This window comes from Dendrobates tinctorius, unplaced genomic scaffold (assembly GCF_039654945.1).
Source record: "Dendrobates tinctorius isolate UK_male_01 unplaced genomic scaffold, ASM3965494v1 ptg000196l, whole genome shotgun sequence".
Lineage (NCBI taxonomy): Eukaryota > Metazoa > Chordata > Amphibia > Anura > Dendrobatidae > Dendrobates > Dendrobates tinctorius.
This window is the reverse complement of record NW_027361863.1, coordinates 8,903,741-8,974,874: the sequence shown is the minus strand read 5'-3', so window position 1 is coordinate 8,974,874 and position 71,134 is coordinate 8,903,741. Positions and strand designations below refer to the sequence as shown.

At 47.0% G+C, this 71,134-nt stretch overlaps 3 protein-coding genes and 1 long non-coding RNA gene across 5 annotated transcripts in view; 2 read left to right on the top strand and 2 right to left on the bottom strand.

Moving 5' to 3' along the window:
- RRP12 (ribosomal RNA processing 12 homolog) overlaps positions 1-1,549 on the bottom strand; it is a 73,308-nt gene extending 71,759 nt beyond the window's left edge. Inside the window, exon 1 of the mRNA XM_073552868.1 lies at positions 1,239-1,549. Coding sequence (XP_073408969.1) covers positions 1,239-1,377 — 139 coding nt within the window. The 5' untranslated portion in view covers positions 1,378-1,549. The remainder of the gene's footprint in view (positions 1-1,238) is intronic.
- Positions 1,550-12,219: 10,670 nt separating this feature from the next.
- Positions 12,220-48,222, top strand: LOC141056168 (uncharacterized). Of its 2 annotated transcripts, XM_073552866.1 has the most exons (12): positions 12,240-12,608; positions 16,091-16,197; positions 19,310-19,361; positions 27,746-27,779; positions 27,905-27,970; positions 28,059-28,214; positions 28,394-28,465; positions 30,026-30,088; positions 40,576-40,674; positions 44,075-44,199; positions 45,125-45,236; positions 47,196-48,222. In XM_073552866.1, the coding sequence occupies exons 1-12, from the start codon at positions 12,442-12,444 to the stop codon at positions 47,382-47,384; spliced, it is 1,242 nt and encodes a 413-aa protein (XP_073408967.1). In that variant the 5' UTR covers positions 12,240-12,441; the 3' UTR covers positions 47,385-48,222. The 2 variants fall into 2 exon arrangements, with proteins under 2 accessions (XP_073408968.1, XP_073408967.1); XM_073552867.1 differs by lacking the exons at positions 44,075-44,199; positions 45,125-45,236; positions 47,196-48,222 and adding an exon at positions 42,870-43,079 and having other exon boundaries at positions 12,220-12,608.
- LOC141056169 (uncharacterized) lies at positions 40,877-59,307 on the bottom strand. Its single transcript, XR_012221586.1, has 2 exons — positions 58,028-59,307; positions 40,877-44,478 (listed from the first exon to the last, which is right to left on the bottom strand). It is a non-coding gene; the product is annotated as an uncharacterized lncRNA (long non-coding RNA).
- A 402-nt stretch (positions 59,308-59,709) lies between these two features.
- On the top strand, positions 59,710-69,399 carry PGAM1 (phosphoglycerate mutase 1). Its single transcript, XM_073552865.1, has 4 exons — positions 59,710-59,934; positions 64,556-64,830; positions 65,090-65,270; positions 67,613-69,399. The coding sequence occupies exons 1-4, from the start codon at positions 59,796-59,798 to the stop codon at positions 67,780-67,782; spliced, it is 765 nt and encodes a 254-aa protein (XP_073408966.1). The 5' UTR covers positions 59,710-59,795; the 3' UTR covers positions 67,783-69,399.
- Positions 69,400-71,134: the final 1,735 nt, after the last annotated feature.

Here is a 71,134-nt window from a genome sequence, read left to right as displayed (position 1 = left end):
CATCCATATCTGCACTTCTGTGCAGGGCTACTCACAAAATTCACCATTTTGAAATGTACTCTTCATACTTGTTTGCTAGACCTGGACCTAATACCAAGCTGGCAGACAGTCGCGAGCCACAATTCATGGGACCGCGAGCCACATGTGGCTCCCGAGCTACAGGTTGGGGACCTCTGCCTTATGGAGTACTTGACTAAATTTTCTTTTTGTTGGATCTCTTGTGATTTCACATGCACTATCAGGTGGAGGAGGACGCATGGCTGTCTTATTACAGGTGCACCTTAGTGTATTGGGCAGCACGAAGGCTCAGTGGTCAGCACCCTATGATGGCTCAGTGGTCAGCACCCTATGATGGCTCAGTGGTCAGCACCCTATGATGGCTCAGTGGTCAGCACCCTATGATGGCTCAGTGGTCAGCACCCTATGATGGCTCAGTGGTCAGCACCCTATGATGGCTCAGTGGTCAGCACCCTATGATGGCTCAGTGGTCAGCACCCTATGATGGCTCAGTGGTCAGCACCCTATGATGGCTCAGTGGTCAGCACCCTATGATGGCTCAGTGGTCAGCACCCTATGATGGCTCAGTGGTCAGCACTCTATGATGGCTCAGTGGTCAGCACTCTATGATGGCTCAGTGGTCAGCACTGTTGCTTTTGGGTTCAAATCCCACCAAGTACAACATCTGCCTTGATCGTGTATCTTCTCCCCCTGTTTGCAGGGGGGGGGTTCATCCAGTTTTCTCCCACACTCCAAACACATACTGATAGGGAATCTAGATTGTGAGCCCCAATGGGGACAGTGATAATGCCTATAGACTTAATGGCGCTTTAGAGGCAGAACATTGATAACTTAGTGGGTTTTATTCCTTGTCTTCCTTTTGCTACTTATGCTGCCAAAAAAAAAAGTCCCGATGCTGAGCTCAGGGAAAACGCAAACAATTTTTTTTTTTCTCACCGGGACTTTTTCCCCATTTTAGAGCATATTATATGATAAAATTAAAAACTACAACCCCTCCCGCCCTGACACGACTGCATCCAGGGGGGGGGGGGGGACCGCTTCCTTAAAGGGGTTGTTGTCCCCTATTAAAGCGATTTTCAGGGGCAGACAAGCCTTTTAACATGTATCCAGTCCCTGACAGCAAGCAGAGATCCTGAAATCCAGGGAAACATGACGACCAGTAAAGAGATCTGGAAAACCCCTTTAAGTCAGCTGATGAGAGCGCCCCCTGTGACACTCACCTGAGGGTCGGCTGAAGAACCCGCTCCTCGCCGCCTCCCGGTGCCGCTTGGCCTGAGGGTTGGAATCGCTGCTGTGTCCCTTCTTCCAGCGCTTCACTTTCCCGGCGGTCCCGGAGCGGAGCTTCCCCGACTTCCCCATGATCCGTGCTGTGACTGCGGCTCCTCCACGCTGAATCCACGTGCGGCCTCCAACACACGCCGGCACTTCCGGCCCCAGCGGCGAGCACAGCGCTCTATGGTGCAGCAGCTTCCGGTTGAGCAGATTACGTGCACTGCCCTCTGGTGGTCATTTCGATACTGCAGTGGGGAGACATCCTGAGAGATCCTTCTACAAGGACCAGGATGGAGTGGAGGGACAGAACAGAAGGAGATAGAATTATTTTTTTTCACATTTCTTTTTTTTTTTTTGGAAGAGTTTTTTTTGGCACTAATTACTTTATTTTTCAATCCAAGTAGCCAAACCAGGGCTTCTTTCTTTCTTGTTTTTTTTTTTTTATTGGCAGGAATTCACATTACCATATCATGTAATAAAAGTGGAAAAGGAAAAGAAAATCCAAGTGCACTGATATGGTTAAAAGAAAAACCTCAATTTTTGGTGTTTTGATTTTACAAATCCAGTTAAAAGGAAAAAAAAATTGAAATTGAAAGGTTTTTTTTTTAATGAAATTTTGGTGCAGAAACTCCTGAAAACTCCTCCAAATCTTTGAGGGTGTGTGCCCACGCTGCGGGTTCTGCTGCGGATCTGCAGCGCTTTTGGTCCTGTGGTTTTGGTGTACAGTACCATTATAATCAATGGAAAACAAAAACCGCAGTGCACACCGTGCAGATTTTTCCGCGTGGATTTGCTGCGGGTTCAAATCCGCAGGATGTCACTTCTTTGTGCGGATTCCGCTGCGGTTTCACACCTTCTCCATTGTAGAGGTGTGAAATCGCAACTAAACCGCAGATAAACAGCAGGTCCTTTGACCTGCGGATTTTGCAAAATCCATGCGGAAAATTCTGCAGCAGAATTCGCGGCGTGTGCACATAGCCTGAGACCTGTGCGTGGGCACCATGTGCATGGAGTGTTTTTGCAGACTTTTCAGACAAGAAATTGAGCAGAACCTCTCAGTGTTTGACTTTCTGCTCCAAAAAGCTCCATGTGCACAGAGCCAGTGTCTGCTCCAAAAACCCAGTAAAAAGCCTGTGTGTGCACAGAGCCTAAGGCTATGTGCACACGCTGTGGATTGTGCAAAATCCGCAGGTAAATCCACAGGTCAGAAGACCTGCGGTTTATCTGCAGATTAGCCTGCGGTTTTGCCCTGCGGTTTCTCACCTCAACAATGGAGAAGATGGTAAACCGCAGCGGAATCCGCAGAAAAGAAGTGACATGTCAATTCTTTCTGCGGATTGGAAACCGCAGCAAAAACCGCGAGGAAAATTCCGCACCGTCTACACAGCGGTTTCCATAGGATATAATGGTACTGTACAACGCAGCAGATTCTGCTGCGGATCCGCAGGGCCAAATCCGCTGCGGATCCGCAGCAGAATCTGCAGCGTGTGTACATACTCTTAAGGGTATGTACACACGTTGCGGATTCGTCTGTGGATTTGGCCCTGCGGATTTGCAGCAGTTTTCCCTGCGGTGTACAGTACCATTATATCCTATGGAAAACAAAAACCGCTGTGCACATGCTGCGGAAAATTCTGTGCGGAAACGCAGCGGTTTACTTTCCGCAGCATGTCAATTCTTTGTGCAGATTCTGCAACGTTTTTACACCTATTCCATTATAGGAATTCGCAGATGTAAAAACGCAGGCAAATTCCGCACTAAATCCGCACTAAACTCGCAGGAAATCCGTAGGTGATACGCAGGCCTTTTTACCTGCAGATTCTGCAGATTCCGTGCGGAAAAATCTGCACACAAATCCACAACATACCCTAAGCCACCTTTATACACTATTTTTGCCTGGTCATTTTGGGCACTTGTTAAAAAATGGCATAAATTTCATGTATTTCACCCAAACATTTAGGCTGTGTGCCCACAATGCGATTTTTAAGCGTTTTTGCTGCGATTTTCGGCGCGAAAACGCTGAGAAAACGTTTAAAAATCGTGTACAGAACGCCCCCATGCATTCCTATGGCATTCCGCACATGCTGTGCTAATGCTGCACTTTTTTCCGTGGCAGAATCGCATCGCGGAAAAAATCACAGCATGCTCATTCTTTTGTGCAGAATCGCAAAGAATTGCCGTGATTCCGCACCCATAGGAATGCATGAGAATCGCTGACTTCCCGCATGTGGCTATGCCCACCATGCGGGAAGTTAAGCGTCTCATGTGCGGTTGGTACCCACGGTGTGGAGGAGAGGAGACTGTCCTCCAGGCCCTGGGTACCATACCCCTGTAAAAAAAAGAATAAAAAATAAAAAATCAGGGTATATTTACCTTCCGGCGTCCCGCGCTGCATTCCCGGCCTCAGCGTTCCCCGTAATGCCTTGCGGCAAGGTCCTGTGATGACGTAGTCTCGCGTGACTCTAGCGGTCTCGCAAGATCGCTATAGCAACGCGAGACCAACGTCATCACAGGTCTCGCAAGGCATCGCTGGGAACGCTGAGGCTCGGGATGGCAGTGCGGGACGTCGGAAGGTAAATATACACCGATTTTTTATTTTTTTATCATTTTTAACATTCTATCTTTTACTATTGATGCCGCATAGGCGGCCTCAATAGTAAAAACCTGGTCACACTTGTCAAACACTATGTTTGACGAGTGTGACCAACCTGTCAATCACTTTCCAAGCGATGCTTCAGGTCGCTTGGAAAGTGCTTGAGAAAATCGCGGCAAAATCGCGAAAAAAACGAGCGATTTCTGGGAAGGAGTCCGGTTTTTAGTGTGCGTTTTAACACGCAACGTGGGCACACAGCCTTACAGCGGTATTTTTTCACACATTTTATACCTGCATTTTTTTCAGACCTTTTTTTTTTTTCACTAATCTAGATGTCTATTGAAAAAATGTATAAAAATATCCCTATACCTAGTGGACGTCTTCTGAAAAAATGCAGCTTGTGTATTACTTTCCATATTAAGTTCCAGTGTTTTTTCTAAAAAAAAACAAAAAAACAAGCTTCTGTGCAAATACATCATTTTGCCTAAAGAGTGCAGTGAAAACAGCGACATTTTTTATTGTTATAAAACTTTAACATTACAAGTCATATGATTCATAAATCTTGGAATTTCATGATTCTTCTTACGATGACAGGATTTATAATGACAAAATCGGAGTGTTATTTTTTTGCCTTCCTCTGGATCAGCGTGTTAGGCTATGCGTTGCGCTAGATGGACTTAAAGTCTTCCTTCAACCATAAAAACTATGTTATGTTAAAATTGCAACAAAAATTGCACCAAGGAAGGAAAGATATGGCACATTCACATGGCGGTGTAAATCGGTTGGAGATCAGAGCACAATGCACGGACTGGCCACAGGTTTCATGTATTTCTATAAAACTGTCATGCTCGGGTTGGGAGACGGGTGACTAGTCAGTGCATTGGGGTCCGATCCTGGACCAATTGGCATGGACCTCTGAATGCGCCCTTACAATAAAGGATTAATCCAATGTTACTTTATGGGTAAAATTGCAAAGTGTTTGTAAAAACACTGTTTGGCCACCTCTGATAGGCTGCAGAGGTGGTCGATAACCTAGACAATAACCAGTATGAATTCAACTTAAAAATCCATCCATTCTTGAGAACCTTGATGATTTATAATGACAAATGTATATTTTCTATGGTATTGAGCTTGTATGCAGTACCCTGAATCTGGCAGGGATCACTGTAGCGCACTGTTAGACCACATGCACACATTGAGTATTTGGTGAGTTTTTTTTACCCCAGTATTTGTAAGCCAAAACCAGGAGTGGGTGAAAAATGTAGAAGTGGTGCAAATGTTTCTATTATGCTTTTCCTCTGATTGCTCCACTCCTGGTTTTAGCTTACAAATACTGGGGTAAAAAAAAACTCACCAAATACTCAATGTGTGCATGTGGCCTTAGCTACCATTTCTGCCAGCTTTGGTGCCCCTGTGCTTCTTCCATGGCAGCATCAGGGGTCACACAATTTGGGCCGGTTGTTAATCAATGCCACTGGTCTGAGCTGTCAATCAAGCAGGAGCGAGCAGGAGGCTGGGGAGCAGTGAGCTGCTCAACGAGAGGATGGGACAACCATCTATTTTGGAACAATGGAAGTCTAGGAAAAAAAAAACAAAAGAACAAAATATATATTCGCACAAACAGCCACCTGCAAAAAATGACACTTATAGAATGCTACAACATGGGGTAAAAAAAAAAAAAAAAAATTTTAAAACAAAAAGGGCAGTTTTATACACTTTTTTTTAGAACAATGCGCACAGAGATGATAAAATCTCTTTTTACAGTTTTGCTATTTTCAAGTGTTGTTCCAGCGTTCCGCCCAGATCTAGATCCACTCATACATTGCTCTATGGAAAAAAGCCTGCAAGCACTGAGCATGCTCGGCCGACGCTGCTAAACTGCAGAGGTGGCCGGTAACCTGCTCAACAGAAATCCCATCATTCCTGAGAGCGGAGAAGATTTTTAACATGATTAATATGGCAAAAATCTCATGTGTCTGTGCCGGCGGCTCCGGTAAACATCACTGGCGACTGACCGTACAGTTGTAATAGCAGAGGGATTTATAGCTGTGTACAGTCTATTCATGGGAGGAAAAGCAAAGTCTCCAGAAAGCAAACACGAAGGAATGAAAGAACCTGACCCCTCTAGGCACGCCGCCTTGCAACATAGGGGCCCTTTGCAGCCCAATTTGGTATCACAGCGTCCATAAAAGCCATAAAGCAAAAAAAAAAAAATCAAAGTGCCAGAATTTTAGTTTTTGGTCTCTTTACCTTCACCCCAAAATAATGCAATAAAAAGTTATCACAATGTCCTATGTACTGGAAATGGTGTCAATACAAACTACAGCTCATCGTGAAAAAAAAAAGCAAGCCCCATCACCGGAAAAAGGACGCACCACCGGGCTCTGAAAATGGAGACACATCCCAATTTTTTTTTTTTTTTTTTTTTTACAAATTTCTAAACTTTTTTCTACTACTTAAGTTAATAAAAAAACGTCCATGTTTGTTCTCACCGTCCTTGTAGTGACCTGGAGAATGACGCTGCCGGGTCGCTGTTATGGCCCAAGGAATGGCGGAAAAACAAAACCTCAAAAACCAATGTTCCGTTTTTCGGTACATGGTAAAATGAATGGAGTCATTCAATACTACAGCTCATCCTGCAACAAAACAAACCCTTCCCCGGCTACCTCGATGGAATAAAATTAATAGGCGATTTTCACGCCCATCAGGAGGTTGTTTGCTACAATTTTCTAGCAAAGTCTCTGAGATTTCAGAAATCTCCTGCACGCGCTTATCTTTTGTTTTTTCCAGACTGAATTGGAAAACTGCTGTGCTTTTTCTTAATTCTGCAGGGTGTCAGTTCTTCCAGCGTTTTCACAGTGATTTTTATTTTTGACCTGTAGAGAGCAATGAAAAATGTGTGAGAAAAAAAATGCAGTGGCCTTTTTGAAGCGTTTTAGGTAAATAAAAACTGACTCTATTACACACGTACTGTAGACAAATCACACATGTAATCCTCACACCCCTCACAAAAAAAAAATTGCAAAAAAAGTGTCAAAAATGGGCAGCACGGTGGCTCAGTGGTTAGCACTGTATGGGGAATTAGTGGTTAGCACTGTATGGTGGTTCAGTGGTTAGCACTGTATGATGACTCAGTGGTTAGGACTGTATGGTGGTTCAGTGGTTAGCACTGTATGGTGGCTCAGTGGTTAGCACTGTATGGTGGCTCAGTGGTTAGCACTGTATGGTGGATCAGTGATTAGTATTGAATGGTGGCTCAGTGGTTAGCACTGTATGGTGGCTCAGTGGTTAGCACTGTATGGTGGCACAGTTGTTAGCACTGTATGGTGGCTCAGTGGTTAGCACTGTATGGTGGATCAGTGATTAGTACTGAATGGTGGCTCAGTGGTTAGCACTGTATGGTGGCTCAGTGGGTAGCACTGTATGGTGGCTCAGTGGTTTGCACTGTATGGTGGCCCAGTGGTTAGCACTGTATGGTGGCTCAGTGGTTAGCAGTGTATGGTGGCTCAGTGGTTAGCACTGTATGGCGGCTTACTGATTAGCACTGTATGGCGGCCCAGTGGTTAGCACTGTATGGTGGCTCAGTTGTTAGCACTGTAAGGTGGCTCAGTGGTTAGCTCTATATGGCAGCCCAGTGGTTAGCACTGTATGGTGGCTCAGTTGTTAGCACTGTATGGTGGCTCAGTGGTTAGCACTGTATGGTGGCTCAGTGGTTAGCACTATAAGGTGGCTCAGTGGTTAGCACTGTATGATGGCTTACTGGTTAGCACTGTATGGCGGCCCAGTGGTTAGCACTGTATGTTGGTTCAGTGGTTAGCACTGAATGTTGGCTCAGTGGTTAGCACTGTATGGTGGTTCAGTGGTTAGCACTGTATGGTGGCTCAGTGGTAATCACTGTATGGCGGCCCAGTGGTTAGCACTGTGTGGTGGCTCAGTTGTTAGCACTGTATGGTGGCTTACTGGTTAGCACTGTATAGCAGCTCAGTGGTTAGCACTGTATTGTGGCCCAGTGGTTAGCACTGTACGGTGTCTCAGTGGCTAGCACTGCAGGCTTGCAGCACTGGGATCTTAGGTTCGAATCCCACCAAGGACAACATCTGCAAAGAGTTTGTATATTCTCCCCTTGTTTGCGTGGGTTTCTTCCGGTTTCATCCCACGCTCCAAAGACATACTGTTCGGTAATTTAGACTGTGACAGTGATGATAATTTATGTTAAGCGCTATGGAAGTGAGTAAAATAATTAAATAAATAAAAAAATGCGGCAAAAATGTTGTGCGTGAACCATAGCCTTACAGTTCTTGGAGGAGAGGAGATGGAAGAAAAATGACAGTGCAATAAAAGATAAATGAAATAGATCTCTGAGACCTGATGAGGCAGGTATGTTTACTTTGAAAATCCATACTACAGAATGGCTTTACTTATACAACAAAGCTATGCAGCCTTTCTGATGGATATTTTTTCATAGTAAGTACACCAGTCACATCAGGTATATTATGTATATAGTAATACTGTATATGCAGTTTGTATTATGAAATCTGGTGATGGATCCGCTCTAAGGGCTCATACTCATTCGCAAGCAAAATGGACGAGTGCAAAATCGCAGCATACTGAGTATTGCTGCGTATCTCGCCAATGCAAGTCAATGGATGTGAGAAAAAAATCGCACAGCACTCGGACCATACGAGTGCTGTCCAATTTTTACGCACCGATGTCCTTAGAAAAGCCGGCAATTCATGTGCCGCATACAGTAAAATCACACTGACATGTTAGAAAAGAAAAGATGGACTAGATATATACACATAGAATACATACAGTACACACACTGCTCAAAAAAATAAAGGGAACACGTAAACAACAGAATATAACTCCAAGTAAATCAAACTTCTGTGAAATCAAACTGTCCACTTAGGAAGCAACACTGATTGACAATCAATTTCACATGCTGTTGTGCAAATGGAATAGACAACGGATGGAAATTATTGGCATTTATCAAGACACCCTCAATAAAGGAGTAGTTCTGCAGGTGGTGACCACAGACCAAATCTCAGTACCAATGCTTTTTGGCTGATGTTTTGGTCACTTTTGAATGTTGGTTGTGCTTTCACACTCGTGGTAGCATGAGACGGACTACAACTCACACAAGTGGCTCAGGTAGTGCAGCTCATCCAGGATGGCACATCAATGCGAGCTGTGGCAAGAAGGTTTGCTGTGTCTGTCAGCGTAGTGTCCAGAAACAATAGTCAGTAGATAAACAGTCGCACTCAAGTGTGGATTAATCTTGCCAAAAAATCTTGAAGATTTTGTGAAATTTTTGGATTTTTATTTTATTTCAAATGCATCAAATAGTGTAACACCGCAGACAAAAGAAGTATCCAAAATGTGGGTATAATATCATAATCCAGGATATGAGTATACTATGGTTACGTTTCGACCTACTAAGAGGCCTTTCTCAAACCATACTCAAGTAGTGTCAAGGAAAAGATTAATTAGAGCATTATCAGAAGTCCCAAACAGGGGCTGATGGCATGGGAGCAGCCTGGACCAGGCTGGAGGCACTACCAGGAGACAGGTCAGTACACCAGGAGATGTGGAGGGGGCCGTAGGAGGGCAACAACCTAGCAGCAGGACCACTACCTCAGCCTTTCTGCAAGGAGGAGCAGGAGGAGCACTGCCAGAGCCCTGCACAATGACCTCCAGCAGGCCACAAATGTGCATGTGTCTGCACAAACAGTTAGAAACCAACTCCATGAGGATGGTCTGAGTGTCCGACGTCTACAGATAGGGGTTATGCTCACAGCCCAACACCATGCAGGACGCTTGGCATTTGCTACAGAACATCAGGATTGGCAAATTCGCTACTGGCACCCTGTGCTCTTAACAGATGAAAGCAGGTTCACACTGAGCACATGTGACAGACGTGACAGAGTCTAGAGATGATGTGGAGAGCAATCTGCTGCCTGAAACATCCTTCAGCATGACCTGTTTGGCAGTGGGTCAGTAATGGTGTGGGGTGGCATTTCTTTGGAGGGCCGCACAGCCCTCCATGTGCTCACCGGAGGTAGCCTGACTGCCATTAGGTACCGAGATGAGATCCTCAGACCCCTTGTGGGACCATATGCTGGTGCAGTTGGCCCTGGGTTCCTCCTAATGCAGGACAATGCCAGACCTCATGTGGCTGGAGTGTGTCAGCAGCTCCTGCAAGATGAATGCATTGAAGCTATGGACTGGCCTGCCCGTTCCCCAGACCTGAATCCAATTGAGCACTTCTGGGACATCGTGTCTTGCTCCATCCACCAACGTCACGTTGAACCAGACTGTCCAGGAGTTGGTGGATGCTTTAGTCCATGTCTGGGAGGAGATCCCTCAGAAGAACATTCGCAACCTCATCAGGAGCATGCCCAGGCGTTGTAGGGAGGTCATACAGGCACGTGGAGGCCACACACAATACTGAGCATCATTTTGTATTACGGACATTACATTCCACTTTAATTTTGTGTGTGACTTCAAATCCAGGCCTCCATTGGTTAGTAAATTTGAATTCCATTGATGATTTTTCTGTGAGTTTGTTGTCAGCACATTCAACTTTGTACAGAACAAAGTATTCAATGAGAATATTTCAGTCATTCAGATCTAGGATGTGTTATTTGAGTGTTCCCTTTATTTTTTGAGCAGTGTAAATAGATGTCAGTGACACACACATACAGTGTATATATATATATGTATTTATATTGCATTGAGAGATAGATAGAAGAAAAGCCGGTAATACATCTGCCGGGTTCTGTCCTTTAATTGAAATAAAGACACAGACTCCTTTAATATTCTTAATTAAACCATACTTACGACCTCACCTAATTCCTGCAAAGCCCTCGATCTCCTGTAATAAAAGTAAAACAGTAAACCAACAATATACCATACCTGTCCGTCGTTGTGTCCCACACCGTAATCCATATCTGGAGAAATAATTTTTAACCTGGACGGTGCCAAGATTCGACCGCCTCGGCTGAAAACCATTGGTGAATGAGAAGATGCTAGGAGCGGATCTTCGGTGACTAGCGGTGACGTCACTGAAGCTGCGCTCCCTCACACCCTGAACTGCGGTGACCTCTGGACCGTGCAGAAATGACAGATCACACAATGACGGACAGGTATGGTATATTGTTGGTTTATTATTTTACATTTATTACAGGAGATCGAGGGTTTCTCAGGAATTAGGCGTGGTCGTAAGTATGGGTTAATTAAGAATATTAAAGGAGTCTTCTGTGTCTTTATTTCAGTTAAAGGATTTTTTACTGGGTGTCTGTGTTTTCTTTACAATTTGACTATGGGGTTAGTAATAGGGGCGTCTTCTTGACGCCTCTCCATTACTAACCTCAGGGCTTGATGTCACAAAGGTGACATCAACCCCCACAACTATTACCCCACTTGCCACCGCTATAGGGCAAGTGGGAAGAGTGAGGCTAAGTGCCAGAATTGGCGGCTGAGAGCTGATGTTTTTAGCCGGAAGGTGGGGCAAATTCCATGGCACCTTCCTAGGCTATTAATATCAGACAAAGCTGTCTTTATAGCCTTGCTGGCTATTAATTATAGGGCGTGCCCACGCCATTTTTTAATCTTTTATTAATTGCATGTCCAGCAATTTGCATACACACTGGACTAATTGTATTTGTCACTGACATCTATATACTGTATCTACCTATTCCATTTGTCTTTACTGTATGCAATCCATCTCTCCTATCCTGTCGGCTCCTGCAGTGATTTTACAGTACCCGGCAGATGAATTACCGGCTATTCTTCTATATCTCTATTCAATATAAATACATATGTACAGTATATGTGTGTGTCACTGACATCTATATATCTATGTATTCTATATATGTATATATCTATTCTATTCTAACCTGTCAGTGTGATTTTACGGTACGCGGCACATGAATTGCCGGCTTTTCTTCTATCTATTATATATATGTGTGTGTGTGTTCTGACAAATATGTTGTTAGAAAACGATGTGTAAATGACATAGAGAACTGCTGTATGTAAAAGCTCATGTTAAAATCGCATTGCACTTGGATGTAAATCGGAAGCTAGGTGTGAAAATCGCATTGTACTCGCATGACACTTGCACTCGTCCGTTTTTTCGGTCCAGATATCGGAACTTTTTTTTTTCTCACGTATGGGTATGAGTCCTAGACTTTATAAAGATGTAGGTTTTAGGTATGAAGTCCGGCAGTACAAGGAATAATTCTAATCATCGGTAACCTGATTATTCCAGACTGTTAGAGCTAAAGCTTCAGAAGACGTCAGGACCTGCCCACAAACAAGCCCTGGGTGACACTTGGCTTCTCAAAGCCTCCTGAGGACTAGTCAGCTGTGCTGCCCTCTGCTTGTTGTAGATACCATCTCCAGGAGCCATTCATTCTGCTGTGACAGAGAGGGACAAGCAAACAAGCAGCAGATGAAGCCTTTGTTATAGCAGGGACCTAAACATAAACAGTGACCTGCATCCAATGCCGCCTGCATATAGCAACATCTGACTATCCTCCATATAAGAGCAGCCGGCAATGTCCTACGTGCCGGAGGTGGGGGTCCTACAAGGGGTCCGCAGCGGCCAGGAGCCAGGCAGCTGTGACAGCAGCTTGGATGAGGAGCTCAGCTTCTCTCCAGATCTGGGGCTGTCACCTGTAACCTGCCTGTCTGGAAACATGGGGCATCTGCACTGTGAGGACAGGTAACATTGTGACATTGTCGCATCGTTATGTTTTGCTTTTTTTATTTATCTTATTTTACGTAAATATTGTAATATTTAATAGAATTAAAAAAATAGAACTTTCAAATTAAATCGATGATGTGAATAAAGTGCAATTCCTGACCCTGCCATCCTGGTATAGGGGGCGCTCTAACCCTGGGGGAATTACATCTTATATTTATTTATTTTATTATTATTGATGTTCTTCGTCTCAATCTCGAGCCATGGCGACTTGATGGATGAATGGTCTTGTGTGAAGATCGATCTTGCGCAAATCTAGATAGGTCCACCAGATAGTATTAAGACACCGTTTTTTTGTTTTTTTTTTCTTCACCTCGTTCCTTCCATTCTTCCGACCATGAATTTCTCACTATTAGTCCGGTGATGGACCTTTTTTGCCTGTGGAATCACAAGATTTAAATGGGATCCATTTGCAATCCCCCCATCCTCTAAAATAGGCATGAGTTGTCTTCTCCTTCTTACCGGGAAAGTTGGGTGACAACCAATAAATACCCTTGCAATACCTTGGATTATTACCCATCTTGATAAATCTATATTTATATGCCATTCTGGCAAATATCCTGCACTCCATTAATACTGGATAACACATCAGATTTTATGGTCAGGGCTCAGGGAAAGTTGAGTGACAACCAATATGGTGGCCAGCAGAACTCATAATCTGGTTGTCACCTAGTTTTCCTTTCTGGTAATAAAGCGATATATCTCACATTTTCTTTTTACAGCATAACTAATCATTTTAACTGTTCAAGACTTAAGAAAATATGTCACCCAGCTTTCCGAGACCCTGAATGACTTGTCTTCCTGTTATGAAGCAATATAGCACACAGTCCTCCATTACGGTCATTTTTACTATTCAGGGCATAGGGAAAGATGGATGACAACCAAAATGGTCACCATCATAACTCTTAATCTGTGTGTCACCCAGCTTTCCTTCTGAATGACATATCAGCCTGGATATTAAGGGATACGTCTCACATTCTCTTATTACTGCATAACTGATCTTTTCTTATATTCAAAATTTAAAAAAAGATGGTTGACAGCCAATATGATGGAAATTGGAACTTCTAATAGTGCCACACAGCTTTCCTAGTATACCGAACGGCCTGGCTATACAGTGATATATCCTGATATATCTCTCATTCACTTATTATTGCAAAAGTATTTTTTTTTTGTTCCAGACAAAAAGAAACAAAACAAATAAGGTCGCTACTAGTACACTTAATGTGGCTACCACTCAGCTTCTCACAAAAATTAGAATGTCATCAAAAAGTTAATTTATTTCAGTTCTTCAATACAAACAGTGAATCTCCTATATTCTGTAGAGTCATTACACACTGAGTGATCTATGTCATGTGTTTATTCCTGTTAATGTTGATGATTATGGCTTACAGCCAATGAAAACCCAAAAGTCATTATCTCAGTAAATTAGAATAATTGACAAAAAACACCTGCAAAGGCTCCCTAAGCGTTTAATAAGGTCCCTTAGTCTGCTTCAGTAGCTCCACAATCATGGGGAAGACTGCTGACCTGACAGATGTCCAGAAGGCAGTCACTGACACACTCCACAAGGAGGGGAAGCCACAAAAGGTCATTGCTAAAGAAGCCGGCTGTTCACAGAGTTCTGTATCCAAGCATATTAATGAAAAGTTGAGTGGAAGGAAAAAGTGTGGTAGAAAAAGGTGCACAAGCAACCGGGATAACCGCAGCCTGGAAATGATTGTGAAGAAAAGGCCATTCAAAAATTTTGGGGCGATTTACAAGGAGAGGACTGCTGCTGGATTCATTGCTTCACGAGCCACCACACACAGACGTATCCAGGACATGGGCTACAAGTGTCACATTCCTTGTCAGGCCACTCATGACCAATAGATAACGCCAGAAGCATCTTACCTGGGCCAAGGAGAAAAAGAACTGGACTGTTGTCAGTGGTCCAAGGTGTTGTTTTCAGATGAAAGTAAATTTTGCATTTCATTTGGAAATCAAGGTCCCAGAGTCTGGAGGAAGAGTGGAGAGGCCACAATCCAAGCTGCTGGAGGTCTAGTGTGAAGTCTCCACAATCAGTGATGGTTGGGGGAGCCATGTCATCTGCTGGTGTAGGTCCACTGTGTTTTATCAAGACCAAAGTCAGCACAGTCATCGACCAGGAAGTTTTACAGCACTTCATGCTTCCCTCTGCTGACAAGCTTTTTGGAGATGGAAATTTCATTCTCCAGCAGGACTTGGCCCCTGTCCACACTGCCAAAAGTACCGATACCTGGTTAAGGCTGTGTTCACACACAGCGTTTTTTTTTCGCGTTTTTACCAAAAAATCCGCTCAAAAAATGCTTAAAAGAAGCTTCCCATTCATTTTAATGCATTTTGCACTTTTTGTGCATATTGATGCGTTTTTTACTGCGAAAAAAAACGCTTTGCGGTAAAAAAAAAACCGCAGCATGCTCATTAATTTCGCTGTAAATTCCGCATTTCTAGCTATTTTCTATGTGTCTGGGGACGCGCGGAAAAAATCACGGCAAAAACGCGCAAAAACGCGCGTTTTCTGGGAAGGAGTCCTGTTTTTATGCAGAAATTTTCTGCATACGTGTGCACATAGCCTTACACACAACAGTATCACTGTGCTTCATTGGCAGCAAACTCGCCTGACCTTAACCCCCTAGAGAATCTATGGAGAATTGTCAAGAGGAAGATGAGAGACACCAGACCCAACAATGCAGACGAGCTGAAGGCTGCTGTCAAAGCAACCTGGGCTTCCATAGCCCCTCAGCAGCGCCACAGGCTGATCACCTCCATGCCACGCCGCATTGATGTAGTAATTGATGCAAAAGTAGTCCCGACCAAGTATTGAGTGCATTTACTGAACATACATTTCAGTAGGCAAACATTTCTGATTTTAAAATCACTTTTCAAGCTGGTGATATAAAGTATTCTAATTTACTGAGATAATGACTTTTGGGTTTTCATTGGCTGTAAGCCATAATCATCAACACTACCAGAAATAAACATGTGAAATAGATCACTCTGTGTGTAACGACTCTATAGAATATAGGAGACTCACTTTTTGTATTGAAGAACTGAAATAAATTCACTTTTTGATGATATTCTAATTTTGCGAGAAGCGCCTGTATATCATATTCTATATTAATGCATAACTAAGGGGAAAGGAAAGCTGGATTACACCCGCTGTGAGCTGCCACCAAGCTTTTCCAGAAGTGGATATGTTGGGTCAAAAAAATTGAGGATGACTTAAAAAAATTTATGTTTTTAGTTTTTTTTATTATTAATTTGGTGATATTTTTCCAACTTGTGGCTTTTGATTTACAATGAATTATGGCGGATACATGTTGTGGTTTCTCGCTTGAGTTACCTGCTGTGGGAATAGTTTCAACATGGTTTTGAGTGTAACCCACAACAATACTCCGGTAATTTCCTTTGTTATCGTTTCTCAGCCTCACTCCAAGAAGAAAGCTGAAATTATCCCCGGACTCCCGGGATGCCAGCCCCATGGAGACACCAAGCTTACAAGAGCCTGCCATGGGAACTGCGGGACTCTCAGGTCAGCTGCATCACTCCCACACAAAGCCGGCTGATGAAACCCCAGTGACTGCCGCCACACACTGTCACCAGGCACCACAGAGCCCAGCAACAGCCTGTGACACAAATCCAGTGCCAGGGCTACGGGGAAATCAGCGTGCACAGCTCAGGCCTTCACTCACAGTTAGAAACACCTTCGGGTGTTTTTTTTTTTTACCTAAATCCATTGTATTTGGGGCTAAAAATCATTTTTGCAATTGGGTTTTATTAAAAATTGTGCACCGTTTTGTTTTTACAGGCTCTTTGTTTCTATGCACATTCAACTTTGATGTGATCAGAGGTCATGTATCAGCTAGAGGAGCTCAGGAAGAAACAGACAAAAAAAGTAACAAACTCTCCCCAGTCATGACAAGCTCACTGAAGGATTTTCAGTTAACTCATTCTAAAATTGTCCACCGTTTTGCTTTTAGGCTGTGTGCCCACGTTGCGTTTTTGAAGCGTTTACGCTGCGCTTTTAGACGCGCGTTTTTGCAGCGGAAACGCTTAAGAAAAGCATCCCATGTTATCATAATTGAATCCGCACATGTTGTGCTAATGGTGCGTTTTTTTCCGCTGCGGAAACGCTTAGCGGAAAAAAACGCAACATTTTCATTAATTTTGCGGAAACGCGTGTGTTTCCGCATACATACAGTTGTATTGCAAAAACTCATAGGAAAACGCATGCTAAAACGCTTAACAAAAGCATCAAAAACGCATGCATTTTCCCGGGAAGAGGGTGTGCGTTTCCGCTGAGGAATATTCTGCTTCAGAAAAGCAACGTGGGCACATAGCCTTACAGGCTCTTTGCTTCTATGCACATTCAAATTTGCTGTGATCATATATCAGCAGAGAGGAGCTCAGAAAAATATTGAGCTCACTGAAGGATTCTTAGTTAACTTCATTCTAAAATTGTGCACCGTTTTGCTTTTATAGGCTCTTTGCTTCTATGCACATTCAACCTTGTTGTGGTCATATATCAACTGACAGGAGCTAAAAAGAAAAATACAAATAAAAGACTAACAAACTCTCCAGTCATAATGAGCTCACTGATGGATTCTCAGTTAACTCATTATGCAGCCATTAGTAAACGTTGCAACGCCGGGGATATGGTAGGGAAATTATGCAATAAGGACTTACTGCTAAAAATGATTCTAGCCCCAAACACACATGCATTTAAGCAAAGTAAAAAGATTGTTACCAAAGGTGAACACCCCCTTTAATATTTCCTTGCAATACATTCTTCATGGAATCTCGTCTGTCTGCTTTCTTCCCACAATATGAGTGTTGTAAGCATGGTTGTACATGGGCAGTCTAGATAAATGTCTGCCATACCTGTCGATTTCAGCGGGATCAGAGGACCAAGTCTGCGCTGAATACTGGTGGCTGTAGAATGAGTTATCTAAGGATCTGTCAGTGAGCTCATTCCGAAAGAGAGTTTGTAACACTTGTACCTGTCTTTTCCTGAGCTCCTCCCAGCTAATGTATGACCACATAAATGTTAAACTTTGATGTGGTCCCAGTGCTCCTAAATAAACAGAGAGGAGCTGAGAAAAAGACACATAAAGGAATTACAAACTCACTGTCAAAAAAAGAGCTCACTGACGGATTTTGCAGAAATGTGCAAGGAAATAGAGTTTAAACTGTGAAAGGTGAACAATGCAACATTTTTTAATGAAACCCAATTGCAAAAATAATTTTACCCCAAAGTATAAATGTATCTAATAATAATAATAATAATAATAATAATAATAATAAAATGCCCCCAAAGCTTTCCCTAAAATAAATCAGACCCATAGACTTGCATTAGAGTTTTTGATTCGACCCTCAGATAAAAATCAGACATGTCCCTGCAATTTTCGGCTGAGGGTTGTATCCAGTCCGGATAATCCTCAGTAATAAATAAGACATCCCTACACGGCTTAGAGGAGTCTTTGGGGAGTTTTTCATTTATTGAAAAGTTTTTACAGGATTTTAGAAGAGTTTTTGTTTCCTGAAACTTTTTTTTGCAGCCTTTTGATTGGACAGTTCCTAGTTCGGAGCAGATCTATTAGGATCTGCTTCTAAGCAATGACATGCACTTTATTTTTTTTATCACGTTTTTTTTTTTTTTCAAAATCTCTTTAGGAAAAATATATAAAAAAATACTCATATGAACAGCAAAGTGGATTTTCCATAGAAATAAATTAGAAGAATTTTCCAAGCTAGATTTGGGAAGGGATCCGCTAAAAAAAGAAAATCTTTAAAAAACTTCTAGTTATTACCTTTGTGGGCTGTGTGTAATGCCTAGCTTCCCCTGTGGAGGCGCTGTGGGACAAGTGAATGGTTGTTTCCACATTTTCTTGGAGTCTTTTTCCAATTAAAAAAATATATATTTTTTAACTTTTTTACTGCACAGGAAAACCTAGTATCACTCTTCAGTAAAAAATGTCCATCCTGCCACCGCATGATGACCGCCGATTCCTTAATGTGTCTATAAAATCCGGCTGACAATTATCATAGCGTCCGTAGCCAACAGTTTCAGGTCTCATCCTCTATAAACTGCCATGTTGTCGTGCACTGTTACTAAGTCGCAGGTGAACTGCATTCACTTCTATGGAGGTGCTTGGACATTAGTAACAGCCGACGGCCGGACGCTAGCGATGCCGCAATCTGTGGTCCTACAGGTTATAATCTCATGCAGGAAACATCAGTAAGGTCAGGATTAAATCGGGCGACACACTATATGGCATTATATAAGGCTATGTGTTATAGTCTACGACCCTCTTTGAGCGCCGCAAATATATTGACCTAAGGATGGTCCAACCGAGATTGGAAGGCAGTGCACGGACCGGCCGGCGGCTCTCCCGTCCTGAGCATGACACCTGCATAGAAATACATGAAGCCGTCCCGCTCGAGTGGGGAGAGCCGCAGGCCAGTCCGATCTCGCTCCTCCCCCATCAGAAGCAGCTTCAGATACACATAAAGCATTGCTGCCAGCTTGGCATCGCGCCATCATCATGTCGGCACTATTTCCAGGGTTACATATATTCTGTGACGTATTTCAATACAATTAGCACAAATGTATAACGTGTATAATTTTTAATATTATGTTTCAGATTTATCAAGTGAATTAACTCCGGTGTTAAAACCACGAGTCTGTAATACAAGGTAAGGCCGGAGTCACACTAGAGAGAAATACGGACGAGTGCTATGCGAGAAAAAATCGCATAGCACTCGGACCAATGTTAATCTATGGGGCAGCTCCCATCAGCCGATTTTTTTCTCGCTCGTATTATACGCGCGGGTGAAATCGTGGCATGCTGCCATTTGCACCGTATTACGCCAATGCAAGTCTATGGGTGCGAGAAAAAAACAGATTACACAGGGACCATGCGTGTGACTTGCGAGAAATACGCACCGCTGTCCTTTAGAAAAGCCGGCAATTCAGTGCGCTATAATGTAAAATCACACTGACAGGTTAAAATAGAATAGATAGAATACATGTATACACATAGTACAGGTATATATGTCATTGACACATACACATATTTATATTTCATAGAGATATAGATAGCTGAATAGGTTAAAATTCAATTGCCGGCTTCTGTAAAATCATTACTGAACCCGACAGGATATGAGACATGGTTTACATACAGTAAACCATTGCATTTCCGTTAGATTTATATATGTCCCTCACTAATAATGTTAGTAGTGTACGTGTGTTAAATTTTGGAGCTGTAGGTGTTAAATTAAAGGATCAATTCACTGAAAAAACTGGCGTGGGCTCCCGCGCAATTTTCTTCTCCAAAGAGGGAAAGCAAGTGACTGAGGGCAGATATTAATAGCCTAGAGAGGGACCATAGTTGTTGTCCCCCCAGCTAAAAAAAATCTGCGCCCAGCCACCCCAGAAAAGGCGGGTAAGATGCGCCAATTCTGGCACATACCCTCTCTCTTCCCATTGCCTTGTAGAGGGTGGCAATTGGGGGTAATAAGGGGTTAATGTCACCTTGCTATTGTAAGGTGACATTAAGCCTGGTTAATAATGGAGAGGTGTAAATAAGACACCTATCTATTATTAATCCAATAGTCTGAAAGGGTAAAAAAAAACACACACATTAAGAATGAAGACTTTTAATTAAATAAATAAACACACTGTCATGCCGCGCTCACCAGGAGGCGGGGCTTCGGTCCCGACGTCACTCCCTCCGGTTCGGCAGTCCCTCCGGGGCCTCTGTCGGTTGCGCACGTGCAGCTCTCGTCCAAGGGGCTCCTCCTCCATGTCACGTTTGCGCTTGCACGCTCCTGTCAGTGCTGTCTCCGGGTCAGTCTCCTCTATGGTAATGGAGGACCTGACCCGGAAGCTGTAGTGGTCATGTGCTTTCTGGTTTGGATCTGACCCGGAACCTGTCATGGTCATGTGCTATATCAGGCTACCTTCCCCTATGGGAGGTGCCTGATTATTGTTGTGCTTCCTGGCTGGGTCTGCTTAGTCCCAGCCGGGCCGTGCGCTGTTCTCAGGTCCTCTGCTCTGTCTGGTATTCTATTGTACCCCTAGCACTCGCTTTCACGTTGCTTCATGCTCAGTAGTGCCGCTTGGCACACTCTAGTATCCTGTCCTCTGTCCCTTGCTCTGTCGTACCTCCTGGTACTCTCTGTCTCTGTGCTCTGTAACACCTCCTGGCACGACTGCTGCTCCATCCAGTACTCTGTCGTGCTCCTGGCACGCGTCCTGCATTGTATACCTCTGGATGTACTACTCGCTATACGCCATACGTGCTCACGGCTACCTGTCTCGCACTATCTGTAGTTTGCGTACTTCCGTGTACACTCTTTGTGTTCCTGGTACCCAGTTCCGATTCACTCATCTGTGTTTCCTGTGAGCCGCCCCTCTTGGTACCAGCTGTCGCGGTTCTGACCTTTGTGGTCCTGCCCCTAACGATCCCTGTATAGGGGTCGGTCATCACCTGGCGTGCTTGGCCCAGGGGCTCCAGATCCGCGACCCAGAGGGTCCACTCTTGGACGTTGTCTGCTCCGGAACGTCACACACACATTTTTCGCATCTTTATTTAACTCCCGATCCAATCAAAGCCCTGTAAAAAAGCCAAAATATAAAAGCAACAATATCCCATACCTGTCCGCTGTACCGTCATGTCCCACACTGCAATCCATGTCAAGGGGTTAAATAATTTTCAACCGGGAGCCTGCTAATGCTTATTTTAGACAGTCCCAGAGAGAATGAATGGAGCTACAGTCGGGCGTCTGAATTCCCGCTCCAATCTAACTCTAAACAAAAAAGTGCTCCATTGGGGAGCTAATCGGTGCGAGTCCCAGAGGTCGATCACCCACCAATCGATAAGTTATCACCTATCCTTTGGGGAGCTAATCGGTGCGAGTCCTATAGGTCGATCACCCACCAATCAACAAGTTATCACCTATCCTTTGGGGAGCTAATCGGTGCGAGTCCCTGAGGTCGTACACCCACCAATCAATAAGTTATTGCCTATCCTTTGGGGAGCTAATCGATGCGAGTCACAGAGGTTAATCACCCACCAATCGATAAGTTATCACCTTTGGATAGTGTAATGGGGTCTACCAAGCTGGGGTACCTCTTTCAGTACCACCCCGTGTTTTCGGAGGTCCGCTCTGCGTTGGCTGGAGTCTGAATGAATGACGCTGGCTGGAATTCCTTGGTTACATGGGCGCATATAAAAGATCACTGCTTCTCCATGTATTTCCAGTCTGACAACACTTTACTCACAGGACACAGAATATATCACACAGATACAGAGGGCCGGCCAATAGAAAAGCGGCAGGCCAGACATACATTACAAAAGCCGCAGGTGGCCGGAGCCTGCCGATGTTTACTGTGGGAATTACAAAGGTGGGGGGAGGGCGGACAAAAGGAGAATATCGTGTCCCCTCTGCCCAGGGGCGCAGCCTGTGAACTGATGCATTAGGGACATGCATCTCACATGGAACCTATTATACATACATATAACTGCACAACATATTCTGGGTGCTGAGTGGTTCTGTAACACGGCTCCCCTTTTCAGCAACGCGATCGGCATACACAGTCTGATCCTCAACAGATCGGTTTGGGGATGACCGAAGTTTAAGGGGTTGGTACAAGTTCCGTTTGTCGACTTAGTCCATCGGCGTTACCGTTTTGTTTGCCGGGTCTGTGGTGGATGGTGAAGTCAAGAGGTTGTAGGGCTAAACTCCACCGCAGCAATCTGCCGTTGTCTCCGGAGACCCGATTAAGCCAGACTAGGGGATTATGGTCCGTTAGGAGGGAAAACTGTCATCCATACAAATATGGTTGCAACTTCTTGAGTGCCCATACTACCGCCAGGAACTCCTTCTCGATGGCCGCATAGCTTACTTCACTGGGCAGTAGTTTCCGACTCAGGTAAGCTACCGGGTGTTCTTGGCCGTCCGGCCCGACTTGGCTCAGTACTGCCCCCAATCCAAACATAGAAGCGACTGTATGAACAAGGAAACGTTTAGTTGGATCGGGTGTGGCCAATACAGTGGTATTGGTGAGAGCGTCCTTTAGTTGGCGGAAGGCTTCCTCACACTCTGGGGTCCAGGTTACCTGGCGGGGTTGGTTCTTACGGGTCAGATCAGTGAAGGGCTTGGCTACGCTGCTGTAATTGGGAACGAATTTCCTGTAATACCCCGCTGTCCCTAGAAACGCCATGACCTGTGTTTTAGTGCGTGGGGTGGGCCACTTGGCTATGGCCTCAATCTTGGCTGGTTCTGGTCGCTGTTTCCCACTTCCCACCCAATGCCCTAAATACTGAACCTCTGCTTTGCCCACGTGACACTTGTTTTGGTTCAGGGTGATTCCGGCCTGGTGGATCCTGTCCAATACTGTCTCTAGGTGATTTAGATGCTCTTCCCATGTCGCACTGTAGATGGTGATGTCATCCAGGTAGGCACAAGCATAGTCCTGGAGACCATCCAGATGCCGGTCAGCCAGCCTTTGGAAGGTCGCCAGGGCATTCTTCATCCCGAATGGCATAACTCGAAACTGGAATAAGCCGAACGGGGTGACAAATGCCGACTTGGAAATAGCGTCAGGACTAAGGGGAATCTGCCAGTAGCCTTTGCATAGATCGATGGTGGTCAAATACTTTGCCCCCGCCAGCCGGTCTAACAACTCATCCACACGCGGCATGGGGTATGCATCCGTCACTGTTTTCTCATTGAGCCTACGATAGTCTACACAAAACCGTGTAGTCCCATCCTTCTTGGGCACTAACACTACGGGGGATGCCCAGGGACTATCTGACTCTTCAATGTTCCCTAAACGCAGCATCTCTTGTATCTCTTGTCGCATCCCCTCTCGTACAGACTCTGGGACGCGGAAGGGGTTTTGTCGCAGGGGGGTCTGATCCTGGGTCTCAACCTTGTGTTGTGCCAGGCGAGTGTACCCTGGTCTCCCCGAAAACATCCTCTGTCGCTGCCTCAACAACTCCTCCGCCTGCTGTCTCTCCCGGGGGCCTAGGTCTTCACCCAAGTGTACCTGGTCCCATGTTTTAGACTGAGTCCTTTCCCCTAAGACATCCGGCAAGGGAAGTCCGGCTAAATCCTCTGCTTCAGGTGCACAGATGGCCACTACCTCTTTAGGGCGCTCCCGGTAGGGCTTCAGCATATTCACGTGGAACATGCGGATAGCCCTGGGGTCGTCACAATCGGCGACATTATAGGTTGTGTCGGCTATTTTCCCCACTACCTGGTAGGGCCCCTGCCATGCAGCTTGAAACTTATTCTGCTTAGTGGGCTCTAACACCAGGACCTTCTGTCCTATTTCCAAAGTGCGCTCTCTGGCCCTCCGATTGTACCATATGCGCTGGCGCCGCTGGGTCGCCTGCATGTTCTCACGTACAGCCTGAGTCAGCTCCTGTAGGCGGTCCCGGAATTCCAGCACATAGGGTACAATAGGTACCCCTTCTATGAGGCCCTCCCCTTCCCAGTGTTCCAGCACTAAGTCTAGGGGTCCCCTTACCCGTCTCCCATATACCAGCTCGAACGGGGAGAACCCCGTGGATTCTTGGGGCACCTCCCGATAGGCAAACAGGAGGTGTGGCAAGAATTTCTCCCAGTCCCTGTATGTCCTGGTAAAAGTCCCAATGAGCTGTTTTAATGTCCCGTCAAAGTGTTCACACAACCCATTGGTTTGCGGGTGGTACGGGGCGCTTCTAATGGACTTTACGCCGCACAGCTTCCACAGTTGGTTGGTCACCTCTGCTGTAAACTGGGTACCCTGGTCCGAGATAATCTCCCGGGGAAATCCAACCCGTGAGAACACCTGGAGCAGGGCGGCCGCCACCGTCTCTGCCAGTATGTTAGGTAACGCAACCGCCTCTGGATACCGTGTGGCATAATCTAACACTGTCAATATATACTTTTTCCCTGACGGACTGGGTTTGGCTAACGGCCCTATCAGATCGACCGCTACTCGGCTAAATGGTTCCTCCACAATGGGGAGGGGGCGTAATTTGGCCTTGCATCGATCCCCCCTCTTGCCAATGCGCTGGCAACTGTCACAGGTCTGGCAGTACTGACGAACATCATAAGTTACCCCCGGCCAAAAGAAGTTTTGTGTCAGACGATGTCTGGTGCGACTGACGCCGAAGTGCCCGGCTAACGGTATGTCATGAGAGATTCGCAGTAGCTCCTGCCTATACTTGGGAACTACCAGCTGTCGTTTTATAGTGGGGCTCGTCCCTGTGTGGTGCTGCTCTGTGATCCGGTAGAGGAGTCCCTGCTTCCATACAAACTGTTCCCCTTCCAGTACCACTCTCCCCTCCTGTGCCTTCCCACGATATCCCTCTAATGAAGGATCCTCAAGTAACTCCCTCTTAAATTCATCTGGGATGGCCCAAGAAATGTGTCTGGCTATGGGAATACGTGTAGGGCTGGGATGTCTTACCTGGGCCTCCTCTGAGTGTGATTCCGCCTCCGCAGCTCGAGCTTGTCTCTGGGTGGTCACAGGATATGTCTCAGCCAGAGGGGCCACCGAGAATGCAGACAAAATGGGCCCCAAGTCATTTCCCAGCAAGACGTCTGCAGGCAAATCCTCCATCAAGCCGACCTCAACAAGGCCATCCCCGACTCCCCAGTTCAGGTGAATCCTGGCAGTGGGCAGTCGATGTATGGCTCCCCCTGCTACACGGACTGCCACTGTCCGGTCCGTCTTCTCTTGGTCCCGGACGAGATGAGGCTTCACAAGGGTCAAAGTTGCTCCGGAATCTCTTAGTCCCTGCATACGTTTCTAACCCACATGACCTGTCGATGCTGTTGTTGATTATCTGCCCAGGCTGCCTGCACGGGGTCTGCTTCATGCAGCACTTCCTCCATCTCTTCCACCTCTTGGTTAGTCGTAGCCCCCAATGCCGGGTCAGCTTTGCCTTGGTAGCAGTGTACAGCAGCCTGGCTGAAGGTAGCTGTTCCCGCCTTTGGCCACTGGGTATGCTGAGTCCGGTTGGGACATTGTCTTTGCAGGTGGCCCAGCTGACGGCAGGTGTGGCATCGCGCCCCAGGGGGACTGTGGTAGGCCGGGTTTCTAGCTGGTCCCCCTACAATCTTCGGTGGTTTGGGGCCCTCCAGGTCCATGGGCGGGCCCCTAGTGACCATCTTTGATCCGGACAACTGCGGCCTTCTGGCATCATGATGTTCATCGGCCAGTCGAGCGGCTTCCTCAAGAGTCGTTGGCCGCCTGTCCCGAAGCCATTCCTGTGTCTCGGGGGTTAGTCCATTAAAGAATCATTCTAACAAGAAGAGCTGGAGGATGTCCTCCTTAGTGGTTGCTTGGCTCCCTTGTACCCAGTGACCGCCGTAATTTACAGGCCCATTCAGCGTGGGTATCGGTTACGCGTTTTATAAGTCCGCGGAACTTTTGGCGGTAGGCCTCTGGTGTCAGCGCATACCGGGCCAAGATCACTTCTTTGATCCGCTCATAGTCCATACAGTCCTCATCAGGTACTGCGCGATAGGCTCCCCCTGCTCGCTGACTCTCCTCTCTCCGCTCTGCCATCTCCATCTTGGCCAGCTCCACTTTGGTCCGCTCTGCCATCTCCATCTTGGCTAGCTCTATCCTGGTCTGCTCGGCCATCTTTTCCTTTAGATCAGTACACACATCAGCCATCACCTCTCGTATGATCTCTACCGCAGGGTTTGGGCCATAGAACGCCAGTCTGTTCTTTACCTCCCTCTGGAATTCGGTCTCCTCCACGTTCACATTGGGGGCGCTGCACTGTCGTGTTCCATGATGGCTGCTATCAAATCCGCTTTTGTTTTGATGCTGGCGATCAACCCTCGGGCTTCCACCAGATCTTTTAATGTAGTCCTCTTTAACTTCTGGTAGTTGTTTTCCATTCATTCCTTTCCTCCTGTAGAAGGGGTATCATATCCCGCTGCTGCCACCAGTGTAACGGGGTCTACCAAGCTGAGGTACCTCTTTCAGTACCACCCCGTGTTTTCGGAGGTCCGCTCTGCGTTGGCTGGAGTCTGAATAAATGACGCTGGCTGGAATTCCTTGGTTCCATGGGCACATATAAAAGATCACTGCTTCTCCATGTATTTCCAGTCTGACAACACTTTACTCACAGGACACTGAATATATCACACAGATACAGAGGGCCGGCCAATAGAAAAGCGGCAGGCCAGACATACATTACAAAAGCCGCAGGTGGCCGGAGCCTGCCTATGTTTACTGTGGGAATTACAAAGGTGGGGGGAGGGCGGACAAAAGGAGAATATCGTGTCCCCTCTGCCCAGGGGCGCAGCCTGTGAACTGATGCATTAGGGACATGCATCTCACATGGAACCTATTATACATACATATAACTGCACAACATATTCTGGGTGCTGAGTGCTTCTGTAACACGTAACAGATAGGTAATAACTTGTTTTCACCGGGGAACCCCTTTAAGATCTGTTATATACTTCATGCAGTAATTTATCATGAAAGCCACATACTTTTGATAATATACTGTTGCGATCATAGACTAAATTATCACTATTTTGACTGCCATTGGGTAAATAAGGTTGGAGTGTATGCCAGATGCTTTCCTTGGAAGAGACCCATAAAGTGATATGGAAAGGGTCTAAAGCCCCCCAAACACATTTTACTAACATCAGTCAAAGATGGTGATATTAGCAGGATCAGCCGACAGTCTAATCTGTATGGGGCCCCCCAACTGTTGATTGTTGGGGAAAGCTATGGATCCGGTGTTTCCGATTTGGGACTGCTGATTCTTTTGTTATCCGAGAGATAAGCTGCTCCCTGAGTCTGGCGGAGGCTCCCCCATGGAGAACACTGGAGCAATTGGCTGATCGAGTCATCCTGTGTATGGGAGAGTTGATTGAGTTAGCTGCTGGTTGACCAGTCGGATAGCTACCTAAACTGTATGAGGCTTAACTCTCCAATGAAGAGAGACAGCAAGATGTTCCTGAATCAGAAAGTCAGATTTAACCAGCATTCTACCATGTAGGTCAATATATTTGTGTTCTATTATAATACCCCTTTTTTTTTAATTTTGCAGTGATCCTTCTTATCCACCGAGCATCTACAAGCCAGTGAGTGTCCTAGGTCCAATGTCTGTGTATCGGTGTCTTGCGCTTCATGCAATGGAAAGGAACCCTTTGTGTTGTTTTCAAGTTCCTTTATCACATTATTTTTTATCATTTTTTTTTATATCTAGAAAAAGGCATCAAGAAAAGTGAACATAAGAGAACAGGAGAACGCCCGTCGTAAAGACACAAGAAAGGTACAAACCGCCCTTCAATCACCATAATCGGTGGGGTCAGACCTTCCCAGCGCTTCACGGATTATTTTTTTCCCCTCTGTTTATCCAGAAAAAATCTCGCCTGAAGCTTTTAGACTTGTTCCAAAGCCCAGAACTTCTGATTGGGCACCAAGGTCAGACACTGGAAACAGATAAGAAAGAAGCAGACGGAGAAAGGGAGCCCAAGACAGAACACATACAATGCTCTGAGAGCAAGAGGGGATCGGTAACAAAACAGTCTATTACTGTTGGTCTGAGCCCTTTGCACTTTATTCACCTTCCGTTTGCAAATTCGGTTTATTGACAACATTTTACAAACTTTCAGCTTTTTTGCAGTAAATTATGTGATCCTGGAAAAGAAAACTTTATTGCATCCAGTAACCTTTTCTGTACTGTTCTCTTTAGATGGCTGACGTCAGTCCAACTTTTAAGGAAGCCGAAGAGGAAAGTGACAACCTCATAGGAGATTTCTCCAAAGTATGTGATAAACTCTTCAGTGTCATCAATTGTGCAAAATAATAGGGAAGTATGGCAGGATGTATAGGAGAGATGTAATATAACATCAGGTATTTCCATTGTAGGCATTTATGCCATATTGTGTATGTACTGGTACTGTACTAGGTGCAGGTCCCAGAAGTGGAGCATTGGGCGGCCTGTGAGCCACATCACCAACTCACAGCCATTATGGTACATTAAAAAGGTTTCCTTTGGGATGGGTGATATTTGCCAATTACTGGGTATTTATCAGCTGAGACCCCCACTTATCCCAAGAACAGGGTTCTGCTGAGCGGTGGCCACATGTGTACACAGGCGCGTCACTCATTGTCCATGGATCTGTGGGAGATAGTGCTCATCAGTCTCCAAAAGTCCCAAGGAATGGAGCAGTGTGTCACGACATGATAGTCTTTGGTAAGGGAAGGAGGCCTCAAACTTTCCCTCTAACTGGGACACTAACAATCCCTCTCTCGGGGGTACTCTTGATGGTAGAGAGGCCTGAGTCTCTGACCTTACTATGCTCCTGATAATGTCCTAAGCTGTCCCCTACCCCAGGAGGCCTGGGACAGAAATGTTAGTGTATAAACACGTAAGACAAACGTGGATAACAAAAAGCAACTTACATACAAAAAAATCATCAAAGGTAGAGAGGAATAAAGGGAAGGATAGGAAGGTACTGACCAAATGGGAATAGGGTAATGGAGAAAGCATACACCCAAAAACCGCAAACAACAATCTCCAGCAGCGACTACGAACTCCAATGTCAGTACACCAACTCCACCAAGCCAGGAAGTAAACTTTCACAGGCAGGGATGAGAAGGTCTGGCCAGGTTTTATAGACGGAGGAAATGAGCAGGTCAGGAGCAACTGTGAGATGGAGCTGCATGTCTCCAACCAGCATACAAAGAGTCGTTAACCTCTTCAGTGCCAAAGGAAACAAAGTCCATTTAATATGAGAAACAAAACACATAGGCTAAATGGAAGACCTGTGATTCACAATACGTAATGATTGCCTAACACCGGATCTCCCAGGAGGATGTGAAGCACTCATGACACAGCGACTGCGCTTTGGCATCAGTGGGGGATCCAGTAAAATCCATTTAACTGGAAATCCAATAATTGTCTGAACAATGAAGTTTTCTACCACTGAGACCAATCCAATCCTTAGAATGCTCCTCCTCCTCCATTTCTGTTCGTATCCACAGTCATCGACTAGTCGGCCTCATGCACACGGCCGGTTGTAGGGCGGCACGCCATACACCACCATATAATGTTTCCATACAGCGCCAATTACAGAAATATTATCCCCTAGTAGCATTTCTATGTTTATGCAACGTCATCACAGAAAATATTGGAAGTGCCAGTCCCCTTACATGCCGGACACCGGCAGTGCTCAAAGAGACAGACTGACTATAATTGGGGTCCATCATTTCATATAAAATAGCGATTAACAGGCAGAAACGATCATTTTGTAAATGACTCTTATAAAAGTTATTAAATGCATTACAACTTACTAAACATAAGTGAATGTTTCTTTCGCAGCCTCACATCCTGCCGGTAGAAAGGGGCAATCACCAGGACCTGAAATATATCACTTGTAACACAGTAAGTAGCTGCAATAAAGTATCACAATTTTTTAAAGGGGATTTATTCACATTCACTTCTATTCACTGCTATGGCAAGAAGAGAAAAATACATTTTGTGTGACCTGTCAATCACAGTCGGTGTGAGTTGGTTTGTATGGAAGCGGGAGACCCGCCTTTACCTGAAGACATCTTGACATCTCATTTGATTAGCCGGAATGATGCGACGTTATTGTTATGGCGTGATGGACAAGTGACATCACACCAAGCCGGCTAATCAAAAGAAGATTTAGGTGCTGTTAGGTGTTGAGTTTTCCCCACTGCACAGGGGGAATCTCAAGCCATGTTCTCTGCGGTCTCCCACTCCTCTGCAGCCGCAGAGATTCCTGCTCAGCAGAGACGTCGGTCCAGACGTCTTGCCCAGGATGATGCTAGGCGTCTGCTTGCTCCTTCTGGCTCTGCTATAACTCCATGCTTGTGTGAGCAGCAAGTCGACGCTTCTGGGACTAAATCCTGTCTTTTGGGTACTGAGCATGTCCATGGGACGACCTCTCATTGGAGGTTGGAGGTCACATGCGCAGGTCCCGTTCCTGCTCGGATTGGTCCACTACTGGGAAGGTCCCGGAAAGACGCCACTATAAAAGAGCCGCATGGCCGCTCGGCCATGCTCTAGTATAGACTCTTATGGCTAGTTGTGTGTGTAAAGATGGATGCATGAGACTGCTGACTGACTCATTATGATCCCCTCCCTTTGGTTGTGTATGGTATAGGGGTTACAGAGTCAGAGTCTGCGCGAGTAGTGGCATAGTCTATGTGCCACAGAGTATCCCGCTTTCCACACGAGCGTTAGCGCCATACAGTGCCATCCAGCACAAGGCACCTCTGCACCGCACGGACAGCAGCGTTCCTTACAGCGGCGCCGTGCGCTTTTAAGCGCTTTCCTCACTGCTCTGGGTGGTTAGTGGCAACCGCCGGAGCGGTGCAGTGCGCACTTGGTGCGATTTATATTTTCCGTTCTCTTGCTGGCACCGCAGCTGCGGCGCCGGGCGCTAGTGGTCGAGAGGGACCCGAGTCTCTGAGGCAGAGTTCTGTGACCGTTAGCTAGTGCTCACCCAGCCGAGCCCTGTGAGTGTTAACAGGCTCTGGCATTTGTTTCAGCAGTTCTGTGAGGTAACAGAGTTCGCCCCTGTGCACACCAGGTCAGTGGATATCTCCCCGGTGTTCACTTAGTTTAGTTTTCCGCCATTACCGAGCAGCAGTTTAACATCTCTGCAGGGTGGACCCAGGGCTGCGAACGCACCTTATTCCATCTTTATTATTTGGTGCGTTCCGCAAGCCCATAACAGGTACAAGGCGGCTCTCCCAATGCATTTTATCAAGATAGTGGCAAAAGGAGCTGCACTTTAGCCAGATAAATAAATGCTGGCTATTGTGCCCTTTTAGCACCTACACTCCACTTTGCCGCCACTATAATGATGGCAAAACTAATACTGTCTCATTGACACTACTAGCGCTATAAGAGTAATAGTTCACGTCTCCAGCAGGTCCTTCTAGTCGTTGGCTTCTTTGGGAATTGGGTAACGGAGAAGGAACATTGTTATTGCTTATAAAGGTTGTGGTTGCGAGGGATAAGCCTCCATGGACCCCACATAAAAGGCTAAAACTGGCAGATTTCCCGCAAATCTGCAATAATCAGTTTTGTTGTTTTTGTCAAGCAAAAGCAGAACAACAAAAATGATGGAAGTATTGGATCCATCACATGATGGATATTGGAGTATAATTGTGCAAAAAAAAATTAGTGAAATTTAAAAAAGTCACAAATGATGAATTTTACAGAAACATCGGGATAACGAAAACCACTCACAGGGCCGGACTGGGACAAAAAAGCAGCCCTGCCACATAAAACCCAGCAGCCCACAAGCTATAACACTCCTCACCCCGATCAGTGAATTTTACTTTACTTTGTCGTGCCCCTCACTCTCCTAAAAGTAGATATTTGAAGACCCACATGTGAATGGCGCCACAGTTCGTATGATCGACCATAGCTGCATTTACATGGTGCTGTACAGCGCTCCGATTTTCAGGATCATGGGGGTCCCAGCAGTCGGATCTCCAGCAATTGTAAAGTTATCCCCCATCCAGAGGAGAGGGGATTACTTGGGATAATCCATTTAAACAAATTTCTTAATATTTTATTTTTATTTGGCCATAGTAATATTAAAAATACAAAACCAATATTGTCCCTCCCAAAGTCCAATGTCGGCAGGAGAAGTGGTACTGTGCAGTTCATACAGGGCCGGCTCCAGATTTTTGTGGGCCCCGGGTGAAAGTCTCAGTGGGCCTCTTTAACACGTACCACAATTCATAAGGCACAGATACAGCAAAGAAATATAGGTATACAATGCCAAAATATTTCACTTCTAACATTACATAACTGATATCTATTGTACATTCTATAATAGGTCAGAAACCAGACAGTATTGTCCTCCATACAGTATTATGGGCCCCACATAGTGCTCCATACAGAATAATGAGCCCCATATATTGCTCTATAAACTGCAATGAGCCCCATATAATGCTCCATACAGTATTATGGCCCCATATATTGCTCCATTCATAATAATGAGCCCCATATAATGCTCCATACACTGTAATGAGCCCCATATAGTGCTCCATTCAGAAAAATGAGCCCCATCTAATGCCCCAGACAGAATAATGAGCCCCATATATTGCTCCATTCAGAAAAAGGAGCCCCATATATTGCTCCATTCAGTATTATGGGTACCGCATAGTGTTCCATACAGTAAAATGAGCCCCATATATTGCTTCATGCAGCATTATGGGTATCACATGGTGCTCCATACAGAATAATGAGCCCCATACAGAATAATGAGCCTCATATAATGCTCCATACAGTATTATGGGTACCACATAGTGCTCAATACAGTATAATGAGCACCATATAATGCTCCCTACAGAATAATGATCGTCATTGTTAGGCGTCGGGTTCCTGTTGCTGCACAGCGGGAATCCCAAGCCCTGCTCCCGGCGGTCTCCCATTCCTCTCCAGCCGCAGAGGAGGTTGCTCAGCAAACTCGTCGGTCCCGGCACTCTGCCCAGACCACCTCCGTGGGTTTGCTTGCTGCTGAGGTGGCACAGCTATGGCAATGCAGGCTGCTCAGCAGCGAGATTCTCCAGGGACTAAGTCCTCATGTCGGGCCACTGAGCATGCCCGTGGAGTGATCTCCCATTGGAGATCGAAGGTCACGTGCTCAGGTCCTGCTCCTGTTCGGACTGGCCCATCCGAGAAGCCAGAAAGGTCCCGGACGCTCGCGGCTATAAAAGGTTTGCATGGCCGCTCGGCCATGCGCTAGGATACACTGTATTTTCAGACTATGAGGAGTGAGTGATGTATGCACGTATGAATGTCTCTGGTGACTGACTCATTATGAAACCCCTACCCTTGGTACGCATGTGTTGTGCAGCCTAGCCTGCTAGCGCCCAGGCTTAGGTGTAGGTAGGGCAGAGTCGGAGTCAGGCATTAGTCCACATCAGTGACTCGGCACGCCTCAGTGCACGTGCTCCACACTCCGTAGCCAGCGTCTATAGCGGCGTTCGCGGCAGCGATGCCATGCACTCAGAGGGCCTAGAGGAACTCTAACCCCGTGTCCTTGGGGTAGAGTTCTGTGGCCACTTTCCGCGCGCTTTTTGGCCGGGCTCTGTGAGCTAAACAGGCTCATGTATTTGCGTTCAGCGGCTGTGCGGCTCTGTGAGTCAACAGAGTTCGCTCCTGTTCACACTGGGTGACGTAACCCACGTGTGACTGTTTTCACGCCGCTCTATTCTTCCGCCATTACCTAGCAGCAGTGTACCACCTCTGCAAGGTGGACCCCGGGCTACGAACGCACCTACTATTATTTATAATTTGGTGCATTCCGCCAGCCCTAACATTATCCTAGCGCCAGGGTCTGGCTTGTAATGGCGGCGGAACGACTGCACAGGTACATCCAGCAGCTGGAGGGAAGGTTGGCAGCGTTAGAGCGTTCCACCTCAGCTGCGGATGTTACCTCGGTCGCTGTTCAAGCAGCTACAGAGGCTGTCGCCCGTGTCTCCACGGCCAGCCCTGCCCCGACCTTGTCTCGCCTCCCGCTGCCCGAGAAGTTCTCGGGTGATAGTGCATCATGCAGGGGTTTCGTGAGTCGGTGCTCCATTCATCTGGAGTTGCTGGCCACACGATTTCCCTCTGAGCGGGCCAAGGTGGGATTTATCATCTCCCTCCTGTCGGGCAGGGCCTTGGAGTGGGCCACCCCTCTGTGGGAGTGTGGGGATCCCCTGGTACAGAGTGCCACCCATTTTCTGTTCACTCTAAAGCAGGTGTTCCTGGGACCTCGGGTCACGCACGACACCGCACTTCAGTTGCTGGCCCTAACCCAGGGTCTGTCTCTGGTCAGCCAGTATGCCATCCTCTTCAGAACTCTGGCCTCCGAGCTGGAGTGGCCAGATAAGGTTCTCATACCTATATTCTGGAAAGGCCTGGCTGATCATGTCAAAGATGCCCTGGCTACCAGGGAAGTGCCCACCACTTTGGAGGAGCTAATTACGGTCTCCACCCGAATTAACATTCGCTTCATCGAGCGAGGGCTGGAGCGCTCTAAGTCCAGCCAATGATATAGGTTGGCTCCAAACTTTGCTAGACCGCTGGAATCTCCCGGTCAGCCGCCCGAGCCTCCAGAGGCCATGGAGGTGTCCCACACGGGGTCCAAGTCCCGGCCTGCACGGGTATCTCCAGTCTGTTTCCGTTGTCGGCAGACTGGGCACGTTGCTAACCAGTGCCCACAGCGGTCAGGAAACGCTCACGTCTAGTGATTATCGAAGGGGGCCTACTAGACACAGCGACTTTCTCCTCCAAGCTCCTGTTTAAAGGGGCGTTAGAGTTCAATTCTTCCACTCTGATTGTGGAGGTTTGTGTGGACTCTGGGGCGGAGGGCAATTTCATGTCGTCTGCCTTCGCCCAACAACACGCAATCCCCCTGGTCCTGCTACCTCAACCAGTCACTATCAGAGTGGTGAATGGTGCGACACTCCCGTCCCAAATCACCCACCAGATGGCTCCACTGAGACTCTCACTGTCTCCTTCTCATCAGGAGATGCTGTCTCTTCTTGTTATGCCCGAAGGTATCGACCAGGTCCTCCTAGGGGTTCCCTGGCTACGATTTTACTCTCCTCACATAGAGTGGTCCTCGGGAAAAATCCTCGGTTGGAGCAAGTCCTGCAAGGGTAGGTGTCTGAGGGACTGCATACAGGTCGCTACCTCTGAGGTTCCCACAGATCTCTCCTCACTTCCCAAGCCATATCAGCAGTATGCAGACGTTTTCTCCAAGAAGGCGGCAGAGACCCTTCCGTCGCAGCGCCCTTACGACTGTCCTATTGACCTCTTGCCCGGTGCTGAGCCTCCTCGGGGTCGAGTCTACCCCCTATCTCTCCCAGAGACAGAGGCCATGTCTCAGTATATCAGGGAGAATCTGGAAAGAGGATTCATTAGGAAGTCGGTGTCCCCGGCGGGAGCGGGATTCTTCTTTGTCCAAAAGAAGAATGGAGAATTATGTCCGTGCATCGATTACAGGGGTCTTAACGCCATAACCGTTAAGAACAAGTATCCTCTGCCCCTGATATCGGAACTGTTTGATAGGCTACGGGGAGCGAGAGTGCTTACTAAGCTTGATCTGCGGGGAGCCTATAACCTGATTCGCATCCGTGATGGGGACGAATGGAAGACGGCATTTAACACCAGAGACGGGCACTATGGATACCTGGTGATGCCCTTCGGGCTATGTAATGCTCCAGCCGTCTTCCAAGACTTTGTCAACGATATCTTCTGGGATATGCTTACCACCTAGGTAGTAGTCTATCTGGATGATATTCTCATTTACTCTCCAGATATTGACTCCCACCGGAGAGACGTTTGCAAAGTTTTCGATCTCCTGCGGGCAAACTCCCTTTATGCCAAGTTGGAGAAATGTGTGTTTGAGCAGGAGTCCTTGCCTTTCCTGGGCTACATCATCTCTGCCCAGGGTTTGGCGATGGATCCTGCCAAACTACAGGATGGATTGGCAAGAACCCCATTCTCTCAAAGCGGTGCAGCGCTTTATGGGGTTCGTAAATTACTATCGCCAATTCATTCCCCATTTCTCAACTTTGGTAGCGCCTTGGTAGCCCTCACCAAGAAGGGTGCAAACCCCAAACTGTGGTCGGAAACTGTCTCCAAGGCCTTCGCTTCTATTAAATCCCACTTTGCTAGCGTTCCCATTCTACATGGCCCCGATGTAGATAAGCCCTTCATTCTGGAGGTGGATGCCTCTTCCGTCGGTGCTGGAGCGGTCCTGTTCCAGAAGGACTCGCAAGGTCGGAAGCACCCATGCTTCTTCTTCTCTAAGACCTTCACACCAGCGGAGAGGAATTATTCCATCGGAGACAGGGAGTTGCTAGCAATGAAGCTGGCCTTCTCAGAGTGGAGACACCTCCTGGAGGGGGCTCGCCACCCTTTCCAGGTGTTCCCCGACCACAAAAATTTGGTCTATCTACAGTCAGCCCAGCAGCTGAATTCTCGCCAGGCCAGATGGTCCTTGTTCTCCTGATTCCATTTCACCCTGCATTTTCTCTCCGGGGAGAAGAACGTCCGGGCCAACACTCTTTCTCGCTCCGTGGTGTCATTGGAGGAGGAGCCTCAGCTGATAGACCCATCGGAGAGCCTGAGGGCCGTGGCTCCAGTTGCTCTCGAGTCGGTACCTCCGGGCAAGACTTTTGTCCCTGCCCATCTGTGACCGGAGGTCCTCTCTTGGGCTCATTCATCCAGGGTGGGGGACATTTTGGGACCAAACGGACCTCTGATCTCCTGGCAAGGACGTACTGGTGGCTGCATATGGACCGTGACATCAGGGACTATATTCAGGCATGCGTCTCTTGCGCCCAGAATCGGTCCTCTCGGCAGCGGCCCGCCGGGTTACTCTATCCCCTGCCGGTAGCGGACAGGCCCTGGGAGATGGTCGGTATGGACTTTGTGGTGGGTCTGCCCAAGTCCAGTGGCAGCACCGTCATTTGGGTGGTCACCGATCATTTCTCCAAGATGGTGCATCTGGTGCCACTCTCGCGGCTACCTTCTGCACGGGGCCTGGCAGCGTTGTTTATTAAACATGTCTTCCGCCTGCACGGCATGCCGAATAAGATTGTCAGCGACCGGGGTCCTCAGTTTGCGTCTCGGTTCTGGAGAGAGCTCTGTTCTCTGCTCAGCATCAAGCTAAATCTCTCCTCGGCCTATCATCCCGAGACGAACGGGTTGGTTGAGAGAGCCAACCAGACCCTGGTGACATATCTGCGACATTTTGTCTCGGCCAGGCAGGATGACTGGGCATCCTTGCTGCCGTGGGCGGAGTTTGCTTTGAACAACGCTGTGGCCGACTCCACCGGTCAGACCCCATTCCTCTTAAATTACAGCCAGCATCCGCGCGTCCCCGTGCCCATGCCCGTGTCATCCACCGATTCTATGGTGGAAGACTGGGCAGTGGAGACCGTGACATTTGGGATCGCACGCAGGATGCTATCCGGGCCTCCAAGGAAAGAATGAGGGCCTCCGCTGACGCACACAGGCGTCCCGCTCTGACCTTCGCCCCTGGCGACTTAGTGTGGCTTTCTGCCCGAAACATCAGGCTGCGGGCTGAATCCGCTAAGTTCACACCGTGCTATATTGGCCCTTTCAAGGTCCTCGAGCAGATCAATCCTGTGGTCTACCGCCTGGCCCTTCCACACTTGGCTATTTCTGACACGTTTCATGTGTCCCTCCTTAAGCCGGTTCACATGTCCCGGTTTTCTGAGCCATCTGCCGGGACATCAGACCTGTCGTCTGACAAGTTTGAGGTCAATGCCATTGTGCAAGATGATGCGGGGCAAAAGTTTTATTTGGTGGATTGGAAGGGTCATGGTCCAGAGGCTCGGTCCTGGGAGCCGGTGGAGAACATCCACACTCCACTTCTCATTGCGGAATGAGGCTCGGAGAAGGGGGGGCCCTAGAGGGGTGGTAATGTTAGGCATCCGGAGCCCTGCTCCCAGCGGTCTCCCATTCCTCTCCAGCCACAGAGGAGGTTGCTCAGCAAACTTGTCGGTCCTGGCGCTCTGCCCAGACCAGCTCCATGGGTTTGCTTGCTGCTGCCACCTCTGGCACAGCTATGGCAATGCAGGCTGCTCAGCAGCGAGATTCTCCAGGGACTAAGTCCTCATGTTGGGCCACTGAGCATGCCCGTGGAGTGATCTCCCATTGGAGGTCGAAAGTCACGTGCTCAGGTCGTGCTCCTGTTCGGATTGGCCCATCCGAGAAGCCAGGAAGGTCCCGGACGCTCGCGGCTATAAAAGGTTCGCATGGCCGCTCGGCCATGCACTAGGATACACTGTATTTTCAGACTATGAGGAGTGAGTGATGTATGCACTTATGAATGTCTCTGGTGACTGACTCATTATGAAACCCCTACCCTTGGTACGCATGTGTTGTGCAGCCTAGCCTGCTAGCGCCCAGGCTTAGGTGTAGGTAGGGCAGAGTCGGAGTCAGGCATTAGTCCCCATCAGTGACTCGGCACGCCTCAGTGCACGTGCTCCACACTCCGTAGCCAGCGTCTATAGCGGCGTTCGCGGCAGCGATGCCGTGCACTCAGAGGGCCTAGAGGAACTCTAACCCCGTGTCCTTGGGGTAGAGTTCTGTGGCCACTTTCTGCGTGCTTTTTGTCTGGGCTCTGTGAGCTAAACAGGCTCCGGTATTTGCGTTCAGTGGCTGTGCGGCTCTCTGAGTCAACAGAGTTCGCTCCTGTTCACACTGGGTGACGTAACCAATGTGTGACTGTTTTCACGCTGCTCTATTCTTTTGCCATTACCTAGCGGTACCCTGTGTATACAGCATCATCCCAGCCAGGCCCACCCCAGCCCCTTTATATACACATCATCAGCCCAGGCTGCCCCCCCACCTGTATATATAGCATCAGGGGCTGGGAGGGGCCTGCCTGGTCTGATGTATATACAGGGCCTGGCATCATTGAACTTACTGGACTGAACTCAGCCAGCACGCGCAGGTAGGAGAGCTCCTCCGGCTGCCTGGGGCTGCTGGGTGATGATAGGTCAGTGGCAGTGGCGTAACTACAAAGTTATGGGCCCCGGTGCGAACTTTCAAATGAGGTCCCCCCATGCCAAAATACACGCACATCTCTGCTCCGTACACCTCGTACACGCACGGCTCCGCTCACCTCGTACACACATGCTCGGCTCCGTACACGACAGGCTCCGCTCCGTACACTTCGTACACACACGGCTCCGCTCCGTACACCTTGTACACACACAGCTCTGCTCACCTCGTACACATGCGGCTCCGCTCCATACACGACAGGCTCCGCTCCGTACACCTCATACACACACAGCTCCGCTCCGTACACCTTGTACACACACAGCTCTGCTCACCTCGTACACATGCGGCTCTGCTCTGTACACCCCATACACACACGTCTCCGCTCAGTACAACCCATACACACACGGCTGCTCCCCATACAACTCATACACACACTGCTCTGCTACATCAACCCTGTAAACCCCTCCTGACCCCACATAGAAACTTACTCCATCCAGCACCATGGAGGCTCCTGATCATGTGACCCCTGACTCCTCCCCTCCTGCGACATCACCACAGGTACTGTGTGCAGCCATCGCATCAGGCCAATTGAAGCCTGGCAGCCACTGAAAGCAAGGACTCCACCGCGGTAGTTCCGCCCCTGGTAAGTGGTGCTGCTGCAGCCATGGACGGAAGAGAGCAGAGCGCACTCTCTCCGCCCTCAAAGAACGTGCGACATGCATCGTCACGTCGTGCGTTTTTAACCCCTAGGGTGCCGTCCCCCTTGTTGCCACTGGTACTGACTAATGCGCACTGCTCGCACCTGTAAAACCGCAGATTTAAAGGGCCGGCGGCAGGAAAAACAGGCCGGTGGCTGCCGCATCAGCTGGTAATTGGCCAACGGCCCACTACATAGCGGCCCAGCGGAAAAATGCCAGGTTGTCCAGATTACCAATCCGGGCCTGACAACTCATAAAGCCAAAGGAAAAGAACGACAGTCGAAACACGTACAATTAGCTTAAAAAAAGGAACAAATAAAATAATTAATAAGGCGCAAATTAAAAAATAAAGTCATTATTAGGACCATTTTAAGGTACAGAAGCAATGATGAATCTCCCCCTTTGGCCACGTTCACACCTTCAATCTTTGGCCAGTATTTTACATCAGTATTTGTAAGCCAAAACCAGGAGTGGGTGGAAAATACAGAAGTGGTGAGGCGTTTCTATTATACTTTTCCTATGATTGTTCCACTCCTGGTTTTGGCTTACAAATACTGATGTAAAATACTGACCAAATACTGAACGTGTGAAATGACTTCTAAAATTCTGTACTCTGGGTGATTTATATCTCTTCTGATGCTTTATACTCAGCTTGCGCACCTGCTCGGGGGAGGATATCAGGGCGTTGTACAGACATACCTTTTGGTGGACTGCCGCTATCCATATGAATACACGGGAGGACATATCAAGGTATGACGCTTCGTTGACATATTGTATGTACCATGTGTTTAAAGAGTTATTCCCAAAAATCAAGTTATCCCCTATCTATTGATAACTTGCTAATTGCTGTGGGTCTGAACATTGGGACCTACAGTGATCCCATAAACAAGACTCTGGAACCATGAGAACGAGACTCCACAGCCCCTGGGTGATTGGAGCAGAGGTGTCGTTATTATTATTATTATTTATTATTATAGCGCCATTTATTCCAGGGCGCTTTATAAGTGAAGGGGGTATGCATAATAAATACAAGTACAGTATTCTTAAACAATACAAGTCACGACTGGTACAGGAGGAGAGAGGACCCTGCCCGCGAGGGCTCACAATCTATAAGGGATGGGTGAGGATATCGTAGGTGAGGGTAGAGCTGGTCGTGCAGCGGTTTGGTGGATCGGTGGTTAGTGCAGGTTGTAGGCTTGTCGGTTGTTGGTTGTTGGTTTTCCCTCCCCCCCTGTTTAATTCCTGGTCTATATTTTACCCATTTATACTAATAAAGTATTTTCTTTTAATGGACATTTATGACTGTTGTGCCTTCCTTCTTGTTTATTTTGTCGGAAGAGGTAGGTCTTCAGATTCTTTTTGAAGGTTTCCATGGTAGGCGAGAGTCTGATATGTTGTGGTAGAGAGTTCCAGAGTAGGGGGGATGCACGGGAGACAACTTGTATGCGATTGTGGGAAGAGGAGATAAGAGGGGAGTAGAGAAGGAGATCTTGTGAGGATCGGAGGTTGCGTGCAGGTAAGTACAAGGTCACAGATGTATGGAGGACTCAGGATGGCTTTGTATGTCATGGTTAGGGTTTTGAACTGGAGTCTTTGGGTAATGGGGAGTCAGTGCAGGGATTGACAGAAGAGAGAGGCCGGGGAATAGCGGGGGGACAGGTGTATTAGTCGGGCAGCTGAGTTTAGAATAGATTGGAGGGGTGTGAGAGTGTTAGAGGGGAGGCCACAGAGCAGGTGGTTGCAGTAGCCAAGGCGGGAGATGATGAGGGCATGGATTAGGGTTTTTGCAGATTCTTGGTTGAGGAATGTACGGATCCATGAAATATTTTTGAGTTGAAGTCGGCAGAAAGTGGAAAGGGCTTGGATATGTGGTTTGAAAGAGAGATCAGTGTCAAGGATAACCTCGAGGCAGCAACCTCGTGGGACTGGGGAGAGTGGGCAGCCGTTTACTTTAATTAATAGGTCCGATGGGGGGGTTGCGTGAGATGGGGAAAAGATGATGAATTCTGTTTTGTCCATATTAAGTTTTAGAAATCTAGCGGAGAAGAAGGATGAAATAGCAGACAGACATTGAGGGATTATGGTTAGTAGGGAGATGATATCTGGTCCAGAGATGTAGATCTGTGTGTCATCAGCATAGAGGTGATTCTGAAAGCCATGAGATTCTATGAGCTGTCCCAGGCAGAAGGTGTAAAAGGAGAAGAGCAGGGGCCCTAGGACTGAACCTTGCGGGACTCCGACAGATAGGGGGCGCGGTGAGGTGGTGTGTGAGTGGAATACGCTGAATGTCCGGTCTGTTAGGTATGATGCAATCCAAGATAGGGCCAAGTCTGTGATACCAAGAGATGAGAGGGTTTGTAGTAATAGTGAATGGTCTGCTGTGTCAAAGGCTGAGGACAGGTCCAGGAGGAGGAGGACAGAGTAGTGTCGCTTGGCCCTGGCGACTAATAGGTCATTGGTGACCTTGGTTGGGGCAGTTTCAGTGGAGTGGTGCGTTTGTAAGTGGTCAAAGAGGGAGCAAGAAAAGAGGTGGGAGGACAGTTCAAGATGTGTTGTTCTAGTAGTTTTGAGGCATAGGGGAGAAGTGATATAGGGCGATAGCTAGATACAGAGGATGGGTCAAGAGAGTGCTTTTTGAGGATAGGTGTGACTGAGGCATGTTTAAAGCTTGAGGGGAAAACACCACTCTTCTCCACTTTTGTCTATAGGATTGGCAGAAAGACCCAAGCTCAGTGCTCAGAAGATCCCAGAGCGGAGGCCGAGCATGTGCACCTCCGCCCTGTTCACGATGGGGCTGCAGAGCCTCGATCTCAATGTTCCACAGTGCCATTTCTCAGAATCACTTGGGGGTCCTTCAAAAAAAGTCCAAGAATGAAGAGGCAGCGACAGAGCAGAGAATTGCATGTAGCTCATTTTAACTGACTGCCGTGACTCCCTTCTGTTAGGCATCGGGTTCCTGCAGCTGCACAGCAGGTATCCAGACCCTTGCATTCAGCGGTCTCCCATTCTCCACCATCCGCAGAGGAGCCTGCACAGCAATCCCGGCGTCCCAGACGCTCTGCTCAGACCAGCTCTGTGGGTCTGGCTGTTGCTGCCACCTCTGGGCCAGCAATTGCATCGCAGGCTGCTCAGCAACAAGCCACTCCAGAGGCTAAGTCCTCCCGGCACTCTACTGGGCATGCTCACAAGACGATCTCCCATTGGAGATGCCCAGGTCCTTCTCGTGATCTGATTGGTCCATCTCAGGGATCTGGAAGCTTCCGGAAGGTCCCGGCTATAAAAGGTTTGTATGGCCGCTCGGCCATGAGCTAGTGTAGACTCTAGTGGCTAACTGTGTGAATGATGATGGATGCATGTACCTGCGGACTTAGGCTTAGAGTCAGCGCCAGCCAGTGGCAAGCTACAGCCACAATAGCATCCTCCACAGTGCTATCGTCCGACAGTGCGCCTGCTACCGGGCATTGTCGATTAGTGCAGTGTCTGTCGCAGTCTGCAGCTCTTCTTGGCGTCCGCACGGTAGGGCTAGATGGATGCTGACCCTCTGCCTAGGGCCCAGCTCCTGTGACCATATACCGTACGAGCAGTTCTCTGAGACCTGTGACGTTAACAGGCTCAGCCTTTTGTGTTTAGCACTTAGGTGTTTCTGTGAATTAACAGAGATCGCTCAGCGAACCTGAGTGACGTTCAACCGCGTGCGTTATACCGCCATATTGTACGTCCGCCATTATCTAGCAGCAGTGTTAACACCTTCTGCACGGTGGACCCTGGGCGGCAAACGCACTTTACGTTATTTAACATTTAGTGCGTTCCGCCGTCCCTAACACCTTCATTACTATGAACAATGGTGGCCCTGCAGGTCAGACCCCAGTGACCGCTAAGCTACAGCATATTCTAACGATATTCCATCACTTACTGATGTAGGTAAAGCCACTTTATGTTAGGGAAATAATGGAGGTGCAAGAGGAACGTCTACTGTGGTCCGTTGGGTGTTGGTAATGGTTATTCGCTCATAATGAGCTAGAGCGTTGTGAATATTATCAGATTTTATACTATAGCTGGTCACACACGGAAGAAAAATGTAAAGTGCTACTGAATATGTTGGCGCTATAGAAATATAATTATGATTATAACTTCTCTTTGCTTCTAACAGGGGGCCCTGAACTTCTATACAGAAGACCAAATTTCAGAACACTTTCTTGTGAGCCCATCCTTTGCCCCTGGCAGAAGAGTAGTCATCTTTCACTGCGAATTCTCCTCTGAAAGAGCTCCTAAACTGTGCGTAGAAACGATTTATTCATTTATCATCCGCATTGTCTAAGAAAACAGACACTTTGTCAATTAGGGCTCCTCAAACTTTGAGTGGAGCCACCTAGGTATAGGTGAAGTCAAACTTCTTGGTCCTTAGCCACTTCCCACCGTACCGAATTGTCCATTTTTATACTTCCATCTTTTCCTCTTCTTCCAAAAACTTTTTTTATATATTTCTATTGACACAGCCGTATAACAACTTGTTTTTTACAGGACCGGTTACAGGTTTCAGTGATGTTCATTTTACTGTTGGAACAAAAGAAAAACAAAAACAATCAAAACGCCAGAATTGCCCTTTTATTTTTTTAATCAAGGCACCTCCCCTAAAAAAAGCAAAAAAAAGCAATTTGAATATATGGTACTAATGAAAAAAGATCAACTCGCCACCTGACAAACAAACGAGATTACAGCGCCATTGATGAAAAAAAATGTAAAAAAAAGTTATGGATCTCAGAAAATGGCAGCACAAACCAAATTTTTTTGTTTGTGAAGTTCTACATATTTTAAAACCACTGAAATAATAACGATAAAAAATATGTATGTTTAGTATCACCGTAATCGTAGCAACTGGAAGATTTCATGTTGCTGGATAATTTTTACAGCACATTGAACAGTGTAAAAACAAAATCTGAATAACTACAGTGTCATATGTTTTTCATCATTTCAACCTACTTTGAAATTATTCCTCTTTTTCAGTACATTATATGGGAAAATTAAAGATATAACAAACTCTCATTAAAAAAAAAAAAATTTGGAGGTAAAAATGAAAGAGCAAAAAAAGAAAATTGGTTCCAATGGGAAAGGGCTAAAGTGATTGGGTAGGGAGTATGGAAGTAAAATATTCTCAATTATTAACTTGTATTTTTGAAAACTTTTATTTCTCTCAATCAAGATGTCGGATTTTCAGAAACCTGGACAGAAAAGCGAACCGGTATCCTCACCTGTATTACCCTGAACTCTATCTCTTACAGGGAGGGTATAAGGAATTCTACGAAACATTCAAAGTGAGTATTTACTTTAATTTAGAGAAAAACATATAAAATAGTTCTAGAAAGAGAGAATACAAGCTTATCTTACGGGTTTCAAACACAACTATGACTAAGGGCCACTCTTGCCTGAAATGCATAAACTAAAGTCGACAAACTTCTGGAAAAATTTGATGTGTCTCTCTCTGTCTCTTTATATATACAATGGTGTGGAAAAGTGTGTACCCCCTTCCTGATTTCCTATTCTTTTGCACTTTTGTCACACTTTGTCAGATCACCAAAAAATTTACATATTAAACGAACAGAAGTAATCACAAAATGTAGTTTTGAAATGAAAGTCCTTATTATTAAGGGAGCAAGAAATCCAAACCTACAGGGACCTGTGTGAAAAAGTAGCTGCCCCTAAACCTGAGCCACCTTTTTAAGGTCAATCCACATCATCTCAATCAGATTAAGGTCAGAACTTTGATTAGGCCACTCCAAAGTCTTAATTTTGCTTTTAAGCCATTCAGAGGTGGGCTTAATGGTGTGTTTTGGATTATTGTCCTGCTGCATAACCAAAGTGCACTTCAGCTTGAGGTCACAAACAGTTGGCTGGATGTTCTCCTTAAGGATTTTTTGGTAGACAGCAGAATTCATGGTTCCATTTACCACAAGTCTTCCAGGTCCTGAAGCAGCAAAATAGCCCTAGACCATCACACTACCACCATATTTTACTGTTGGTATGATGTTCCTTTTCTGAAATGCTGTTACTTCTGTAACCGGTTACGGAATGTAGTGAAAGACAGGAGGCAGAGCAAGTATTTCACATACTTAGTTAACATAGTTAACCGGCGCATGCGCAGTAATGCTTTTAGGATTTGCCCGCAGTTGGGCAAAGCATACTGCGCGTGCGCGAGGCAAGATTGCATTGCGCACACGCGGACTATGGCGGACACCTACTCCAATTCCAGAAAATATTACAGACGGCGGCCAAGGATAGGGAGGAGGAATGGATAGGAAACACCGCCCATTGGACCAGACTGAAGTCATTTAAATAGCCCGTCAAATTCAGGTGACAGATTCCCTTTAATAATAAAGACCTTCATTTATAAACTGCATTTTGTGATTACTTGTGTTATCTTTTTCTAATATTTAAATTTGTTTTCTCATCTGAAACATTTTAAGTGTGAGAAACATGAAAAAGAATAGGAAATCAGGAAGGGGGCAAACACTTTTTCACACTACTGTATACTGTATTAAATATATGAATATGCCCCTCACAGAGATCTCTGATGTTCTCATATTATATATAAAAAATATATATTTAGAAAATTAGGTAAAAAAATAAATTAAATAATAAAAACACCACACTGCCCACACCGGCACAAACTACAAACTGACACAATACACACCTCATGATCAAGAGAAAAAGAAAAGAAGGAAACCATTTTAATTACTTTATTTAACTATAAGTTTGTAAATTTAAAGAAAAAAATAACGACAGAGAAAAGGCTAATTTTTCTACATATAACTGTAACTTAAAAAAAACACACAACAAACAACTTTTAAACCACTATGATTTTTACCAAATGTCAAATTTATAGGGCGCTTCTCACTCCAATCCTTGCCAGATGTAAAGTTTCTGAAGGAGTTTTTTTATTTGATGTATTTTTGCGACTTTTCAAAGAATTTGAAACTTTTGGTGTTGAAGAGACGCTAAAAAAAAAAGAAACATTTTAGATTTGGTTCAGAATTCATGACCCATGTGCGCCATTTTTAAGAATTTTGGTGCAAAAAAAATCAGCAAATAAAACAAAACATGAAACTTTCATTTTTGATTGGACACGCACTATAAAAAAAAAAATCTGTGGTTTGCACCGGAGTCAAATTTAACACATGCAAAATTGTCACGTGAGTTCGACCAGAGGGAGAAAAAAGATTTATAATATAATATAATTTATAATAATAGTAATTTGTGCTTTTTTTTTCTTCCAGTGCTTCTGTGAGCCGCAAGGTTATGTCAAAATGGTTCACAAGGATTTCCAAGACCAATTTAAAAAATATCAAAAAAAGAAAAAGAATTTATCCGGCCAAAGGATCCGAAAAGAACTTTTTAAACCGCTGAACTCGAGTAAAAGCTTCAGTCCTGTAACGACACAAAGTGCTGGAATTGTAGAGCTGTAACTTTAAAACCACTCAACGCACCACAAGCAACAGAAATCATGGCCTCCTATCAACCAAGGAAAACAAGGCAATGCCATGAGACTGTGAATGGTCATGTCACTAGTCCTAGAGATAGGTAAAAAAAATACCACAGGAGGGCGATGGGCACAAATACCCCCCACAATAACTGGAGCAAAAAAGCCATAGTGACCATGACCTTCCATTAACCATTCTCGGCGTCCTTCAGAAGAGGCATCGTAAAACCACTTTAATCTGTTCTTCTCCAGTTCAGAAACAAATTCTCTTATCATAGAAATAATTTGCTCCTACTGGACTCTCTTGGCTTCAATAAGAAAAGATGAAGAAGACTGACCATTATGTAGCCAAGCAGAATTCTGCAGTCCCATCTTTCCAGTCTTTGGTGGAGACAAAGTCAAATTGGTCAAAGCCACCACCGATGAGAAGCTCTGACTCATCTCCGTAACCTAAAGCCTTCGCAACATCCATTATCATCTTTCATGTTTTAGCTCATGATCAATATACAGATAATAAAGTGCAACGCTTCACCATCTTCGCAAAACTTAGAGTTTTTCAGGTGCTTTTCTGGTGGAAAAGACCCAACTGTGACCTTGGGTTAAAACATTGCACTTTATGTGCTATATGCTGCTGCTGAGTTAATATATCAAAGAAGATGATCATTGCTAAGGTGTAGGATTTATGGGACTACATTGGATTGAGGACACACCATTTTTCACTTTTATCAGTTGGTGTCCTCCTGTGCATAATTAAATATATCTCTGTAACCTGTAATTTTTTTTTTTTACATTGGGACAGCAGAGAATAAAGGATGAGAAGCTGAGCTCAGGGATATGAAGTTCTCTGTGATCTCCTTCAGTGTATTCCTGTACCAAGTTGTTTTTCCTTTGTCAGGACTTCTAGAGAAAGCCTTTGAGTCCTGCTTAATCCACCCACTCATAGAGAAAGCCTGTGAATCCTGCTTAATCCACCCACTCATAGAGAAAGCCTGCGAGTCCTGCTTCCTCCACCCACTCATAAAGCACGAGTCCTGCTTCCTCCACCCACTCAAAGAGAAAGCCTGGGTAAAATATCTTTTCTGCATATTACATAGTTTGAAAAAAGCACTAAGTTCATCAAGTTCAACATTTTTCCACCACTTATACATTTTTGTAACTAATTTAACTATAGCCCCCAATGTTATGTGTATCGAGGAAATCTTCCAGCCTTTTTTTAAAAGCTGTTCTAATGTCGGCCATTACTACATCTTGTGGTCGGGCATTTCACATTGACTGCACTAACTGTAAAAAATCCTTTCCTGTCACCTGCCTCATCCACCCACTCATGGAGAAAGCCTGTGAGCCCTTCTTCCTCCACCCACTTGTAGAAAAAGCCTGCGAATCCTGCTTCCTCCACCCACTCATAGAGAAAGCCTGGGAGTCCTGCTTCCTTCTCCCACTCATAGAGAAAGCCTGTGAGTCCTGCTTCCACATTCACTCATAAAGAAAGCCCATGAGTCCTGCTTCCTCTGCCCACTCAGATAAAGCCTGGGAGTCCTGCTTCCACACCCACTCATAAAGCCTGAGAGTCCTGCTTCCTCCACCCACTTATAAAGTGTGACGGTTTCTGCTGTGTAGATTTCTAGAGTGGACCCTCTGGGTCGTGGCACCCACCCACTTAGGGCGAGCTGACCTTGTGAGGACCACCCCCTATACAGGGAGTGTCAGGGGCAGGACCAAGGGGGTGAGCCACCACGACTGCTAGAACCAGACGGCCGGCTCATGGAAGACACAAGTGTGAGTGTCTGGCAACAGGGAACATGCAGGATACAAGCAGGGTACAAGACAAGGCAAAGTGTGGTCACAGGGTTTCTCCAATAAAGCGTGGTCGCGAGGTTTCACCACGTTCAAGACATAGATACGAGGACACAGTGATACATTGCAAAGCGCGTTCAAGGACACCCCAAGGTCCAAAGCAAGGTACGTGCTAGGTGGCAAGCCAGGGTTCGAGGCAGGGTGCGTGTTAGGAGACACGCCAGGGTCCAGAGTTCAAGGCTAGGGCCTGCGCATGCTAGGAGTTATGCCAGGGTTCAGGGCTTAAGGCAAGGTGCGTGTTAGGGGACACGCCAGGGTCAAGGTTCAATGCAGGGCAAGGTGCGGGTTAGGGAACACACCAGGGTCCAAGGTTCAAGGTTAGGGCCTGCACGTGCTAGGAGGCACGCCAGGGATCAGGGTTCAAGGCAAGGACCTGAATACTAGGCAGAGTTCTGGCTAGGACCTGCGCATGCTTAGGAAGCATGGGGAGGCAAGCAAGGGAGCAGGCAAGGGCCTGCGCATGCCAAGAGGCACGAGGTGTACAGTGCAGGGGCAGCGTGAGTGCAAGGAAGCACAGAGGGCACGACTGGGGCACTGGCAGGCTGAGGCACAGAGAGGCGGGCACGGCTGAGGCACAAACAGGCGGACACAGCTAAGTCACTGGCCGGCGAGCACGGCTGAGGCACAAGCAGACGTGTACGACTGAGGCGGACACAGCTGAGGCACAAACAGGTGGGCAAGGCAACACCAGGCGCATGCATAGGGCACGCGGAGAAAGCAAGGCAAGGCAAGGCTAGGCAAGGTACAGACAGAGTACAGAGCAAAGAGCGGAACATAGGCTGAAGCACAGAGCCGGGTAAAGGGAAGAGAAGTGGAGTGTATGCTAGAGCCCAGAGCTGGGTCAAGGAAGAGACTAGGTACAGAGCTAGGAGCAGAATATAGGCTGAAGCACAGAGCCAGGTAAAGAGAAGAGAAGCGGAGCGTATGCTAGAGCTCAGTGCCAGGTCAAGGAAGAGCACTAAGTACGAGACAAGAATTCTGCTAAAGGCGCACGATAGGACAGAATACAAAGATATAGCTCAAGGCAGCGTACATGGCCAAAGGACATACAGACAGCACGGCGAAGCATAGTACAGAAACTGGGTTGTGCAAGAGAGCACAATAGTACAGAGGATAGGAAAGATATAGCCCGTGCCAAAGGGCACAACGAAGCAAGAGAAAGGAAACCCACACAAGGCAAGGTACAGGACACGAGGCGGAGTACAGGACATGAAGCCAGGTAAAGAACACGAGACTAGTACTGTCATGATCTGAATTTGATCTGACAGTTTTAAAAGCACAGAGTGAACTTTTTTTTCCTTTTGGCAAGTTGCCAAAGTGACTTGACTGTCCCCGGTGGTGGTTAGTGGTGTCGCACCTTGGGTTTTCAGTTTGGGGTTCTCTGTGGTTGTGGTTCAGGTGTGGGGCTCTGCGGGTGGGTCTCGGGGTGTGCGGTCGCGGCTGGTGATAATGTCATGGTCACGAGTGTCTGGACGCAGATGTTTCCGCAAGGCGAACCCATAACACACGTGACCCTGGATACAGCGCCTCCAGTGGGGCGAATTTAAATAATAAAACGTGCAGATGGATACACCGCCTCCACCTGGCGAATTTAGGTATTACACGTTAATATAAATTCTGGAAACCCCGCCTCCAGTACGGCGAATTTAAATAATAAGGGGGACCTGGGAAACATTAACAATGGTGGGCCCTGCGATAGGGAATAGGGAAGTGGAGACCTCCTGAGCTCCCCTGAGCCAGTGTCCCTGCACTCCTAACGTTCCCTATGCCGGTTCCGCACCGGGCGCCGCACGCGTACCTCAAAGCCCTTGCTCGCCCTGACCCTAAACCCTCACTAGGGAATTGGTCGGTGCGGAAACTAATCCCACCACTGCACTAACAACACACATGAGGGAAAGAGACAATACAGGGGGACACCACTTAGCTTTATGCTCTGTGCTTATGCTCCTGCAACAGAGCCCTCCACCTGCGTGCGTCTTCTCCACCCGGATCCATCACCATAACAGGATCCTTCACCAACAGGGTCCTTCACCATAGTGCAGCCTTGGAGCAGAGTCCACTACCAGTTGCTGCTGCTTAGAAACAGAGTCCCAAAGATGAGTTCAGCTTCTGCCACGAAGGCAAGCATGCTTGAGTCCAGCTCAGCAGCCAAGTCCCACATGGTGAGTGCCACTCTCCATAGTCGCCACTCCACCAGTCCATGCAGACACTTCCTGCCGACACCATCACTGCGACCCCACCACGCCATGCCAGCCCTTCGTCCAGACACCATAGCTGACACACGTCCCCCCTGGCTAAGCTGCGCAGGACTCCTCCTCAGCTCCATGCTTCCACCAGGCTCTCACCCACTCAGAACAATGAATGAATGAATATCACCAGCAGTGATTACACACCCTGAGACTCATTTATAGAGCCCCACACCTGATTCATAATTATGTGCGCATTAAACCTAAAGTGCGATACCACTTACCACCACCGGGGACAGTCAAGTCACTTTGGCAACTTGCCAAAAGGAAAAAAAGTTCACTCTGTGCTTTTAAAACTGTCAGATCAAATTCAGATCATGACAAGTACAAGCACAAAACACAAGACAAGATGCAGTACACAAGACAAGTACAGGACAAGAGACAAAGTACAAGCACTGAGCGTGTGCGGAAAAGCACAACACGGCAGAGTGCAGGGGCACAGAGTATGGGGAGCGACTGAGCAGAGACCACGCTGGTCTATCTGGGAAGCCACGCGATAATCCGGCCCCTCCCATAGGAAGAGGCAGCCTGATATAGGGCATGGACGCTTGGACTTCCGGATCAGTTCCTCCAGGATCACAGAGAGGATTGCTAGGTCAGGTTCTCCAGGACCATAAAGAGAGTTACTGGATCGGGTCCTCCAGGACCATGGAGAGGAATGCTGGATTAGGTCCTCCAGGACCATAGAGGAACGCTGGATTAGGTCCTCCAGGACCATAGTGAGGAACGCCAGATCAGGTCCTACAGGACCATAGAGAGAGCTGCTGGGTCGGGTACTCCAGGACTATAGAAAGGAACGCAGGATCAGGTCCCCCAGGACCATAGAGAGGAACCGTTTCAGGCAGCATGGAGATGAGAGCGCGCACCAGTGCCGGGCACAGTCGTCCAGCCGAAAGTTCCAGCACAGGAGATGATGCGTGTGCGCACCAGCATCGGCGCACAGCCGTCAGGTGAGATGTACATGCGCACTAGAGGGGGCTCCCGGAGCGGCCGTGAGGACCCGTCTCTGGGAATCACGCAGCGCAAGCGGCATGACAGGCATGACGGTGAGGATCACGCGGCGAAAGCGGCATGACAGAAAGCCTGTGAGTCCTGCTTCCACATTCATTCATAGAGAAAACCCGTGAGTCCTGCTTCTTCCGCCCACTCAGAGAAAGCCTAAGTCCTGTTTCCACACCCACTCATAAAGCCTGTGAGTCCTGCTTCCTCCTCCCACTCATAGAGAAAACCTGTGGGTCCTGCTTCCTACACCCACTCACAGAGAAAGCCTGTGAGTCCTGCTTCCACACCCACTCAAAGTCTGACTCCTGCTTCCTCCACCCACTCACACAGAAAGCTTACGAGTCCTGCTTCCACATTCACTTAGAGAAAGCCCGTGTCCTGCTTCCTCTGCCCACTCAGAGAAAGCCTGTGAGTCCTGCTTCCACACCCACTCATAAAGCCTGAGTCCTGCTTCCTCCACCCACTCACAGAGAAAGCCTGAGTCCTGCTTCCACATTCACTCATAAAGCCCGTGAGTCCTGCTTCCTCCGCTCAATCATAGAGAAAGCCTGAGTCCTGCTTCCTACACCCACTCATAGAGAAAGCCTGTGAGTCATAGAATCATAGAATGGTAGAGTTTGAATGGACCTCTTGAGCCATCTGGTCCAACCCCCTGCTCAAAGCAGGATTCACTAAATCATCCCAGACAGATATCTGTCCACGCTCTACTTGAAGACTTCTATTAAAGGAGAACTCACCACCTCTCGTGGCAGCCTGTTCCACTCATTGATCACCCTGTCAAGAAGTTTTTCTAATATCTAATCTGTGTCTCCTCCCATTCAGTTTCATCCCATTGCTACTAGTCTTTCCTTGTGCAAATGAAAAAAAAGATGATCCTTCTACAATGTGACAGCCCTTGAGATATTTGTAGACAGCTATTAAGTCTCCTCTCAGTCTTCTCTTTTGCAAGCTAAACATTCCCAAATCCTGTAACCGTTCCTCATAGGACACGGTTTGCAGACCGGTTACTATTCTGATTACTCTTCTCTGAACTTGCTCCACTTTGTTCATGTCTTTTTTAACATGTGGTGCCCAAAACTGGACACAATATTCATAGCTCGCAACCGTCTCAATTCTCGTGGGACATTCCTGTTTTTGACCCCCCCGTGTCCCGCTTGGGACGCTATTTTTCCCGCGTTGCACTGAGCCGCCACGCCCCCCATGCACCGACCCCATCCTCGCCGACCCAAAGAGATCCACGGCAGCCTGCAATGATGTCCTAGGCTATTCTGTAGCTGTGCAGACAGGACCTGTGATGAGGTCACAGGAGGGGAGGAGTCAGGGGGTCACATGATCAGGGGGTTGTCTGCAGGACTCTGTCATGCTGGTTGTCATGGTGCTGGATGAGGTGAAGTTTCTTTGTGGGGTCAGGAGGGGTTTACAGTGTGGATGTAGCAGAGCTGTATGTGTATGAGGTGTACGGAGCGAGGTGTGTGTACAAGATGTACGGTGTGTAGTCATGTCTGTACGAGGTGTACGGAGCAGAGAGTGTGTGTACAAGGTGTACGGAGCGGGGCCGTGTGTGTACGAGGTGTACGGAGCAGAGCCGTGTGTATACGAGGTGTGCAGAGCGGAGCCGTGTGTGTACGAGGTGTACAGAGCAGAGCCGTGTGTGTACGAGGTGTATGGAGCCACGTGTGTACGAGGTGTGCGGAGCAGAGCCGTGTGTGTACGAGGTGTGCGGAGCAGAGCCGTGTGTGTACGAGGTGTACGGAACGGAGCTGTGTGTGTATGAGGTGTACGGAGCAGAGCCGGGTGTATACAAGGTGTACGGAGCGGAGCCTCATGTGTACGAGGTGTACGGAGCGGAGCCGCATGTGTACGAGGTGTACGGAGGGGAGCCACGTGTGTACGAGGTGTACAGAGCCACGTGTGTACGAGGTGTACAGAGCAGAGCCGTGTGTGTACAAGGTGTACGGAGCGGAGCCGCGCGTGTACGAGGTGTACGGCGCAGAGCCGTGTGTGTACGAGGTGTACGGAGCGGAGCCGCGCGTGTACGAGGTGTACGGAGCGGAGCCGCGCATGTACGAGTTGTACGGAGCAGAGCCGTGTGTGTATAAGGTGTATGGAGCGGAGCCGTGTGTGTACGAAGTGTACGGAGAAGATCCATGTGTGTTCGAGGTGTACGGAGCAGAGCCATGTGTATACAAGGTTTACGGAGCGGAGCCGTGTGTGTACGAGGTGTACTGAGCCACGTGTGTATGAGGTGTACGGAGCAGAGCCGTGTGTGTACGAGGTGTACGGAGCCACGTGTGTACGAGGTGTGCGGAGCAGAGCCGTGTGTATACGAGGTGTACGGAACGGAGCTGTGTGTGTACGAGGTGTACGGAGCAGACCCGTGTGTGTACGAGGTGTACAGAGCGGAGCCGCGTGTATACAAGGTGTACGGAGCAGAGCCTCGTATGTACAAGGTGTACGGAGCGGAGCTGCATGTGTACAAGGTGTACGGAGTGGAGCCACGTGTGTACGAGATGTATGGAGCCACGTGTGTGCGAGGTGTATGGAGCGGAGCCGCGCGTGTACGAGGTGTACGGAGCGGAGCCGCACGTGTATGAGGTGTACGGAGCGGAGCCGCGCGTGTACGAAGTGTATGGAGCAGAGCCGTATGTACAAGGTGTACGGAGCGGAGCCGTGTGTGCACGGTGTACGGAGCGGAGCCGTGTGTACGAGGTGTACGGAGCAGAGCGATGTGTATACTAGGTGTAGGGAGCAGAGCCGTGTGTGTACGAGGTGTACTGAGCCATGTGTGTATGAGGTGTACGGAGCCACGTGTGTACGAGGTGTGCAGAGCAGAGCCGTGTGTGTATGAGGTGTACGGAATGGAGCTGTGAGTACGAGGTGTACGGAGCAGAGCCGTGTGTACAAGGTGTACGGAGCAGAGCCGCGTGTATACAAGGTGTACGGAGCGGAGCCTCGTGTGTACGAGGTGTGCGGAATGGAGCCACGTGTGTACGAGGTGTACTGAGTGGAGCCACGTGTGTACGAGGTGTACGGAGCCACGTGTTTACGAGGTGTACGGAGGAGAGACGTGTACGAGGTGTACGGAGCAGAGCCGCGCGTGTACAAGGTGTATGGAGCGGAGCCGTGCGTGTACGAGGTGTACGTAGCGGAGCCATGTGTGTATGAGGTGTGCGGAGTGGAGCCATGTGTGTACTTGGTGTACGGAGCGGAGCTGCGTGTGTATGGGGTATGCGGAGTGGAGCCGTGTGTATGGGATGTATGGAGCGGAGCCGTGTGTGTACGGAGTGGAGCCATATGTGTACGGGATGTACGGAGTGGAGCCACGTGTGTACGTGGCATGCAAAGCAGGCTTTTCCCGTGGACACAGGAGAACACGGCGGAGCCCCGAGAAGCACTTTAAAACTCGTACATGACGTTCCACCGGAAATGATGTGCTGGAAGCTGACCGGAAATGAGGTAATTTCATGAGGAGATTGTGACGCAACTATGGAGGCACTTCAGGGAGTGCTTCAGATCCATCACCATGTCCTCCTCCGACAGTGGGATCACCTTGGAATCTGGGATGCCGGCCATGTGAGCAGATCATGATATGTCCTGCACCGGGAGGCTCAGGTGGGCATTACAATGGGAGCTGGGCTGCTATAGTATCTTTACAGAATCTTTCTTTATTTCTTTCTTTGTTCTTTCTTTCCCTCTCTTTTTCTTTCTCTCTAATCTTTCTTTTTTCTTTCTCTGTTTTTTCTTTCCCCTCTTTCTTTCAACCTGTTCTTTCTTTCTGTCTCTCTCTCTTCCCTTTCTTTCTCTCTGTTCTTTCTTCCTTTCCCCTTTCTTTCTATCGCTCTCTTTCTTTCTCTCTCTATCGCTCTGTTCATTCTTTCCCCTCTTTCTCTCGCTCTATTCTTTCTTTCCCTTCTTTCTCTTTCGCTCTCCCTGTTTTTTACTGTCCCCTCTTTCTTTCTGTTCTTTATTTCCCCTCTTTCTTTTTTTTTTTTCTATCTGTTCTCTTTCTTCTTTCTCTGTTCTTTTTTCTGTCCCCTTTTTCTCTCTCTCTGTTCTTTCTTTCCCTCTCTTTCTTTCCCCTCTTTCTATTTCTTTCTCTTTCTTTCGCTCTCTGTTCTTTCTTTCCCCTTTCTTTTGCTCTCCCTGTTCTTTTTTTCTTTCCCCTTTTTTTATTTCTTTCTCCGTTCTTTCTCTCTCTGTTCTTTCTTTCTCTCTCTGTTCTTTCTTCCTTTCCCCTTTCTCTCTATCGCTCTGTTCTTTCTTTCTCTCTCTATCGCTCTGTCTTTCCCCTCTTTCTTTCTTTTGCTCTCCCTCTGGTCTTTTTTCTTTCCCCTTTCTCTCTCTCTGTTCTTTTTTTATGTCCAATTTCTTTCTCTGTTCTTTCTCTCCCCTTTCTTTCTCTGCTCTTTCTTTCCTTCCACTTTCTTTCTCCCTGTTATTTTTCCTTTCACTCTGTCCTTTCTTCTCTCTCTGTTCTTTCTTTTTTCTGTTTTCTCTTTTCCTCAGTACCTGTCAGTATGCCCACAGTACCAGCCACTGTGCCCTCAGTACCAGTGTGATTAGCAGTGCTAAATGGGTGCGGTCATCGGTATGACTAGTTGTGTACTGTGTGTGGTTGGGGCGTGGCTTAACATTTGCCATGGCGCGTTGCAACCTTTGTCCCTCTTTCCCTTCTTCAAAACTTAGGAGGTATGAATATTCCAGATGAGGTTTGACCAAAGAGGAGTAGAGGGTAATAATGACTTCACATGATCTAGACTGTATGCTTCTGTTAATACATCCTAGAATTGTATTTGCCTTTTATCTGCTGCATCACACTGTTGGCTCATGTTCAGTCTGTGATCTATTAGTATACCTGTCTTTTTCACATGTGCTGTTGCTTAGCCCTATTCCTCCCATTCTCTATATGCTTTTATTTTTATTGCCCAGATGTAGTACTTTGCATTTTTCCCTGATAAAAACCATTGTTAGTTGCTGCCCACTGCTCCAGTTTATTTATATCTTTTTGAATCCTCTCTCTTCTATAGTATTAGCTATCCCTCCCAGCTTTGTGTCGTCAGCAAATTTAATAATTTTACCCTCAATTCCTTTATCTAAAACATTGATAAAGATGTTGAACAATACAGGGCCCAGGACAGAGCCCTGTGGTACCCCACTTGAGACATTCTTCCAACTGGATGTGCAGCCATTTACGGCCACTCTTTGGGTCTGATCACTAAGCCAGTTATAAAACCACCTAATAGTTGCCTTGTCCATTCCATACTTAAGTCATTTTTTCAAAAAGGATTGTGTGAGATACTTTGTCAAATGCTTTGCTGAAGTCAAGATATACTATATCTACAGCATTTCCCTGATCCACCCAGTCAGTGATTCTGTCATAGATGGAAATTAAGTTAGTCTGACATGACTTATTAGTTACAAACCCATGCTGACTCTGTTTAATCACTTCATTCTTATCCAGGTACTTACATACATGTTGTTTAATAATTTGGTCAAAGATCTTTCCTGGTATAGAAGTCAGACTCACCGGCCTATAGTTCCCTGGGTCCACCTTCTTCCCCTTTTTGAAGATAGGAACATTTGCTCTTCTGTTCTCCAAAAATTTTCAAAGATTATAGAGAGTGGTTCAAAAATTTCTTCTGCTATCTCCTTCAGTACTCTGGGGTGTAATTCATCTGGACCAGGAGACTTGAATTCATTTAATCCAGCCAAGTGTTTCCTATCTTTCTGTTTATAGATATCCTGGATTCTTCTATTCCCTTAATAGGACAGTGAAGAATAGTTGATGTTATATTTCCTTTCTGAGAGAAAACAGATGCAAAACTGGAATTGAAAAGTTCGGCCTTCTCAATATCCTGTCTTACCATATCATTTTCATCCTGTAAAAATCCTATAGTATTTATGACTTTTCTTTTACTTTTGACATATCCCCAAAATCCTTTTTTATTGCTTTTGACATCTCTTGCAAGCCTCAATTCATTGTCAGCTTTAGTAATCTGATTCGTGCCCTGCAGGTTCTGTAGACAGCATTATATTCTTCTTTAGATATGCCTCCCTCTTTCCATTTTATAAACATTTTTTTCTTTCTTTTTAGCATGTGCTTAAGTTCTGTGTTCATCCATCCTGGTTTCCTTAAATGCTTCCAATTCTTCCCTCTTTTCGGAATTGTTAATGATTGAGCTTCGAGAATCTCATTTTTCAAGATTTCCCATCCTTCCTGGACATTTTTCTCCTTAAGGATATCCAGCCATTGGATCCCTCCAATTCTCTGAGTCCCTTAAAATCTGCCTTTCTGAAATCTAACCTTGACGTCTGAGTCTTCACAGGTCTTCCTCTTCTAGTTATCCAAAATTCTAAAATAGCATGGTCGCTACCTCCTAGGGTCCCAGCCACTTTTACCTCCTCTACCATTTCCTCCGTTTATAAGGTTAAGATCCTGAGTAGCAGAGTCCTGCTTCCACATCCGTTCATAGAGCCTGTGAGTCCTGGTTCTCCCATCTATTCATCTAGAAAGCAAATTTTACAAACATCCACATTCCCCGGAGACCTCAGAGTATAATTTATGGACAATAACGTCTTCACGAATTGAGTTTTCTGTGGAAAACTGTGTAAACAGGCGAATGTGAATTGTGTCTTATCCGCTCATCTGTAATCATAACACAGCCATGGAAATCCAGTGGTCGTCGTCCCTCCCTTCTCAGTAACTCCCTCTGGCAGCCCAATATTCCCATCTCTCCCCTCCAACGTCTGCACAGCATAATCTCCCTCTGACAGAACCAACCCCGCTGCTGAAGGTCACGTCGCCTTGCTGCTAAGACGTGCTTTACGTGCAGACAGCACAAGCTCTGCCAACGCCCAGCTGTGTCACCGTGACTACCTGATGCCACGGCGGCCATCTTTCCAAAGGGCAACCTGTCCCAACTTCGTACTCCTTACCGTCAATAAACCTTTCTCTCCCTCACATAACCACCTTTATAACATTATTATCGGCGGTTCATTAAAGTGAGCCGTCAACATAAATTACAACTCCTTGTTCTAGTCATCTTATAATCAATTTCCCAAAACAAACATGGCGAACAGCGTAAGGTGCCCGGTTTTCGCCCAGCATCGAACTACTGCGCCTGCGTACAAATACACGCAGGCGCACTTGAGTCTGAGTAGCACGAACGTGCTCGGGAGGCTTTCAGGTGACGTCACGCCTCCCCGCCCACTCCTTCTTCGGCTGTGAATGCGCAGGCGCAGATAGCCCTGAGTTCTGCAGTGTCTGACAGCAGCCGGCGAGCGGAGAAAGGAAAATGGCAGCTTATAAAATCGTCCTTATCCGTCACGGGGAGAGCACCTGGAACCAGGAGAACAGATTCTCCGGCTGGTATGATGCTGACCTCAGCGAGACTGGTGTAGAAGAGGCCAAGAGGGGCGGCCAAGCTCTAAGAGGTACTGTCCCTTTAAGTGGGTGTACGTGCAGATGAATGGGGCAGACGGCAGAGACCGTCAGGGCAGATTCTTCTATACATTATTGGGTTATTTTACATTATTTATTAATTGAAAGGAGAGGAATATAAAATAGTATATATATTATGGCTGACCCCAGCTCTTGGTGCTGATACCTGCTTTTTTTGCATGGCTGAATGACTCCCCATGTATTGGTGCCCCCTGCCCTGACCTCTCCCCGTGTATCTGCAGTATCCATGGCACCATGATCTCCATTGTAATGTCACCCTGCAGTCTGCGCTCACTGCCTAGCCTCCATCTATAGAGGCTGCATCACTCCCTGGGGTCGTGTGCCGCATCCGAGAGCGGCCATACTGCCAAGGACGCGGAGCACGGTCACAGTGAGGCAGCCGGTGTCACTGAGGGTGACGTTAAATGGCATCCCCTTTAATGAAGGTGCGGGACCCTCCCTGTGTTATGTGGTGCAGGATGCTGGGGAAAGTGCCCCCTGAATGATGGGTGGCCCATAGAGGCCGTATAAAAAAGTGTTATATTGCAAGTAAAAAATATACGTAGGTATATATATTAATATTTCTATTTTTATAAATATTATAATTTTATAATTTTTATATATATATATATATATATATATATATATATCTATCTATCATTTCTTTTCCAAATCTACATCTTTGCGGTTTTCTGTCTGGATATTGGCCGTCACTGTTTCAATTTCCTTATGTTGCTGATGGAAGCAGGGGTTCCTTTTGTTTTCGTATTTATTAAAGGGGGTCTTCACAGAGGTCAGATATACCGCAGATGGTCTGGATTTCTCTAGAGGGGGGATATGTAGATTTGATGAAATCTTATTTATTTTACTCATTTATATAGCGCCATTAATTCCGCAGCGCTTTACAGACATCATCATCACTGTCCCTGATGGGGCTCACAACCTAAATTCCCGACCAGGATGTCTTTGGAATGTGGGAGGAAACTGGAGAATCCGGCGGAAACCCACGCAAACACGGGAAGAACATGCAAACTCCTTGCAGATGTTGTCCTTGGTGGGATTTGAACCCAGGACCCCAGTGCTGCAAAGCTAACCGCTGAGCCACCGTGCTGCCCCGTATAAAGCGACCTGCGGTGCAGTCGTCATTTTATGCGTTATGTGACTCTTGCGCGTCCGATAAGTCTCTGTGCCGCTACCACATCTCAGTGTGATGCAGGTGAAAGAGGTCGCCCTGGAGCCGGCTTTGATTTGTGTTTGTTGCGGTTGCCTGCGCTCACCATGCGGCCGCATTCACTTGCGATGCTGGAGGAGCCGCACAATCCCGGTCCAGGCGTACGCTGCCATGTAGCCTCAGGCCAATGCCGCAGATTTGTCACTTTACGATTCATGATGTGAAAACTCCTGATTAATCCGGGTGTACTGTAATTCTTTGGCAAATTTTCTGCAAATCTGCTGCAAAATGGCAGCGTTTATGGGCCATTGATGGTACGTCCTCCAGATCTGGGGGGTCCGTGCAGACCCAGGATTTCTACTTTAGTCATTTCCTTTGCTGGCAGTGAAGCCTCGTTATTACGTGATCTTCCTATTTCCTCCACGTTCTGAGTCGTGAAATGCTCCATCCTTATGAAGGGGGCGAAGATGATTCATTCTCCTTCCCTGCATCGCTCGCTTTAGATCTGCCGGACGGTTTGCAGGGAATGAATCATCAGATTCAGAGTCTCAGGGCGAGGAGTAAATGGTGCGATAACGAGGGAGCGCGGCGCCAAGTGTGACCGCGGCCAAATGAGGATTGATCGATCATAAATGCAAATTCTTTTCAGCTGGTTGTATTAAATGTACGGTTATGACAAGAAAATGTCGCATGTAGTTTTGGGTACAAATTGTTCTTAGTCACCCAGCTTTTCTGGGCCCCTGATCAACAAATATCTCCTTTGGTAGCAGCCATGTTGCTTGACCTTCAGTTTTTCCAGGAACTCATAGAACGAAGTGGACGACTATTAATATAACATCTGGGCCGTGACTTATTATTCTGACATGGAGCATCTGACAACTTAGATAAGAGCGGCTGCCGAACAGTTCCTTCCAAAATAGTGCGCCACTCTGCTCTGCTGCGCCCTCGCTCGCCTGGCCCGCGCCACTCTGCTCTGCTGCGCCCTCGCTCGCCTGGCCCGCGCCACTCTGCTCTGCTGCGCCCTCGCTCGCCTGGCCCGCGCCACTCTGCTCTGCTGCGCCCTCGCTCGCCTGGCCCGCGCCACTCTGCTCTGCTGCGCCCTCGCTCGCCTGGCCCGCGCCACTCTGCTCTGCTGCGCCCTCGCTCGCCTGGCCCGCGCCACTCTGCTCTGCTGCGCCCTCGCTCGCCTGGCCCGCGCCACTCTGCTCTGCTGCGCCCTCGCTCGCCTGGCCCGCGCCACTCTGCTCTGCTGCGCCCTCGCCTGGCCCGCGCCACTCTGCTCTGCTGCGCCCTCGCCTGGCCCTCGCTCCTCTGGCCCGCGCCACTCGGCTCTGCTGCGCCCTCGCTCCTCTGGCCCGCGCCACTCGGCTCTGCTGCGCCCTCGCTCCTCTGGCCCGCGCCACTCGGCTCTGCTGCGCCCTCGCTCCTCTGGCCCGCGCCACTCGGCTCTGCTGCGCCCTCGCTCCTCTGGCCCGCGCCACTCGGCTCTGCTGCGCCCTCGCTCCTCTGGCCCGCGCCACTCGGCTCTGCTGCGCCCTCGCTCCTCTGGCCCGCGCCACTCGGCTCTGCTGCGCCCTCGCTCCTCTGGCCCGCGCCACTCGGCTCTGCTGCGCCCTCGCTCCTCTGGCCCGCGCCACTCGGCTCTGCTGCGCCCTCGCTCCTCTGGCCCGCGCCACTCGGCTCTGCTGCGCCCTCGCTCCTCTGGCCCGCGCCACTCGGCTCTGCTGCGCCCTCGCTCCTCTGGCCCGCGCCACTCGGCTCTGCTGCTTCCGCCTCTCCTTTGCCGCTGCCTTGCTCAGGATGTTTGACCTTTGTCTTGTTTTCAACCCTTTGTGTGGGTCAAACCTGTAAGGGGGAGTGATCTGTAATTACAGAACTGTCACATGTAGCACCAAGGGGCGTTAATCAAAATCTAGTGTCTTTTTGACCTTGCAGCAACAATTCCCTAAAACATTATGTACATTGAGTCTACGAGCCCCATTCATCATTTACACCTTTTCATTTGTCACATTTTTTGTCTTGTATTTATTGCCATTTTTTTGTACCGGTCCATGCACTTTCATGCAAAATAAAAAAAAAAAAAAAAATGCAATTTATGTTTTGTCTTTTAACCATCTTGGCACAAAGTCACATGCTTGGAAAAAATGTCACTAAAATTTGCACAGAGATTTCAGAACTATAAATTTGCTCCTGGGGAGGACTGGAGAACATTTAAAAAAAAAATATATATATGTCTCAAATAGGCCAAAAACATCTGGAGACCCCAAATCTTGTCCACAATGATGACATTCCATCACATAAATATGGCTGGGAATTAGAAAGAGAGCTTTGTTTTTCGTGATTTGTCCTTTTTTTTTTTTTTTTTTTTGGGGGGGGGGGGGAGTTAAAAACATAAAATAAATTGCAATGCAATTGATTATCCTTGAAACTTATAAAAGTTGCAAGCGCTCATCACAGCAAAATTTAACAAAAAATTATTTGCAGTCCTATAAAGTTGCATGTGATTTCTTGTAAGCTGCCCTCCCCCCTCCCAAAAAAAATGAATGTATTATAAGACACTGTGAATTTTTGCGTGTGTCCCATTCCATCGGCCATGACGGGGCTCTGTGGCCCCTAGATGGGGGCTCTGAATTTCCCTCCACACCCTTTTGCAATGTGAATGTTACTGCATATTCGTCCTGTGTGCACGTCCGCCAATTGTGCATGATTTATCACTGCGGAGCTCCGCATAGAGATCAATAATGCTCGTCTCTGGCCGCCATGGTGGCTCTTACAGAGAGCAGAAGGCCTAGTGACTCCATAGTGTCAGGACTGTTCTGCTCCTCTGGGTTCCGTGTCCGGTCACTGCTTCTTGTCTTTGTGCAATGCAGGAATGAAGACACAGTCACTTGTATTATCGCAGTGGAAACGAGAACATTGGCGATTCCCATGGCCGCCTGTCGCTACCTCCTCTGGTGTTTGGGGGTTTAGTGCTGTCGTGGTAACCCCTTCCAAGAAAAGCTCATTTTGGTTGAGATACAAACGATCTCCAGATCTGCCATCATTTGTCCAAAATAAATACGTAGGAAAGCCCAACTGTTCCCTGAGTGATATTTAACGAGCTGGATTTACACTATACAATCGGCAGCATTTAATGACCTCTGATCGCCAGTGGTTTAATAGACTAGTTGGGCATGCAGACCCTCTTTGGCTGAGCACAGAACAACCACTAATAGATCATTCTGTGCACACGGGCGGTCACTGTTCTCGGCAGCACAGGTACTGTTTACACAAAAAAAAAAAAAAATTTGTTCTCTGCAGCACATCGTTCTAAGTCCGCATAAAAATTGTTTCACCCAACAAACCAATGTTTTTTTGCTAGTTTGTCATGGAAAACGGAAGCATCACCTCTTCGGTTCCCAAGTTCTAAATCTATTTCTCCTCCCTGCTCTCGTGTTTGACAGATGCCGGTTATCAGTTCGATATCTGCTTCACGTCCGTGCAGAAGAGGGCCATCCGCACCTTGTGGCACGCGCTGGACTGCACCGACCAGATGTGGGTGAAGGTGGTGAGGACCTGGCGGCTCAACGAGAGGCACTATGGCGGCCTGACCGGACTCAACAAAGCCGAGACGGCGGCCAAGCACGGAGAGGAGCAAGTGAAGATCTGGAGACGGTCGTATGATATCCCTCCACCACCCATGAATCCAGATCATGATTTCTATAACATCATAAGCAAGGTAAGGGGAGGGGGATGCAGCCATTAATGTATCCGGGATCATACCTAAAATACACCTTGCATAGAGCGGCTCAGGCGGGGCCACCTTGCATAGAGCGGCTCAGGCGGGGCCACCTTGCATAGAGCGGCTCAGGCGGGGCCACCTTGCATAGAGCGGCTCAGGCGGGGCCACCTTATGGGTTCACAGCTGCTGCGTTTGTTACAACCCAATAGCCCTACTGTAAAGCAATAATTTTCATTATTTTTCCATTTAAATTCAGGATCGTCGCTATGGTGACTTGACAGAAGACCAACTACCGAAGTGTGAGAGTCTGAAGGACACTATTGCCAGAGCGCTGCCTTTCTGGAATGACGAAATCGTCCCAACCATCAAGGAAGGGAAGAGAGTCCTGATCGTAGCTCATGGGAACAGCCTCAGAGGAATCGTCAAGCACCTTGAAGGTACATGTCTGAAATCCTCAGAGGGGATGTGCCATCAGAAAATGCCTTTTTCGTTATAAATCAGATTTTTAAGGTGTTTAGATATAGTTGGATAGAAAAATTATATAAACGTTTTCCATATATAAATTTAAATTCTAAAATATTGCTGTTTTTACACCGGCCTGTGAGCCAAATACTAAAATCACACTTTCTGTTCTGTGCAGAAGACTTTTTAGCAAGACAAGATTACAGTGACAAATAGTCCACCATTCACAATAGGTGATGTCACAGCTGTCCTCCTCCTCCTGTACAATGACTGATAACACCTCTATATACAGTAGATAACACAGGATCCACCATTCACAATAGGTGATGTCACAGCTCACCTCCTCCTCCTGTACAATGGCTGATAACACCTCTATATACAGTAGATAACACAGGATCCACCATTCACAATAGGTGATGTCACAGCTCACCTCTTCCCTCCCTGCACTAGTAACTCCCCTACAGAGGACATTGGTTGCCTATGTTCAGGCTGCTGCAGAGAATAGGAAGTATTAGTTTTGTGTGAGGCCCTCTGGCTGTTGGGAGAATTGCAGGATTTCTGTGTATACAATATTTATTTTTTTTTTTTTCTTTTTTTTTTTACTGATATGTAAAATAAAAATATCACAAATGTTGAAAAAAATAAAGTGCATTCAATGCCAATGTCATTTAGTGACCTCATTTGCTGTAGCATATTTTAGAAATTGTGATGCTCCCAGCAGTTGGCCCCTGTCCACGTGACGATCTATCTAACTGATAAGTCATCCAACTCTTTGGTGGGAAAAGCCTTTTTATTGACTGAGTCGCCGTCCTTCGGCTTACAGTAAACATAAAACCTATAGATGCAGCTTTAGTTGTTTCTAGCAAATCTGCCAAAGTTGCTGAGCTCAGAGCTTTCCCAGCATCAGCGAGAGGTAAATGGGGCTGACTCAGACCTATAGCTATGAGGGGTTTATTTAGCGTTCTTTCTGCTGTGTGCACATTCAGACGTGGAGCGGTATAGCGGCCACATTGCCACGCAGGTGGAGTGTTACAGTGTCTCCAATTATATAGACAGGAGGAGAATATGGTGCTCAAGTGGATTCTGCTTCTTCTCAGCCACATCTTCTCCGTGCACTAGGAGACAGAGCCCGTGTCAGCGCCACATAGGAGTTTCTATCTATATTCTTTATATATCTATATTTTTTTTGCAACTTTTTGCAGAACATACTATCTCTCAATTAAGGCTGGTTTCACATTGCGTTAGCGTGGATCCGCTAGCGCTATCCATTAGCTATCGGATACGTTAGCGCACCCATTGACGGCAATGCAAATAATGCATACTAACGTATGCCGAAATCGGCATGCATTGGCAAGTATACGTTAGTTCCTAACGCACCCTCGAACGCTGCTTGCAGCGTTTTTGGGTGCATTGGCAATAACGCACAGTGAACGGACCCGTTCGCTGTGCATAGGATTGTATGGGCTAACGCATGGTAGCGCTTGGTACTGTAGCGCTACCATGCGTTAACACATATTGTTAGTGCTATGGCGCTAAAGTGCACAAAAGTGACTAACGTTAGCGCATCCATTTAATGGATCCGTTAAACGGATCCTAGCCTTACTCAGATGCAGAAAAAAATAAAAAAATCCTTTGGGCAAAATTCATGAAGTGCATGTACCATACCATAGCGTTTGGAACAATAACCCGGCAACCAGTTACCAGAAGATCAATAAAGTAAAGTGACTTAAAAAAACACAAACTATGAATCTGGGTCTTGGTTTTTTTTTTTTTTTTTTACCCCATCAAAACGACTCTTGATGGTTCCACGACACGACCCAGTCAGCATCGGTTGTGTCCGATGTGCAAAAGGAAGCCATAAGTAAGCCGAGATCTGAGCTTAAAGCGGCTCTGCACACCTGACATTGCCTGTGATTTATACACTTCTGCGGTGTACCTGACTTGCTCTGTTCTGCTGCCGCTGCCCCCGTATCCAGTGCCCCTTTTAATTTTTCTTTTTTTTTTCAAAATGGCCACAACTAAAGTAGGCAAAGTCTGGACCACAACGCCTTTGCTTGGTTGTCGTCATGGCTGGTCAATCCTTTTTCCCGGCCTCTTCGGTTGGAATTTTAGAGGAAAAAAAAGAAAATGGCATCAAAGAGAGAGAGGGAAACCGGCAGCACTGAAGCGCATCATCACGTGTAATATCAGGGAGTTGGGGTTGTGCTTACTGACTGTTTCCATCCGCTGTTCATTTATTATTGTGCAGAGTATACCTAATAAATATTTATGGTATTTTTTTTCCTTACTTTAATCCCCCCCCCCCTTCCCCCCATAGGGATGTCAGAGGAAGCCATCATGGAGCTGAACCTTCCCACCGGGATTCCCATCGTGTATGAGCTCGATAAGAACCTGAAGCCGATCAAAGCAATGCAGTTTCTGGGCGATGAAGAAACGGTGCGCAAAGCCATGGAGGCCGTGGCCGCCCAAGGAAAAGCCAAGAAGTAAATCGTCCTTCGCTGCTGACGGCGTCATCCATCCCCTTCTTTTTTTATTTTTATTTTTTTAAGTTTACTTTTAAAGCCAACACTTGAGAGATTCTACAATGCGTCTGTTCGTGTAACTGTGCAACCCCCTCTAGCAAAACTGTTCACGTCTCCAGCACCAACGCCCGCGCAGCTGGAGTAGACTTTAGTGCATTCCACATTCTGTACAATAGGAGTGTCCTCTGCATAGTGAGGATGTTCGGACGCTTCCCGTCGGCCCCTAGTCCGGTCACGCGCTGCTCAGCGGTCCGAGGAGGGTAGTCGTATCGCTGTGTAGTCCTCTGTTTACGGCACTTATATGGCAGCGCGCCCATGTGCGTGTTCTTTAATTTCCAGGTTTCCATCACTTTTTATTCCAGTGCACTTATAATATTCCTTTATGAAGACATTACCGTTCGTAGCGCCATTTCCCAGCGTCTTGAGACATTTGCACCAAAATGCAGCAGCTCGTTTCTGTCGTTGTCATTCCGATCGTAAGATATGCAGTGCAAATCTGTAGATCGTCGCCCTGTGCTTCTTTTACAGCAATTTCTTGTTCTTAAAGGGATATCCTCATCGTATAATGTTATGGAGGGGGTCCGACCCCTTGAACATTACCGATCCCAAGAACCAGAATGCAAATGCTAACTCGACCACAGCTCCATTCCAGTGATCCTTCACAACTCCAGTGCTGCGGCTCCTGTTATTTTTAGGGTCGTGGGGATCAGATTGTCTTTGAGGGGTTGTCCACCTTTTCAGGGGTATTTTTTTTTTTTTTTTTTTTCTTTTTCTCCCCCACCATACTTAAATTCATGTACTGGGAGCTAAAATCACTTTTGAGTTTCAATAAAAATTTGCACCCTTTGCTTTCTACAATGTCTACGTTGTACTATTACTGGCTGCAGGAGGAGTTATCTGAGGAACGGTTAGTGAGCTCGGTCTGACAGGAGGGTATGTGACTCTTGATCGGTCTTTTGGGCTGATTTATGACCAGAGGCCTCACCAAAGATGAAAGTGAAGGAAGCAAAGAACTTGTAAAGGCAAAATGGTGCAACTTTTTTAATGAAACTCCATTACAAAATAAAAGATTTTTAGCTCCAAATCCACAAATTTAAGTTAATATAAAATTTGTTACTAAAGATGGACAATTCCTTTAAGTCACTGCTATTTTTTCCTGTTATGCCATTTTAACCCTTTCTAGGCAAGATGGCTGCAGTTAAACATCTCATTTTTCCAGACTTCTGAATGGCGACGCTGCCACCTTTTATGTAGCGGCGCATCCTCAGCTCCCACGTTTCTGCACAGGTAGGTAGATTTGCTGTTCAGGACTCTAGAAAAGCTGAGTGACAATGCTGTGTGATGAGATTTGTTTTGTATACCCCCAATATCAGAAGAATTGGTGGAAAGGCCTGTATTTCAGGTTTCCTGTGCCCCCATGTATCAGCGATAATGTACATCCCTATACTGTGGCGACGTAGTGTGCATTGGGCCGCTCTGCCTCCCAGAGACCTGTACATGTTTTATGGTCCTGTATTTTTCTTTTTTTGTAGAGACGTCTATTATTTAAACCATTACAATAAAGGAGTGATGTGCAATGAGACCGGCCTTTGTGGTTGTGCTTTTACCCCAGTAAGGCTCGTACAAGCATCCATTTATCATATACGAATTGTACCAGTAATGAACACACGCGAAAAGCTTTTAAAAGTTGCAAAATTTTGGCTGCTCTAAAATCTTACGCCATATGGTGTTCTTGCACCATTTTTTCCCTGCTTTGCCAAAGTCTGTAGAGTGCGGGCCAGGTGACCGCTGCTCGGCAAATTCATGATGAGTGGTGGTGTTTACTGTGCCACAAATTATTTAACACGGAGGAGCGCATCGCCTGTCAAATGACAGGGGCATCTGACTCCACCTCATCAAGACAAGTGTGAACGACTTCGGTATCGGTGCTTCCGTGACGTGTCCGAGCAGGTAAATGCTACGTCCCACCTGCTTGTTCATCTATTTCCGCCTTTCTCCAACTCCTGCAAAGCCAGAACTGTCAATTGTAGAAGGAGGATGGAGTTTTCCAACAATTTTTACGCAAACCTATTACCAGGTAAACAGAAAATTAAGAATAACTGGGAAGGGGGGGAATGAGACATGGAAAGGGAAAGACCAAATTAAATTAAAAACAAAGATCCCTATTCTACAAAGAAAAAAAAAAAAAAGGGACAAAACATATAGTCCTCACCACTGTAATACCTAGAAAGAAAATACCTCCTTTTGGAGCTTCTAGCCATGCAGTCATTATTACTCATGGGATAAACATTAGTGATGAGCGAGTATACTCGTTGCTTGGGTTTTTCAGAGCATGCTCGGGTGTCCGAGTATTATGGCGTGCTCGGAGATATAGTTTTCATTGTCTAATCTGCATGATTTGCGACTTGTAAAGAGGCTCAATACATGTGGGAATTTCCTAACAAACAGGCATTCCACACATGTATTCAGGCTGTCTAGCAGCTGCGGCGACACAAACAATCTCCGAGCACGCCAAAATACTCTGAGAACACCCAAGCAACGAGTATACTCGCTCATCACTAATAAACATGGATCATATCTCTCGTCATCCTCTTCATTAAATCAGCCGCAATCTATATCTCACTAATTTCCTCGAAGGGAGCCTTAGTTCATCCATCCAGGAATCCCAAAGCTGTTCAAATTTATTGATAGTTTTTTTTTTTTTTTTTGTACACACCTTCTTCCAAACTTATAAACCAATTTATTTTGCTGATATCACTTTTTTGTTGGGCTCTCAGTATCCAACCAGTGTTGCGCTCTTAGTTTCCTTGCTAAACACAGCTTTCGTCCTATAGCTATTTTACCCGGCTCAGGTGCCTGTAGATCTTCTACATACCCCAGCACACAAACTAAGGCTAGGTTCACATTGTGTTATGGCAGTCTGTTTAACGGAGCAATTAAACGGACTGCGCGAACGATAATCTTGTGATCGCGTTTGTATGATCACGTTAGCGCAGCTGCTCCTTCTGCGGCAGACCGCGTCCGAGGGCCCGTCACAACATAACGGCACTTCGCTAACGCATGCCGATTTTGACATGTGTTAGAGATGTGTTACGTTATGGTAGGCTATGGGTGCGTTAACTGATGCGTTACATCGCGTTAATGCCGCTTTGTAACGCATCCATTAAACGGACTGCCATAACGCAATGTGAATTCCACCTTAAACACTCGTCCGATTAATCCTAGTACTTTCCTCCAGTATCCCTCCAGTTTAGGACATTAGAACATGTCACTCCGAAATTAATATTGGAGAGGTGCACAGAAATGAATACCAGTCC

Excerpts from the sequence above, each read along its gene's own strand:
- LOC141056168 (XM_073552866.1), top strand. The coding sequence starts at position 12,442 with ATGTCCTACGTGCCGGAGGTGGGGGTCCTACAAGGGGTCCGCAGCGGC. Across the intron at positions 27,971-28,058 it reads GTCGTAAAGACACAAGAAAG|AAAAAATCTCGCCTGAAGCT; the intron begins GTACAAACCGCC and ends CTGTTTATCCAG. Across the intron at positions 30,089-40,575 it reads AATATATCACTTGTAACACA|CTTGCGCACCTGCTCGGGGG; the intron begins GTAAGTAGCTGC and ends CTTTATACTCAG.
- PGAM1 (XM_073552865.1), top strand. The coding sequence starts at position 59,796 with ATGGCAGCTTATAAAATCGTCCTTATCCGTCACGGGGAGAGCACCTGG. Across the intron at positions 64,831-65,089 it reads TCTATAACATCATAAGCAAG|GATCGTCGCTATGGTGACTT; the intron begins GTAAGGGGAGGG and ends ATTTAAATTCAG. Across the intron at positions 65,271-67,612 it reads AATCGTCAAGCACCTTGAAG|GGATGTCAGAGGAAGCCATC; the intron begins GTACATGTCTGA and ends TTCCCCCCATAG.